Raw genomic sequence first — 70,280 nt, 5'->3', positions numbered from 1 at the left:
CTCTTACTGTTCAAATAAACCTACCATTAAAATTATAGACTGATCATTTCTTTGTCAGTGGGCAAACGTACAAAATCAGCAGGGGATCAAATACTTTTTTCCCTCACTGTAAGTCCAAAAATTTATGTAGCAGCTAAGGATTTTAACTTTAAAGTGAAAGTGTATTAATTAAGTAATCAGATGAATCCCAGAAACCAAAGATGTAACTACATGTCCACAAGGTAGAGTCAGAGCAGAGATAGTTAAATGTTTTCTGTTGGCCAGTGTCTAGTTCCCCTAATGTGACCTTTGATGTTCCTGTTGCCCAGTGTCTTGTTCCCCCAATGTAACCTTTGATCTTCCTGTTGCCCAGTGTCGAGATCCCCCAATGTGACCTTTGATCTTTAAAGTCAGCAGGAAGTACATGATAGACTGCATTCCAAATGGTACCACATTCTCTATGCAGTGCACTACTTTAGACCAGAGACCACGGGGTTCTGGACAGAATAGAGTGCCATTTAGGACACATACAGAGTGTGTAAACTAGCATATCACCCTACTCTACCTAGCAACATGATGACAACTACTGATCTGTCAATCAGATGAGCAAAGAGAGGGAGGTTTCTACAACCCCTGAACAGCCAATCAGATGAGGGAGGTTTTGACATATTTGGCAGATCTTAAAATCACAGCTAACAAATGTATGATGCTTAATATAGGTTTATTGAAGATTACGGTTAAACAGGTGAGCCATACAACGTTTCCACCATGAATTCACATCGTCATCGTTTATCAATCACATAATTAATACTGATGTACATTCAGAAGATATGGATGTTACATTCAGAAGATATGGATGGTACATTCAGAAGATATGGATGGTACAATGGATGGATATATTGTGGATTGCAGATCTGCATCCGTTGGTAATAATGAAAGGTGATGTCAGGTGACGTGTGAGTTCCATAGTGGTCCATTCAATATGGAGACAGGAGAGGATCCTCAATACCTTATGGCAACACACACACACATATATATATATATTACTGTGACTTTTTATAGCACTATAATACTTATTTGTACAAACACTTGTTTCTAATTGGTTGTTGTATCAGTAGAGGCAGGATTAAAGAACCCAGGTGGTGGATGCAGTTCAGATGTCCAGGATGTGATGTCATAAAGTCAGGAGGGAAGGTAAATACATGACTTTACTTTCAGATGTCCAGGATGTGATCTATTTACCCTCCCTCTTGACTTTATGACATGACTTTACTTTCAGATATCCAGGTCACACAGACATCTCACCTCTCAAAGAAAGAGTAGGACTTACAGGTGCTTATTCACTATGGTGATGGCGCCACCGTTTAAGATTCCAGATACGTCTGAGACGTCGGAGACACCGCTGGTTGAGACGTCTGAGATTCCAGTAAATCCTGTGAAATCTGTAACGCCATCCCCTAAACAGATTTTGCAACTTCTCTGATTTGGGTGTCCCCTGCATCTCCTGCAGTAATCCTACTGCAGCTGCCTCTGTACATATGAGATATTAATATTAATATCAGCTGTCATACTGTACATAGTATAAGAGACAACATTATCTGGGAGTGTGTCAGGACACGTACGCACTAATTCCAGCTAGGTGTTGACTGCTCAACAAGCTACATTATAAACATTACTGCTAGTAGTAAAGTTAGTATCAATGTACTATGTTGTAGAGAGATTAATTTACCGTCATTTTGAGCCTCTAGTTCTTCTTGAGGCAAAGAGTCTTTTCAGAGAAAGATTAAACAAAAGTTATTAAAAATGAAACACAAGTGTCTATTATCATTATTATTTATAGTGATATATTATTGATTCATTATTTTACTGATGGACGGATGGACGGACGGACGGACGGACGGACGGATAGATAGATGGAAATCCAAGAGAAACATACACTCTTACCCTGCTTGTCAGCAATAGGATTAATCTCGGCAGAATCCAGTTCTCTGGTCCCACTGACAACCACATCTGTCAGAGAGGACATACAGTACAATTTATTGAACTGTATTAAAAGGATGCATGTGTTCCCATTCAAAATCTTATTTTTCTTAAGCCTAAAACTAACCCTAACCTTACCCTGACTTTAACTCTAACCTTAATCTTTACCCCAACTCTAACCTTAACCTCAAACCCGAAACTTAACCCTTAAACCTAAAATAGCATTTAAACAAATACAGGACATGAAAAAAATCCTGACGTTTCAAAGATTTTCATGTTCTCCTACCTTGTCAGGACATTCTAGTGGCTTGTCAGGACATTCTAGTGACTTGTCAGGACATTCTAGTGGCTTGTCAGGACATTCTAGTGACTTGTCAGGATATTCTAGTGACTTGTCAGGACATTCTAGTGACTTGTCAGGACATTCTAATGGCTTGTCAGGACATTCTAGTGGCTTGTCAGGATATTCTAATGGCTTGTCAGGACATTCTAGTGGCTTGTCAGGACATTCTAGTGGCTTGTCAGGACATTCTAGTGACTTGTCAGGACATTCTAGTGACTTGTCAGGACATTCTAGTGACTTGTCAGGAGAATCTAGAGACTTGCCAGGAGATTCTAGTGACTTGTCAGGACATTCTAGTGACTTGTCAGGACATTCTAGTGACTTGCCAGGACATTCTAGTGACTTGTCAGGAGATTCTAGAGACTTGTCAGGACATTCTAGTGACTTGTCAGAAGATTCTAGAGACTTGTCAGGAGATTCTAGAGACTTGTCAGGAGATTCTAGAGACTTGTCAGGAGATTCTAGAGGCTTGTCAGCACATTCTAGTGACTTGTCAGGACATTCTAGTGACTTGTCAGGAGATTCTAGTGACTTGTCAGGACATTCTAGAGACTTGTCAGGACATTCTAGTGACTTGTCAGGAGATTCTAGTGACTTGTCAGGAGATTCTAGAGACTTGTCAGGACATTCTAGAGACTTGTCAGGACATTCTAGTGACTTGTCAGGACATTCTAGTGACTTGTCAGGACATTCTAGAGACTTGTCAGGACATTCTAGAGACTTGTCAGGAGATTCTAGAGACTTGTCAGGAGATTCTAGAGACTTGTCAGGACATTCTAGTGACTTGTCAGGACATTCTAGAGACTTGTCAGGACATTCTAGTGACTTGTCAGGAGATTCTAGAGACTTGTCAGGAGATTCTAGTGACTTGTCAGGAGATTCTAGTGACTTGTCAGGAGATTCTAGTGACTTGTCAGGAGATTCTAGTAACTTGTCAGGAGATTCTAGTGACTTGTCAGGAGATTCTAGAGACTTGTCAGGACATTCTAGTGACTTGTCAGGAGATTCTAGAGACTTGTCAGGACATTCTAGTGACTTGTCAGGAGATTCTAGAGACTTGTCAGGAGATTCTAGAGACTTGTCAGGAGATTCTAGAGACTTGTCAGGACATTCTAGTGACTTGTCAGGAGATTCTAGAGACTTCAGGAGATTCTAGAGACTTGTCGGGACATTCTAGTGACTTGTCAAGAGATTCTAGTGACTTGTCAGGAGATTCTAGAGACTTGTCAGGAGATTCTAGTCTTGTCAGGAGATTGTGGTCCTGATAAGGTAGGAAAAAATGTACACACACACACACAAACACACACACGCGCTAGACATACCTTCCTTAGCGTTAACCTGGTTGAGCTGGTTTGCCAACAGGAAACCCAGCAGAGTGACCAGCACTAACACACCCTGGTGCCTCATCCCTTTCCTACACAAAAAACACCCCCATCCAGGTTGGACAATAAGTCAATCAATTAACCAACCAATCAGCCAATCAATTAATCAATCAAATTAAATTCTAAATCCTTTTTTTACATGAGCAGTTGTCACAAAGTCATTTTACAGTAACCCGGCCGTTCCAGACTCCAAAGAACAAGCAAAGCAGAAGCAGACACACATTGTCCTGAAAACCCTTCCTCCTAGGACAACAATAATAATAAAGTTCAACTAACCTGGAGATTCTGGAGTTGGTAGAAGCAGTCTGCGATGATGTCCAGAGACTGAGTTGCCTCTCTGCTGTTACGTCTTTTATCCTACCTGTCCAGGTAATTTCCACACCCCAACCCCCTAAGCATTTCCCTAAGAACACATGATTTTGGATAATCTTGGTACAAAAACATGATGTAAATTGATTCTTCAGAAATCCTTCCATCTACGCTCCAGGTCATCAAATAAGTCAACACTCAATGCACACAATGTCACTCACTATACTCTTAGAAAAAAAATATCTGGATACAACTAAAAAGGGTTTTATTGCATTCTTAATATATGAGACCCCTAAAAGATCTATATAGAACCATTTTAGCTAAACAACAACTGTAACAATGTCTTTTAAAGACAATAAGTGCTTATTGGGCAAATGTATTAATGTTTTCAATAAACATTTTCAGATGAAATATAGCTTAATTGTTTAATTGCCTGTTACGTGAACAGTGTTTCAGAGAGTTGGGTTCTGTCTGTGGCAGTAAATATACACAATTCCACTGACAATGGATGAATAAAGATCTGTTTGAGGGGACGTTTCATGAGACAGACACAACACCCTTTGACCTTGATGGTGAAGAACAAAAGATGGCAATAGCTGGGACATATAGTATCACCAAAACACAGCCTGCAATTAACCTATACACTGGACACCGGATGGGAAGAGATATCCAGGCCGTCCAAAAGAGATGTGGAGAAGAACGACCTGGTGTAACTGTTATATCAGACCTGCAGTGTGTTCTGGTCCAGACAACCTGGTGTAACTGTTATATCAGACCTGCAGTGTGTTCTGGTCCAGACAACCTGGTGTAACTGTTATATCAGACCTGCAGTGTGTTCTGGTCCAGACAACCTGGTGTAACTGTTATCAGACCTGCAGTGTGTTCTGGTCCAGACAACCTGGTGTAACTGTTGTATCAGGGCCTGCAGTGTGTTCTGGTCCAGACAACCTGGTGTAACTGTTATATCAGGACCTGCAGTGTGTTCTGGTCCAGACAACCTGGTGTAACTGTTGTATCAGACCTGCAGTGTGATCTGGTCCAAACAACCTGGTGTAACTGTTATATCAGACCTGCTGTGTGTTCTGGTCCAGACAACCTGGTGTAACTGTTGTATCGGACCTGCAGTGTGTTCTGGTCCAAACAACCTGGTGTAACTGTTATATCAGACCTGCAGTGTGTTCTGGTCCAGACAATCTGGTGTAACTGTTAAATCAGACCTGCAGTGTGTTCTGGTCCAGACAACCTGGTGTAACTGTTATATCAGACCTGCAGTGTGTTCTGGTCCAAACAACCTGGTGTAACTGTTATATCAGACCTGCAGTGTGTTCTGGTCCATACAACCTGGTGTAACTGTTATATCAGACCTGCAGTGTGTTCTGGTCCATACAACCTGGTGTAACTGTTATATCAGACCTGCAGTGTGTTCTGGTCCAGACAACCTGGTGTAACTGTTATATCAGACCTGCAGTGTGTTCTGGTCCAGACAACCTGGTGTAACTGTTATATCAGACCTGCAGTGTGTTCTGGTCCAAACAACCTGGTGTAACTGCTATATCAGGGCCTGCAGTGTGTTCTGGTCCAGACAACCTGGTGTAATTGTTATATCAGGGCCTGCAGTGTGTTCTGGTCCAGACAACCTGGTGTAACTGTTATATCGGACCTGCAGTGTGTTCTGGTCCAAACAACCTGGTGTAACTGTTATATCAGACCTGCAGTGTGTTCTGGTCCAAACAACCTGGTGTAACTGTTATATCAGACCTGCAGTGTGTTCTGGTCCAGACAACCTGGTGTAACTGTTATATCAGACCTGCAGTGTGTTCTGGTCCAGACAACCTGGTGTAACTGTTATATCAGGGCCTGCAGCGTGTTCTCTGACAAGTGTCGTGTCTTTGGCATCATTAAAACTGAAGACATATTTATCAAATATCTCTAATTATTATTACGCGATTAACCTGATTAATCATGTAACTGTAATTAACTAGGAGGTCGGGGCACCAAGGAAAATATTCAGATTACAAAGTTATAATTTTCCTAATATAACTTTCAGATATTTTAATATCTGATCAATTAGTCTTCGAATTAATGAATTATTATTTACCTCACGCCAGTCTCATTCCAAACGTCGTAAATTGTTGGTTATCTGCATGAACCCAGTCTTCACTATGAGTCATCCATACATCAATTGTCTTAAAATCATTTATTTACTAAGTAATTCACAGAAATGCATAACAAACAGTAGATATGTTTACAAAGAAATGATAGAGGAATGTGCCCTAGTGGGGTAAACCGGCATGGCGGCTTGTTAGACAAAAGGGGAGTGGGGGTCAGCTGAGAAGACACTACAGAGTTGATAATTATAACAATTGAAATGCTAATCCTTTGCACATGAACGCTCACTCATTCGGGAATCAATATATATATTTACGCTCAGTGTGTCGTCGGGATCTCTGCTGAAAAGTTTGTTTCTGTTGGAGAGTCTGTCCGCCCTCTCTCTCTCTCTGTCGTGGTTAGAATGGGTAGTTCAGAGTGACATTCATTAATGTCGTTATAGGACAGATGTTTCGGCAGTTGTCGGTCTTCGCGTTCAATGGTACCGAATTCCTAGCTGCAGACTAGTAATTAATATCAAAGACTTGTTCTTATTCTGTCGGTATCGATAGTCTAAGAGTTTAATCATGTGGTATGGTTAAAAGTTCTGCAAGAGGAATGAATGGTCAAACCTTGGCCCTCTCGTTATCGAGGTAAGCTGGTCTCCAACCTTTAGCCATCTCGTAATTGAGGTAAGTTCGGTCTGGTGATAGAAAACCTCGGTGGGGGTTTTATTCGGAAGAGCAGAAAAGGGCCTGTCCCATGACGCCAGACCATAACTGTGCTCATGAGCGGTCCTCTGATTTAGTTAAGACTCCAAAGGGAATTGGAGTTTCCTTCATTAAACAGTCCAAAATCACATTACACAATTTCACAAACAGTTCCATCCTTATTCATTAATTTTATACAACCATTTAGATGTAAGTCTCATAGCTGAGGCTATTGTATAAACATGATTATGGGAATGTGGCGGTATTGTCTCATGAGTTTCACAAAATTGTACCAAACGGACCAATTCGTAGCTGGATTCTTCACCGATTTTTTATGCCTTCTCCAGAACATAAATGTCGTTCGGATTCTCCAGTTCTGTGAGGTGGAAGAACTCCTTTGTTCTCTCTCTACTGTGGCCATGAGGAGAAGGTCTCCTCGTAGGAATTTACGACCGCTTTTACAGAACCTGGTGTCAGAAATATAGAGGTCGGGGGATGGTGCTCGCAGTGTCCAAAGAGGGCAACGTCATGACACAAGATAAACCAATATAAGACTATATCATGAATTACTTCCCAGTAAACCACCAACCTGGTAAGATGAACAAAGTGATGAATAAATAAATGAGTTAACGTCACAACTGTCTTTAATTGACCATGTTCCCAGCATACTGAAGACCACACAGCTCTATGACCACAGCCTCTGTCATCACATTAAAGAACACAACACTATAAGACTGTTATGATCCAGATGAATCCACATCCATATGCAAAACAACGTGTCAAACAGGCTTGTTCTGGCCTGTAGCACCAGGTCAGGTGTAACTGTCGTTTCAGGACTAACATGTTTGGCTTACAAGGAAACTCATTATTGGCTGATCTTGGAAGAGAACACGCTCTGGGCCTGTTAGAAAGTTGCATCATACTTCAGATCTGTCTCTTACTGGGCATAGAAATATATATAATATATATATACACTGCTCAAAAAAATAAAGGGAACACTTAAACAACACAATGTAACTCCAAGTCAATCACACTTCTGTGAAATCAAACTGTCCACTTAGGAAGCAACATTGATTGACAATAAATTTCACATGCTGTTGTGCAAATGGAATAGACAACAGGTGGAAATTATAGGCAATTAGCAAGACACCCCCAATAAAGGAGTGGTTCTGCAGGTGGGGACCACAGACCACTTCTCAGTTCCTATGCTTCCTGGCTGATGTTTTGGTCACTTTGAATGCTGGCGGTGCTTTCACTCTAGTGGTAGCGTGAGACGGAGTCTACAACCCACACAAGTGGCTCAGGTAGTGCAGCTCATCCAGGATGGCACATCAATGTGAGCTGTGGCAAGAAGGTTTGCTGTGTCTGTCAGCGTAGTGTCCAGAGGATGGAGGCGCTACCAGGAGACAGGCCAGTACATCAGGAGACGTGGAGGAGGCCGTAGGAGGGCAACAACCCAGCAGCAGGACCGCTACCTCCGCCTTTGTGCAAGGAGGAGCAGGAGAAGCACTGCCAGAGCCCTGCAAAATGACCTCCAGCAGGCCACAAATGTGCATGTGTCTGCTCAAACGGTCAGAAACAGACTCCATGAGGGTGGTATGAGGGCCCAACGTCCACAGGTGGGGGTTGTGCTTACAGCCCAACACCGTGCAGGACGTTTGGCATTTGCCAGAGAACACCAAGATTGGCAATTTCGCCACTGGCGCCCTGTGCTCTTCACAGATGAAAGCAGGTTCACACTGAGCACGTGACAGACTTTACAGAGTCTGGAGACGCTGTGGAGAACGTTCTGCTGCCTGCAACATCCTCCAGCATGACCGGTTTGGCGGTGAGTCAGTCATGGTGTGGGATGGCGTTTCTTTGGGGGGCCGCACAGCCCTCCATGTGCTCGCCAGAGGTAGCCTGACTGCCATTAGGTACCGAGATGAGATCCTCAGACCCCTTGTGAGACCATATGCTGGTGCGGTTGGCCCTGGGTTCCTCCTAATGCAAGACAATGCTAGACCTCATGTGGCTGGAGTGTGTCAGCAGTTCCTGCAAGAGGAAGGCATTGATGCTATGGACTGGCCCGCCCGTTCCCCAGATCTGAATCCAATTGAGCACATCTGGGACATCATGTCTCGCTCCATCCACCAACAACATGTTGCACCACAGACTGTCCAGGAGTTGGCCGATGCTTTAGTCCAGGTCTGGGAGGAGATCACTCAGGAGACCATCCGCCACCTCATCAGGAGCATGCCCAGGCGTTGTAGGGAGGTCATACAGGCACGTGGAGGCCACACACACTACTGAGCCTCATTTTGACTTGTTTTAAGGACATTATATCAAAGTTGGATCAGCCTGTAGTGTTGTTTTCCACTTTAATTTTGAGTGTGACTCCAAATCCAGACCTCCATGGGTTGATAAATTGGATTTCCATTGATTATTTTTGTGTGATTTTGTTGTCAGCACATTCAACTATGTAAAAAAAAGTATTTGATAAGATTATTTCTTTCATTCAGATCTAGGATGTGTTGTTTAAGTGTTCCCTTTATTTGTTTGAGCAGGATTCAGACACGGCTAGGACATCCAGGTTGGCAGAGTGTGCTAAAGCAGTGAATAAAACAAACTTAGGGAGAAGGCTTCTAATGTTAACATGCATGAAGCCAAGGCTATTACGGTTACAGAAGTCATCAAAAGAGAGCGCCTGGGGAATAGGAGTGGAGCTAGGCACTGCAAGGCCTGGATTAACCTCTACATCACCAGAGGAACAGAGGAGGAGCAGGATAAGGGTACGGCTAAAAGCTATGAGAATTGGTCGTCTAATACGTCTAGAATAGAGTAAAAGGAGTAGGTTTCTGGTGGCGATAAAATAGCTTCAAGGTATAATGTACAGACAAAGATATGGTAGGATGTGAATACAGTGGAGGTAAACCTAGGCATTGAGTGACGATGAGAGAGATATTGTCTCTAGAAACATAATTGAAACCAGAAGATGTCATAGCATGTGTAGGTGGTGGAACTGAAAGGGAGGATAAGGTATAATGAGCAGGGCTAGAGGCTCTACAGTGAAATAAGCCAATAAACACTAACCAGAACAGCAATGGACAAGGCATATTGACATTAAGGAGAGGCATGCTTAGCTGAGTGATCATATGGGTCCCGTGAGATTCAGACAGCTAGCCGGATCATAGGTAGCAAGCTGGCAGAAGATGGAGGGAGGTTAGTTTTTAGCCACCTCGTGCGTTTCCGTCTGTAGATTAGTGAGGTTCCGTGTGGTAGGGGGGGACCAGTTCAATTGGCAAAATAGTTATAGTTATAGTGGCCCAAGAAAATTGACCGATAGACCTATTCAGATAGCAGCCAATAAGACAGCTAACGATTAGCAGGCCGCAGATGGGCGTTCAGGTTACGTCGCGACGGAGGGGCCAGTTGGATAACTCCCTTGGGCAGATAACGTCGGTAGTCCAGTCGTGAAGGCCCGATGGGGCTCCGCATCGGCAGTAAAATGGGTCCGGATAGGTGATTGTAGCCCAGGAGTGGCTGATGGAACTCTTCAGCTGGCTAGCTCCGGAATAATTGATGTTAGCTCCGGGACCGACGTTAGCCAATAGTCACTCGGGTAGCAGCTAGCTAGCTGCAAGATCCAGGTGTAGATGTCCAGAGCCTGTGGTAGAAATCCAGGGACATGGAGAGAAAATAGGTCCGGTATGCTCTGGTCTGAGTCGCGCTGTACAAAACTGCCGATAGCTTTTCAAGCTAAGGGATAGCTGATGACTGCTAACTGTGGCTAGCTGAACTCCAACGTTAGCCAGTGAACTGGCCAATCTCTGGCTAACCCCCGGCTAGCTTCTGTTGAGGATTTCAGATTTGAGGTAAATAATACTTCTTTTTTTTTTTAAATTGGTGAGGCGGGTTGCAGGAGTGTTTTGAGGTTGAGTTTTTAGAAAAATATATATATAAAAAGATATGCGAAGAAAATATGTAAATATATATATACACACATGGGACAAGACGAAGGGCAAAGACGTCTGACTGCTACGCCATTTTGGAACAGAAATATGTTGTATTATATAGTTATACAGTATATATATATATATTTGTCGTCAACAATTTGTAATAAGACCATTTACCCAGCAGCATCCTTGCTGCCCATATTAAAAGTAGACGTGGAAACATATCATTCTATACACACGGCCATTAAAACAGCAGGGTGTCTTTAGGTCCAGATCTGATCCTGGAGAGCTTCAAGGTGTGAAGGAGGTCCCACTCTAAACAAACGTCAACATTTAATGGCTTTAATATAGCATACAACATGTCTTCATGAACACTAGCTGTTTGACTAATTCTACAGGGATGTCATACTGTATCAAGGAACCTTTAAGTGTCCACTGCTTGTGGCCTGTGTAAGGACTAGAGCAAAGCAACTGGCGAGGTACTGCTCTGTTTCTCCCTTTATGGGCAGCCTAGCTGGGTGGAGATATAGGTGCTTTTTTTAATACAAGACATTTGAGATGTTTGAATCCTACTTGACGTAATGTGGTTTGTGGATTCAAATAAAGTATTTCAAGTGTGTATGTGAGTGAAAGAGACTGTGTGAGGGGGTGAGGGTATGGTGACTGGTCTCATGTTTGTCTTACAGTGAAGGAAACTCATTATTGGCTGATCTTGGAAGAGAACACGCTCTGGGCCAGGTATAAAAGTTGCATCATACTTCAGATCTCTCACGTACTTGACATAGAAAAAAACATACGTTAGAATCACATTTGGCAGCGATTACAGCTGTGTGTCTTTCTGAGTAAGTCTTAAGAGCCTTGGATTGTAGGATATTTTCCCATTATTCTTTTTCAAAATTCTTCAAGCTCTGTCAAGTTGGTTGTTGATAAATGCTAGGCAGAAGCTTTCCAGTCTTGTCATAGATTTTCAAGCCGATTTCAAGTCAGAACTGTAACTAGGCCCCTCGGGAACATTCAATGTCGTCTTGGTATACAACTCCAGTGTATATTTGTGTTTTAGGTTGTTGTCCTGCTGAAAGGTGAAGCCATCTCCCAGTGTCTGGTGGAAAGCAGACTGAACCAGGTTGTCCTCTATCACTTTGGCTGTGCTTAGCTCCATTCTGTTAATTTTTTAACCTTAACTAACTTGCCTAGACTGTGGAGTTTTTCAAGAACAAATTCTTATTTACAATGACGGCCTAGGAAAGGGGGTTAAACTGCCTTGTTCAGGAGCAGAACGACAGATTTATACTCGTCAGCTCAGGGATTCAATCCAGCAACCTCTCGGATACTGGCCCAACGCTCTAACCACTAGGCTACCTGGCTCTAACCACTAGGCTACCTGGATCTAACCACTAGGCTACCTGCTCTAACCACTAGGCTACCTGCTCTAACCACTAGGCTACCTACCTCTAACCACTAGGCTACCTGCCTCTAACCACTAGGCTACCTGCTCTAACCACTAGGCTACCTGGCTCTAACCACTAGGCTACCTGGCTCTAACCACTAGGCTACCTCCTCTAACCACTAGGCTACCTGGATCTAACCACTAGGCTACCTGGCTCTAACCACTAGGTTACCTGGATCTAACCACTAGGTTACCTGGATCTAACCACTAGGCTACCTGCTCTAACCACTAGGCTACCTGTCTCTAACCACTAGGCCACCTGGCTCTAACCACTAGGCTACCTGCTCTAACCACTAGGTTACCTGACTCTAACCACTAGGCCACCTGGCTCTAACCACTAGGCTACCTGGCTCTAACCACTAGGTTACCTGGATCTAACCACTAGGTTACCTGGATCTAACCACTAGGCTACCTGCTCTAACCACTAGGCTACCTGTCTCTAACCACTAGGCTACCTGCCTCTAACCACTAGGCTACCTGCCTCTAACCACTAGGCTACCTGCCTCTAACCACTAGGCTACCTGGCTCTAACCACTAGGCTACCTGGCTCTAACCACTAGGCTACCTGGTACCTGGCTCTAACCACTAGGCTACCTGCCACCCCCCAAAATCAAGGAAGACCAACAGGAAATAAATATGTATGATGTTCTATGTGCTTTCAATGATGATGTCCCCCCCGTCATTTCGTGCTAATTTGATGCCTGATTCCAGATAGCACACAAACCTCTGCCCAACGTAGGCACGATGTATCCCATATACATTACGCATTGGGAAAATACAGTTACGACAATAGTTTGTTAATTGGCAAGACGTCTTGCAGACGTATTTAAGAAAAGACTACATTTTAAATGATGCATTTCTACATCGTCCAGGCATCAACATTCTATTCTCAGAAGCATAATATGCTTCTCTACCTCCTCGGGCATTAGGCCTTAGCTAACCTACAAGAACACTTCAAAATACACAACATCGCTCATATACAGTATTTGGTTACCTCAGGACTGTCTCTGTATGTTTGTGCATTTGCCTTCAGATATTTACTGGCATAATATTACTGTGAGGAGGTATAACACTGGGTCCTCCAGCGAGTCAGAAAGCTGTCAGCATGTGAGGGTTCCTGAAGTAGGACCAACAGTATAAAAGTTCAAGTTGATTTCATTCAGACTGTTTGAGCCTGTCTGGAGTGCCAGATGGGTAAGTGGGGTTTGCACTTTTGGGACTATACCATTGATTCCATTGCACCAGGCAAGCTAAATCAAGCACAGCATTTAAAAGACAACAGAAACAGGACTGGCGCCATCCCTTACTGCCATTGTGGCCTTGAGCGAGGCATTTAACCCCTAAACTGTTACAAGGTTAAGGCTGTAAAACGGGCCCTGTGTTGCTCCCAGCCTGTTGCATTAACAGTCAGGAGGTTGAGTACTGTGACAGTAAAAATACCCACTTCTCAATTCGCAGTGAAGCATTGTGGGATAATTAGAAGTACAGTGGCACCTTCTATGCCTGAATTGAGGTACGTTTTCAAACCATTTCAGTTGAAGTTCAATGACGTACATGTACAGGCATATGTTTGTTACAGGAAGAGAGCATTCCTTCTAGTTGTAGTGTTATGTCTACACAAAGTCCTGTTCCATCCAACTGCCCCCCAGAGATAATGTAGTAAGATAACTAGCAAGACAAAGATAAAGCTCATAGGTTATAGATAGTACTTTATATTCTCAGATAGACATGATTGTATGGTCCTCATTACACATAGAATACAACTAGTTTCAATACTGCAACTCCTCAGTGAAACAATATGATGTGGGGTGATCAGCCAATCACATTAAAATGTACTTTACACTGCATGTTCTTCTCATGTTCCTTCCAAGATGTAAAACTGGGATTGTAATATGTGACTATTGAAAAACAAACAGAATTGTGTCCTTCATAGGCTACCATATGAGAAAGCTTATTGAACTAATGTCCTTTTACAACTAGTCCTACATGTTTTCAGATGTTCAAATGGAAAACCAGATTTACTGAAGTAAACAGGCAAAAGTAGGATTTCAAGATCACGGTATCCAGATTCTTATAACATTTTAAAATGACATTTTAACGAAATGGTGGGCTGGGCCTGAACTGATCAGCTCAAATACCATTAAAAAGGATATTGTAAGAGCATAGTTTCAGTCAATGTAAGGTCAATGCAAACACACAATATAAAACGTTTATTTGCCTAATATAAAACGTTTACCTACCTAATATATAAAAGTTTACCTAGCTAATCTGCGTGAAACATATAGAGGTGTATGTATCATACATTTAGCAGAGTAACATGTCAATAAACACACAAAAACTCAACAATATGCTCTTACAGTTACGTCTTCTCCTTTGGTTGGAATGGTCCTTTTTAAAAGCTAAAAGATCACAAGAACATCTAAAGTGTTGTTAGTATGTGATGAGATACAAATAAATACTGCAGGAGTCTTTTGGACTCGTGACAGCGTTACTGAAAAGTGCATGGCTTCCTTCAGTCTTTTCCTTAAGTGCATAATTATAATCTGCAACATCACTGTAATAAATAAGAGACAAGTTCCACAATATATTTCCCATATACATCCGTTTTTGTTTGTCCTTGAATTGCTTAATTGACGTCCCAGTACACAGGGTGTGTTTCAACTGAAACAGGTCATTCTCCTATTGGAGGAAAACCTGCGAAAAAACAATACCGCTGGTTACATAGACTGCAGAACATCAAAGTACATTAAAGTAGAGTCCAATAATCTGTCCTTTGTCCCTAAGTATGCACTGCATTTACTGGTAATTACTGGTATAATAAATATTGTGGAAACTGTCTAGCCCATACCTACACCTATCCAATACTTTATATATGGGGAGTAGTGAACAAGTGCACACTTCAGGAGATTTGTAGTTACATAACATTTATACTGCATGAATACATAGGCACACACCTAAACAGGTATTTAGAGCAAAAAGCTTAAAATAATTAGCTGACTCTGAGAAGCGTTAGCTAGCGAGCTAGCCTACCTGTTTTCAGTTGGTTGGATGAGTAATACAGATGTCATTTAGCCTAGCTAGCCTACCTGTTTTCAGTTGGTTGGTTGGATGAGTAATACAGTTGTTCCTTAGCCTAGCTAGCCTACCTGTTTCCAGTTGGTTGGATGGAGGAGTAATACAGATGTTCCTTAGCCTAGCTAGCCTACCTGTTTTCAGTTGGTTGGATGAGTAATACAGATGTACTTTAGCCTAGCTAGCCTACCTGTTTCCAGTTGGTTGGATGAGTAATACAGATGTTCCTTAGCCTAGCTAGCCTACCTGTTTCCAGTTGGTTGGATGAGTAATACAGTTGTTCCTTAGCCTAGCTAGCCTACCTGTTTTCAGTTGGTTGGATGAGTAATACAGATGTACTTTAGCCTAGCTAGCCTACCTGTTTCCAGTTGGTTGGATGAGTAATACAGATGTACTTTAGCCTAGCTAGCCTACCTTTTTTCAGTTGGTTGGATGAGTAATACAGATGTCATTTAGATCTGGAGGTTGATGAAGGGAGCGAACCCCACCACATCCTGCAGTATCACCAGGGAAATAGACAGACAACAACAATACATTATAGATGATACTTCATATCCTTTCAGATGGACATTTTGTTTTGTATGGTCCTTACAGTACAATTGTTTTCATCAATGCCTCAGTGAAACAATACAAGACACTGTGTGTTCAGCCATTCACATTAAATGTATAGGGTACCGGATGTTCTTCCAAGTGTTAAAACTGGGGGGGTGATATGTGATTATTCAAATACACTAATTGTTATGTTATAAATTACAGTAATAATTGTACATGAGTGAGTCCTTCGCCCTCATACCTGCAGCAGCACAAGGGCCCTCTGTAATGGTGGCTCCACGTCAATCTCAACGTTCCTCTTCCGCAGAGGGTCCAGACTGGACTCTGTCACGTTGTGACAGTGGTTCACCTTCAGAGACTGCAGCTTGGGGCAGTACTCTGCAACAGTCCTGCACGCACGCACATACACACACAGCAGGACCAAAAGGTGTAAGGACAGGTTTACCAGTGAATATCAAATTAGGAGTGCCAGTCTCCCCTTCATCCAAAGCAAGCTGGAGCAGGACATACTCTGCAACCGTCCTGGACACAGCACGAAGAGGGTTCTTACAGGTGTGCCATTGCAGATCTAAAAAATGTGTCATGACATTACCCTGTTGGGTGAGGTTTATGACCTCCCCCTACCCCATAAATACCTTTTCCCCTTTTCTCTCTCTACAGAATGGACTCTTGGAAAGCCCTTTGTTAACATAGAGATAGTATGGTAACATCAAAAGGCTGGGGAATGGAACAATATGTCTGTAATCCAACCAGTTGAAAGTGTCCGTTGGTACTTAAAGAATATGATGTCAGATCAGTTGTCGTCTGAGAAATTATTACTGATGATAGGACGACATAAATTGTATCTTGGAAAGTCTACACATTCTAGTCATCAGATTCACATGGAATTGCTATGCAATTTAAATGTTTAAATATGAAACTATTTGGGAAAATATTAAATGTAATTTTATCTTTCTAAATGAGAGAATTGTTTTCATAAGTCATTTTATGCTCACTCAGTGGCCACGCCCAACTGAACAGACATTGGTTGGAGAGGGATGAAACATGCCCTTCTCTTCCCCAGTATAATGCCCCCGTATAATGCCCCCGTGACCCAATTCACATCAGACTAAGCAAACCCCAGCGTGAGCAGTGGTTGAATATCCACTCTACATAACGAAATGTACATGAGACCAGATCACGTGGAGGTGACGATCACTACGCTGGAAGGATGAATTTCTACTAGACCAGCCAGAATTCAGCACGAGCTAATTATGGCAAAATGGTATGTACTTTGAACTCTTGTTCACTAATGAAAAAGTGATACATCCTAGAAGTCGAGTTATCAGCTGCAAACGTACGTGGCCTAGGAAAGGACAGACAATCTCCTAATAACAACGACAGGCTATAACGTATCCGCTCGACAACACTACGACCAGAAAGATTCTTCAAAGGACAATGGCGATCTCTGCTGGGCAAACTAGTCTTCCATCTTCCACCCATCTATCGAAGCGCAGCTCAGTGTAAATATATATCTTGCATTTTCCTTTTCCGAATGGGCTGTTATTAGAATGCATAAGATTCTGTATTTACGGTAGCATAGCTTCTCAAGGTCTGATAGCAACCCAATCCCCTTTGTCCCTCGGTATTCCCGCTCTTTCATTCAAACCCAAGCCCCTTTCTTTGTGTAACCAGCCGTCATATCGGTTTCGTCCACTAGGGCCTTTTTCTTTTATGACATGATTAGTAATCGATGTGTGGTCCATCCTATGTAATTCTGTGTGATTATTTAGGTATTTAGTAAATAAATAATTAAGCGAATTACTGTATTGCTGATTCAACTTGTTAGCCAGGGTTCGTGAAGATAACCAAGAATTTTATGAAGTTCAGATGAGACTGAATAAGGTGACGATAAATAATTGACTGCTATTGATGTAAAACATCTTCAGAACTTTAAAAGTTTATTAGGAAGACACCAGGTCTATAAACACTCTTCCGTGGTGCCCTAGGTTATTAATGAGTTAATTGTTGCATGGTTTAATCATATAATCAATCAAACGTTAGGTAATCAATATGACAAAATAGCCTGTCATCTCATTTAATTATACTAGAGACACGACAAATGTCACCGTAAAATGTCAGCCCAGAGCGAGACATACAGGTGGAACATGACAGTAGAAAGACAGTGACACACCTTTTAGTCAAAATCAATCTGACTAGTACATAAACATGCCTAGAATAGTACATCAACCTGACTAGTACATCAACCTGACTAGTACAACCTGACTAGAGCCTGACTAGTATATGAACCTGACTAGAACATGAACCTGACTAGTATATTAACAAGACATGAACCTGACTAGTACATGAACCTGGCTAGAACATGAACCTGGCTAGAACATGAACCTGGCTAGAACATGAACCTGACTAGAACATGAACCTGACTAGAACATGAACCTGACTAGAACATGAACCTGGCTAGAACATGAACCTGACTAGAACATGAACCTGACTAGAACATGAACCTGACTAGAACATGAACCTGACTAGTATATTAACAAGACATGAACCTGACTAGTAAAATCAACCTGACTAGTAAAATCAACCTGACTAGAACCTAAATAGTATATAAACCTGACTAATATATGAACCTGACTAGTATATGAACCTGACTAGAACCTAAATAGTATATAAACCTGACTAGAACCTAAATAGTATATAAAACATGACTAGTATATAGATAACCTACATTAGCAAAATACAAACAAACAAACACACACAGAGAGAGATGATACCAATGATTTGAGCAGTCAGTGTATCCAAACAACAGTACCTGATGGAGTCGTTCCTAACCCTCAGGCAGCCTGTCAGGTCCAGCTGTTCCAGCTCCCTGCAGTTCTTGGCCACTTCCTCCACAGACACGTCTGTAATGTTGGCGTTGACCGCCACAGACAGCGACCTCATCTTCAGACACTTCTTGGATAAATAACAGATGGCCTCGTCTTTGAGCTGGCGGCAGGCGGTCAGGTCGATGGACCTCAGGCCCCCACAGTGGTCAGCCAGGCTGCGTATGGACAGGCTGTCCACCCATTCACAGTGGGCCAGGCCCAGGTACTGCAGGTGTGTGCAGCTCAACGACACGGCTACTAAGGAGTGACGGGTCAGCCGGTCACACCCCCTCATGTCTACTCTCAGCAGGTGCTGGTTCTGGCCAATCACAGGCAGCAGCTCCGTGTCTGTCACCCAATCGGAGCAGTTCTGGACGGACAAGTTCTGTAGGACTTTGTTGTCCCTTAGTATGTTGCAGAATGCCTCCTTGGGAAGGCTAGGCCCTATCTGTGAACATTACAGGAGTGTGATCTTAAACTGGGTATTAGACTAAATAGTGCATGAGCATTTAAGTACAAGAAACTGTAAGGAAATCCTGGAATAAATAGAATGGATTTTGTGTGGCCTACCTGTGTGAGGTCAAAGGTGCGACAGTTAGCCAGGTACACCTGCATGAGGGCATAGAACTGCTTGCTCACTCTCTGTAGCCGCACCAGCTGGCGTAATGGCAGGTAGCAGAAGATGTGCGTTACCAACACATCCTCCCAGGGCAAATCCAAGAGGTGACATCTGTCAACAGACATTTCAAACTTGATCAACAAGTTAATGGACAAATTTAGCACAGTCACACATCAACGTCTGCCTCACGTTCTAACTAGCGCTACAAAGATTGATGGCTAGATATGTAGCTAGTTAGCTCAACTGTAAGGCATGATGTGATGATTCTGCAAGACAGGGCAGGACATGCATTCTCCAACTGCCGTAGCAAAACACAGTAGTTAGAATAGGTAACTAACGGTTAGCTAGCTAGTTCTGCTGACACGTTTTTATTGTAACGTTAAAACAAAAATACATGTGCGCTTACAAAATACATACTTGCAACACTCTGTTTCCGCATCCATTTTGAATCCGCAGAAATATGCGAGATAGCTACATGTACAACGACAGATTGTTAGCTATCTTGTGAGCCTTGTTTGAAGCTTTCTGGCTCAGCGACAGCTTTTTGGGCTGTATTCCCAAACTTCCGGGTTCGACACTGGGTACGTTCCAGAATGTAGAGTCAACCTCTCTGCGCAGGAATAGGGAATCTATATCTCACTAAATGTGTTTGTTTTGGGAGAAATAAAGCTGAGAAAAATAATACATTGGAGTAATTATTGATGGTCTTTGACAAGTATGTGCGATGTTTTGGTAAAAATATACGACCGAGCGTTAGGATCCAAGTGACATTTCGACGCCTGTGGATTTTACCGATACGCACCCCCGGTCAATGTCTGTAACACGAGAGGAATAATATATTTCCTGTAACCGCTCCAAATAAGGAAAAGCATTGCTTTTCTTTTGTCATATTGGCAATTGTAGGAATGATTTTATAAGTTCTTTATCAGAAGGAATTATTTTATTATCCAATGGTTGCTCACAATGTGAAGAGCTTTGATTAATGTCAGTAAATGAAAAGTGTTCTACAAATGCAATGTATTATGTATGGCAAACAAAAGGTATAGGCCAAGCCTTGACACAGCAATAACCAACAGGCTCAATTAATGAAATATTAAATTCCATCTAAGCTTTGGTTATGTTGATCATACTTAATTCTCTACCATGTACAAAATAATCAATAATCTGAGGATATAGTACTTTATTTTTATTGTAAAATAGTTCGTATGTCCTATAGTGACCCCAGGAACAGCACCTATATTCGTTTACTATTGTTCTACAGTATTTCCAATATATGCATAGATTTATTTACATACCTGTAATGTGAATAATGAGAGATAACCAATGACTAACTGTCACTAACATGATCTGCATACCCATGCAAACTGCTGAACAAATAACCATCCTGTCAATTCATCTCTTAGCATGCAGGGACACAATGGAGTCACCCATGCTGAACAATTGCTGAGCCTATAGTTATGGTTCTCTGAATGAGGAGGACCAACAGGGTGGCTTAGTGAATACCCACCGCTGACTAACTGCTCTGCTCTGGATATAAGCTAAAGAAGAAGTAGATCCTCTAATGGCGTGCGTTAAATCAATCTATGATTTCAGCGCTGAGACCTTGGACGGTCAGAGCGTTCCTCTCAGTAACTACAGGGGCAAGGTGCTCCTCATTGTCAACCTGGCCACCTTCTGAGGGTCAACAATAGAGGAGGTAGGCTAACGATGATTCATGGTGCTAGCCTATACAGGCTAAAAGCCTAATGCTGGTCAGCTGGCATAGGCCAAACGTTTGATTGTGTTGTAGTATTAGAGATATTCTACAGTCAGTCCAAGGGGAATGTTGAGGTGGTGTTCTAATTTGATGTGTCATCTAACAGTACCACAGAATGAATGCACTCATGGAAATGTTTGGTGACCTCAACTTCACTGTCCTGGGATTCTCCTGCAATCAGTTTGGTCTTCAGGCACCTGGTAAGAGAGTCTTTTTGAAATAACAATAAAGGTTTTTGATCTGTTGTAACTTCTAGGCCTACTTTGTCTCTAGGAGTAATGCTAAGTATCAAAACGCTCATGTGTGGGCTCCCAAGTGGCGCAGCAGTCTAAAGCACTGCATCTCACTACAGACCCTGGTTCAATTCCAGGCTGTATCACAACCAGCTGTGATTGGGAGTCCCATAGAGCGGCGAACAATTGGCCCATTGTTGTCCGGGTTAGGGGTAGGCCGTCATTGTAAATAAGAATATGTTCTTAATTGACTTGCCAAGTTAAATAGTATGCTTGTTTGTCATGTGTGATGACGAGACCATTTTGTTTTATAAAGCCTCTGTTTCAGAACTAATAAGCTCACTGGTCTGTTGCATTTGTTGTTGTTTCTTCCTTCAGAGGTTAATCATGAAACCCTCAACCTTCTCAAGTATGTAAGGCCAGGTGGAGGGTTTGTCCCCAAGTTCCCTGTGTTTGGCAAGATCGAAGTCAATGGGTTGAATGAAGAACCTCTTTTCGCCTATCTCAAGGTTGTATATTTGACATGTCCTTATGCACTATTGTGTACTGCACTCTGGAGGCAAGTTGAATACCTTATGGACATTAGACCTCACTAACAGCATTTGTTAATGTCTTGTACAACAGGAGTCTTTGCCCTATGTGAACCCTGTTATAGGAGATATAAAGAAGTTCTACTGGTCACCCATCAAAGTCAATGACATTCGCTGGAACTTTGAGAAGTTTCTAATCGATTCTGATGGGGCGCCTTTCAGGCGGTAAGTTAAACACATTCATGAAAAATGACTTGACAGATATGTGTGTGTATCAATCATTCATGAATTCATTCATAGAATTCATTAATTAATTAATTTACAAATAAGATTTTAAAATACTTAATGTCTTATTCTATAATGGCCTCTCCTTTTCCCCAGTTATGAACTTCATGGCCCTACTGAGAACGTGGAGAAAGACATCGCAGGCCTACTATAAATGGAGTCATCTGTTCCCTTTATGGCTGTCAAGAAAGTGGGTCCTTCACCAGCAGAGGCAGAGTGACGATCCCTCGGTAAATGCAGACTAAATGCAGCTGAGCTGGATCTGATGGAGAAGGGAGAAGGACTCTGAGTTTCAGTGCATTCACTCAGAATATCAGATCCCTCCAGCCCTTGTTGGTGATCAGTAGGCCTATCACTATGGTCTCAATATAACTATCTACTCCCTTTTGTTATTGTTGCAAAACAGAGATAGTGAATAAATCTTTTGGCTGAAATCTTAAAATGTGTTGTCCATTTAATTGTTTAACATTGTTAAAACAACATTTGTAGGCTACAGTAGGAGAAAACCAAGTCTCCAGCAGGATAGAAACTCAAACGTACATGTATGGAATGATATACAATACATACAGAATATACACAATTTAACTGAGCACTTTGTGGATGTTTAAGGATAAAATACAATTCATTATTTGGATTATTTTATGTTTGACATTTCTATACTTTGACATTTTTCTGATCAAAGAGACTGCTATTCTGGAAAAATACCCTTTTTTTAAGGTGGTAAGATGGCAGACAAGGAAGAAAAGTGGAATATGTTTTGAGTGAATATGGAATGGAGGATATCACAGAACCTTTGTAAAAGCTACAGAAGGAAATTGAATGTGGCGAGAAGGAGGTTGAATTAACAGCGGTGGCAGGTGGTGTGGTGAGGGAGCTTGGCATCATGTGTAAAAACAGGGATACGTCCTCCAGCAGCTCAGAGATGGAACCTGAGAGTGAGGATGCAGTATGGTGAGGACCGCCGAGTTTGGATAGAGAAGAATCTGGTCCAGTAGGAGTGACATTTTTGGAGAAAATGGACGCTTGCCTTTTGGTGGATCCATTTGTGGTTTCAGGATGGGTGAGAAAGGATGAAGGAAACCAGTAGTGGACTTGTGATATTTGTTTGTGTCTCTTCTGATCAGAGGGAGCAGCCGCTCCGTGTCACGCAACTTGGGTCAAGATCTGTTTCTTGCTTTGCTCTTAGGAACAGGACACCATTGAAAAGAGTGATTTCTGGGGTAGTGTAGGTGGGCTGTGACTGGCTTCACACTCCAATACAGTAGATGGCGGTGTATGCACCTACAAGTTGGATGCAAATCCCAAAGAAGAAGAAGCGACGCGGGGGAGAAAAAAAAAGAAGAAAAAAAACATTGCATTTCCGGTAGTTATCACTTGACGCATGCGTATTTCACCGTTCAATGTCACCGCAACAATTGAACATGGCTGCCGTGGGATTCAGAAATTGGGCTCAAGCTCTTTCCAAAGGGAAACAGCCAGGCTTCTCGGCGCTTTTCTCCCAAGTCAGAGCAGGTTGGTTCATAGATCTGTAGGATTTTTGCGATATCGTTGTACAAATGCAAAATACCTGCATCAAGTTGGAATGGAAGTTAGAACATGTCAGGCAAAGCGTCGCTAACCTTGAGCTAGCCTAGCTAGCTACAACAGAGCTGCATCTCGTTCAGTGGTTTACTAACGTTAGTTAACGCGTCATTCAGTAGTATGTAGCTGGCTGTCAACGATCAAATATTAGGCTAGATCCCATACACGGTTACCTGGCCAGCCAACGTTACTGTCTTGGGATAACTTGTGCAAGTACATACGCTAGGTATATATATATGTTTTTTAAAGCAATTCCTAACCTTACTCTCAAACGGCTAGTTAGCTAACAATCACACTCTCTGGTTGATCATGGTGATAAATGGTACTGTATTGACTTGTTTTCAAATGTTTTCTAGCCTCTGGACCTTCCAAGGGCATGCTGCCAGGGCCATACCCCAAGACGCCCGAGGAGAGAGCAGCTGCAGCAAAGAAGTACAACATGAGGGTGGAGGATTATGAACCAATCCCGGATAATGGCGAGGGGTAAGGAAGTGGGGTACCATGGATATATATAATGAGAGCAAATATTGGACAGCAATGGGAGTTTAAGGTTTCAGGATTTGTGCATTACCTAAGGTTATTCACCCCTGTTGTGTTTCTATAGGTATGGAGACTACCCACTATTGCCAGACAGGTCCCAGCATGAGAGAGACCCCTGGTATTCCTGGGACCATCCGGACCTGAGGAGGAACTGGGGAGAGCCGGTAAGATAGACGTGGGGTATATTCTACACACTGACTGACTAATAGTGTTGTCAAGATACAGTATCAGATCTCACAATACTTCCACTGAACAAAAATATAAATGCAACATGTAAAAGGTTGGTTTCCTGAGCTGAAATAAAACATCACAGAAATGGTTCATATGCACAAAAGGTGGATTTCTTTCCCATTTTGATACATTTGTTTACATCCCTGTCAGTGAGCATTTCTTCTTTGCCAAGATAATCCATCCACCTGACAGGTGTGGCATAACAAGAAGCTGATTAAAACCGCATGATCATTACAAAAGTGCACCTTGTGCTGGGGACAATAAAAGGCCACTAAAATGTAAAGTTTTTTTCACACAACACAATGCCACAGATGTCTCAAATTTTGAGGGAGTGTGCAGTTGGTATGCTGACTGCAGGAATGTCCACCAGAGTTATGTTAATTTCTCTACCATAAGCCGCTTCAATGTCATTTTAGAGAACTTTGCACTACTTCCAACCGGGCTCACAACCGCAGACCACGTGTAACCACGCAAGCCCAGGACCTCCACATTCAGCTTCTTCACCTGCGGGATCGTCTGAGACCAGCCACCCGGCAAGCTGATGAAACTGTGGGTTTGCACAACCAAAGATTTTCTGCACAAACTATCTCAGAGAAGCTCATCTTCGTTCTTGTCGTCCTCACCAGGGTCTTGACCTGACTGCAGTTTGGTGTCGTAACTGACTTCAGTGGGCAAATGCTCACCTTCGATGGCCACTGGGAAAGAGGGGGAGGTGTGCTCTTCACGGGTGAATATCGCTTTCAACTGTACCGGGCAGATGGCAGACAGCGTGTATGGTGTTGTGTGGGCAAGTGGTTTTCTGTTGTGAACAGAGTGCCCCGTGGTGTGGTTATGGTATAGGCAGGCAGGCAGGCATAAGCTACGGACAATGACCACAATTGCATTTAATCAATGGCCATTTTGAATGCACAGAGATACCGTGACGCGATCCTGAGGTCCATTGTCATGCCATTCATCTGCCGCCATCACCTCATGTTTCAGCATGATAATGCATGGCCCCATGTCGCAAGGATCTGTACACAATTCCTGGAAGATGAAAATGTCCCAGTTCTTCCATGGCCTGCATACTCACCAGACATGTCACCCATTGAGCATGTTTGGGATGCTCTGGATCGACATGTACGACAGCGTGTTCCAGTTCCCGTCAATATCCAGCAACTTCGAACAGCCATTGAAGAGGAATGGAACAACATTCCACAGGCCACAGTCAACATCCTGATCAACTCTATGTGAAGGAGATGTGTCGCGCTGCATGAGGCAAATGGTGGTAACACCAGATACTGACTGGTTGTCTGATCCACACCCCTACATTTTTTTTAAAGGTATCTGTGACCAAAAGATGCCTATCTGTATTCCCAGTCATGTGAAATCCATAGATCAGGGCCTAATGAATTTATTTCAATGACAGATTTCCTTATGAACTGTAACTCAGTAAAATCTTTGCATGTTTGGTTGATTTATTTTTCAGTGTATATTAAAAATAAAAGACATCTGCCTACAAGTATCGTGACCACACAGCTGACTAATAACACTATATATTAGGTCTGGGACAATACCAGTATCCTGATAAAACAACGCAAAGCAGATTAACTCATTTAGGAAAACAGCCCTAATGTTGGAAACAAACATGTTGCCCAGAGTCACATTTTATATTTATTTTCCAAGCTATAGCACACAACATTTTACATAAAGCAGGTTTTTATAAAGAACCAAAGAGTTTGAGCTGCTTCGTGTAAATGTTTTGCCATGGGAAAATATTACAATACTGGTATCGTTACAGCCCTACTATATATTATTCACAGTACGCCACTTGTTTACTGTAAAGTATTGTGTACATTTTATGTACATAGACATTTGAAATGGCAGGATGTGAATGTGTGTAAGCTATGAATCATTATTTGCTCATGTATTTCCCCTGACTCATTTACAGTGGGTTCTCGCCTGTTGCATGTTTTCGTTGTAGATCCACTGGGATTTTGACATGTTCATCAGGAATCGAGTGGACACGTCGCCCAGCCCTGTGGACTGGCACACCATGTGCAAACATCTGTTTGGTTTCGTTGGATTCATGCTGCTGATGTTCTACCTTGGGGAGAAGTTTCCATCTTACCAGCCTGTGGTAAGTATTGCATTGAGCAAAGCATCAGTCTTTGTCTCAGTTGTAATCGCTGTTGTAACTAAGATGTCACAGACCAGAAGATAATATAATGATATGCTTTCCTGTTGTATTGAAGCCCTTTCCCATGTTGGTGTCTCAAGATCTTTTACTGTGACATCTGGAATTGAAAAGGACCTATACAATTACAGCCTTTGGGTCTACCCCTCATATGTGTCCCGTGGACACTAATATTGGATTTTACAGTTGGAGCGACAGATCTGATCCCTGAATACACTTTAATGACGGGTGTACACGGAGTCGGAGATGACGCTACTGCTGTTAGTGTTTTCATTTGTTTCCTTGCCCTGCTACCAATTCAATAGAGCGAAGACATGCATTGGTAACTGAAGCACAATTATCATATTCCACTATATTTTGCTATTTAATTTCCTTATGATAGCTCTCTGGTATTTATTGAAGACCATTGAACACCTCACACACACTCACCAAACACCTGTTTTTAAAAGTAAAAAGGTCTTCAAATGTCCTCTTCTGTAGGAAAGGTGAATAGGTACATCCTGTCTGATGCCCCCTGTTAGGTCATCCCTGTTCTCTATTTCAGGCTCCGAAACAATATCCTTACAGCAACCTGCACCTAGAGAGAGGAGGGGATCCTGAGAAACCACCTGAAGAAGTCAAACATTTTAACATTTAAATATCTACTTCTCTAAATGTGTATATTTCTGTCTAATAAAGAGTTATTAGTGTGACTTCAGTCACATTTCTGATCTTTGACCTATATCTTATTCTTTGGAAAGCTACTCCTTCTAAACCCCTTTTTAAGATTGAAAAGCCATTCAATCTTAACTTTAAAACATGCAGACAACTCTGGAATACGTTGCTTGAGTACAACTTTTTGATATCACTTATCCGTGGCGTCGCCTGCTTCCCCTGGCGTCGCCTGCTTCCCCTGGCGTCGCCTGCTTCCCCTGGCGTCGCCTGCTTCCCGTGGCGTCGCCTGCTTCCCGTGGCGTCGCCTGCTTCCCGTGGCGTCGCCTGTTTCCCGTGGCGACGCCTGCTTCCCGTGGCTCTCCTTTCCGAGAGGGAGCTTAGTGGGACTGGAGATCAGTGGATAGTCCTATAGCCAGTTGACATGGTAAATACATGGTAGGCTAATTAATTAGGCTACATGGTAAATAGGCAATTACTTGTTTGTGTATTTAAATGTAGTCCTTTATATCATAGTGCATTATGGGGCTACGTTATATTTAATTTAGGGTGACTCATTAAAAGATACTATCCCACTACTGTAAAACGCTGTGCAAGTGGAGTCGTCATACGTCTGGGTCTTATCCCATAATATTTTTGATTGGGTTTGACAATTAAAAATACAATGTGAAAACGAGGCCGTTTAGGATATCAAATTATATTTTTGTGTGAATGAATTTACTTCTGCCAAATGTTTTTTCCCTATTGAGGACCATTCAAAAAGCCTACAAAAATGACAAGGTTACATCCTTTCATAGTGCATACAGTCACTACTACACTCAATTTCGACTTCTAAACTCCTTTGACTAACCATAAAAATAGTACCTTCAGAAAGTATTCACACCCCTTGACTTTTCCCACGTTGTTAGACTGAATTTAGATCGTCACGAGCCTACAAGCAATACCCCATAATGTCAAAGTGGAATTATGCATAAGGAGTCATAAGTTGCATGAGCTCACTCTGTGTGCAATAATAGGGGTTAACATGATTTTAGAATGACTACTTCATCTCTGTACCCCACACATACAATTATCTGTAAGGTCCCTCAGTCAAGCTTTGAATTTCAAGCACAGATTCAAACAGATACCCATCTACCAATAGGTGCAAAGGGCACCTATTGGTAGATGGGTAAAATAAAAAAACGCAGACATTGGAATATTCCTTTTAAGCATGGTGAAGTAATTTATTACACTTTGGAAGGTGTATCAATACACCCAGTCACTGCAAAGATACAGGCCTCCTTCCTTACTCCGTTGCCGGAGAGGAAGGAAACCACTCTGGGATTTCACCATGAGGCCAATGGTGACTTTGAAACAGAGTTTAATGTCTGTGATAGAGAACTGAGGATAGATCTACAACATTGTAGTTACTCCACAATACTAACCTAAATGACAGACTGAAAAGAAGGAAGCCTGTACAGAATAAAAATATTCAAAAACATGCATCCTGTTTGCAAAAAGGCACTAAAATAAAACAGCAAAGAAATGAACCTGATATCCTGAATACAAAGTGTTATGTTTTGCACAAATCCATCACTGAGTACCACTCTTCATATTTTGCTGCATCATGTTATGGGCAATGTTCCCTCAAAGTAATTTCAGCACTGAAAAAATGTCAGGTCTGCTGAGAGAACTTGAATGTTGGGAACATTCTGTGTAACTTCCAGCACGCGTTTACTGTGAACACTGAGGCTTTACCCGCTTTAAGTTACAGTTTCAGACAGTGGCCAAGTAGGCTACTGTGGCAATTTGATCATAATGTAGCTCTACCAGAGTGGCCTACCATCAAAAACAATGGAGAAAATCCCATAATATTTAACATGGAAATAGCTGTTCTATAATTGTCTACAGTACCAGCCAATGTGTGGTGTTCAATGTAGGCCTACATTCCATCAGACTTTTGAAAAAATATACAGGGCTTGACATTAACCTGTTTATCTACTTGTCCTTCAGATGAGGTGACTGAAAATGTTGTGTTTGATGCAAGAAATGACTTTACAAAATAAAATGCATTATTATTCTCATTCCATTATTACAAAGAATCAAACAAATTATACTACTCTCTGCCTATTGGCTACTTATCTTATTTAAGCCTGCCTCAAAATACAACACTGCCCCTTTAAGACATAACAAAGCTCTTTACCTGACTGGCTTTTCAAAGATGTCTAGAAATGCACAGGTTTTGTGCTCTTGTAGGAAGCAATCACTCCACTATTGTTGACTACTAATGATCTATAACTGGGTTAATAACTCACTAACTAGTAATCACTCCCCTATTGTTGACTACTAATGATCTATAACTGGGTTAATAACTAACTAGTAATCACTCCCCTATTGTTGACTACTAATGATCTATAACTGGGTTAATAACTAACTAACTAGTAATCACTCCCCTATTGTTGACTACTAATGATCTATAACTGGGTTAATAACTAACTAGTAATCACTCCCCTATTGTTGACTACTAATGATCTATAACTGGGTTAATAACTAACTAACTAGTAATCACTCCCCTATTGTTGACTACTAATGATCTATAACTGGGTTAATAACTCACTAACTAACTAGTAATCACTCCCCTATTGTTGACTACTAATGATCTATAACTGGACTAATAAATCACTAACTAGCAAAGGATATAAACAAATTTACACACGTGGCTACATGCAGCTCTTGCTTTGATCTCAAAACAAACACATCCACTCAAGACCACTCATGCTGTAAACGCAGTCCAGTTCAAAGTGAACGGCACAGATCCATATATGGCAATGGTCTATTTGCATATAGGCCTACTGCAGCTCTGATTGGTTAGGCCTCACCGGTCTGTGTGTAGAGCATGGGCTGAGTGGTGCTTGTCAATGAAATAGAATCCTACACTGATGTGTTCTGCCTACAACACAATGTCTTGACTAGTTCGTTTTGTTTCGGTATGTTGCATTGAAAGTGGCCGATATTGCGTTGATTCTATCACAATTCCCACAGTAAAGGGAAACGTTGATAGTGTTAACTAAGGGAGAAAACTTGACGAAAGTTGAGTGAAGTTCAATCTCATGCTTCTCTGCGCAGGCTGTATGGCAGTCATGGGGAGTGGGGCGCCCGCCCACGCGCGCAGTTTAGAGGGAACATTGGTTATGGGTACGCTTGTCGTCGGCAAGTACTAGGGACTTTATTTAGGATAAAAATAAATGGAATAGAGTTCAGCGCAGGCAGAATCTTAGAGAAAAACAAGGTGATCTGCTTTCTAACAGACACTGTGAGACAAATTCACCTTTCAGCAGGAAAACAAAAGCTCCCGAGTGGCACAGCGGTCTAAGGCACTGCATCTCAGTGCTAGACCCTGGTTCGATCCCGAGCTGTATCACAACCGGCCATGATCGGGAGTCCCATAGGGCGGCGCACAATTGGCCCAGTGTCGTCCGGGTTAGGGGATGGTTTGACCGGGGTAGGCCGTCATTGTAAAATAAGAATTTGTTCTTTAACTGACTTGCCTAGGTAAATAAAAGGCCAAAAATAAACTAAAACACAAGGCCAAAAATAAACTAAAACACAAGGCCAAATCTATACTGGAGTTGCTTACCGAAGGTGGGAGAGTAACAATGGAAGCGGAGGTGATGCTTAGTTCTGTTGGCGTGAGTGAAGATAGAGGAAATTACTGGAATACTGTAACATCTAAGAATGGAGCTAAAAGACCTGAAGTGGTAAATCAAGATAAGCCTCGGTATGATAATGCCTCATTCTTTGTTCGAGTGCGATTCATGAGCAAGGACGTTTTTTTGGGGGGGGGACCCGTTTATGGTCACAAAGTAGGTGAAGGATGCATTGGGAAAAGTTGAGTCAGTCAGAGTGACCATGAGTGGTGTGTTGTTGATTTAATTTGTGTCAAAAGCAGAAAGCACTGTGAATGCTATGATTATTGGAGTAGGGCACTGATAAGCAAGATGGCGCCGATAGAGATGGCAGCTTAGCTTCAAGTCCATATAAGCATTTCACTACACTCGCAATAACATCTGCTAACCATGTGTATATGACCAATAAAATTTGATTTGATAAAAGGTGTCATATCTGGTGTCTCGATGGAGATTGAGGCTTTATGGTTTAAGATGAACATGCCAGGAATAGTTGATTCAAGTCACTTAACCCACACTGTGAATGGAAAGAAGGAGAAATGGCTTCGTATTATTGATGTTTGATGAACAAGTTCTCCCGACCCATGTAAAGCTGGGATATATGAGATATGCGGTGGGATCTGATGTACAAAAGCCACTTTAATGTCATAAATGAAAAGAAGGCCACTTGTCAAGTGTTTGCAAACGGAATAGAGTCTGAGGATGCGTGATGTTGCCATTGTGATGGAAATCACGTTCCCTGAGTGCCCTGTTAGGGTGAAGGAGGTCAAAGTAGGAAGGGTCAGGGCTGTCGAGAAGGTGTCCTATGCAGAGGCAGTGAAAATTGTCGAAGCAGCGGGTAGAGATGATGAAGCTATGGCAGAGGATGATCTGCAACAGTCTGTGGATGTCAGTCAATTGAGAGATCCTGAAATACTAATCGTATAGATTCTATACTATAGAAGGTGGATTTTGTTGCGTTTATTGCGCAGGTGATTAATTGTACATGACAAACTAACAAAAAATCTAAGAAATTGTGAAAACGCCTAATCGGTTCTCAGATCTCCAGGATTTCACAGCTGATATTTTTCAGAAGGGAGTAGGACTATCCAGTGTTGATGAGTGGGAAGGATGTGGCAGTAAAAGATGAGAAGAAGGCAGAGATGATGGCCAAAGCATTTGTCCAAGTGCAAAGCTCTGTAAATTTGTCGGAGGACGGGGCAAGAGAGAACAAGAGAGGAGCATCCTGGAGTGCTGGATAGGAGGGAGGATGTAAATGATGTGTTGAATGCACCATTTACCATGGCAGAGGTGAAAAGGGCAATAAGTAAGGCTGGGTTAACTTCACCTGGGAAAGATGAGAAATGTGCTATGTTATGTTGGCCCATCTTAGTGATGAAGCACTGGATAAGGTATTGGTGCTGTACAACAGAGTGGGAATAGGGGAAACTACCAGACAGCTGGAAGGGGCACTAGTGGAACCAATCCGGAAGCCAGGGAAGGACAGGACCTACTGGGTCAGCATTTGTAGTGCAGGAATGTGGGGTGGCAGGAAACTTATTTACAGATATTCTGGCTGTATATACGGCAGAGCTGATAGACATACTGTTGGCCTTTCAGTGGGTGGAGGAAGTCAAGCCAGACAGAGTAGTTATTTGCTCTGATTCATGTGCAGGGTTAATGAGTCTCCAGTCCTTTAGGTCAAGTAGAAGACAAGACCTGCTGTATGAGGTGCTACAAACCCATGGCAGGATTAGACAGATGGGTTACAGATAAGATTCCCCTCCACCCATGTGGGGGTGGAGGGGAACAAGACAGTTGATGCACTGGCTAAACAAGCACTTAGTAGTAGGGATGTTGATGTTGTAGTTTCAATGAGCAAAGCAGAGGCAAAAAGCCTGATATGGACAGTGATGGTGCAGGAGCAGGTTAAAACCCTGATATGGACAGTGATGGTGCAGAGATGGCAGGTTAAAAGCCTGATATGGACAGTGAGGGTGCAGAGATGGCAGGCTAAAAGCCTGATATGGACAGCGATGGTGCAGAGATGGCAGGTTAAAAGCCTGATATGTACAGTGATGGTGCAGAGATGGCAGGCTAAAAGCCTGATATGGACAGTGATGGTGCAGAGATGGCAGGCTAAAAGCCTGATATGGACAGTGATGGTGCAGAGATGGCAGGTTAAAAGCCTGATATGGACAGTGATGGTGCAGAGATGACAGGAGCAGGTTAAAAGCCTGATATGGACAGTGATGGTGCAGAGATGACAGGAGCAGGCTAAAAGCCTGATATGGACAGTGATGGTGTAGAGATGGTAGGCTAAAAGCCTGATATGGACAGTGATGGTGCAGAGATGGCAGGTTAAAAGCCTGATATGTACATTGATGGTGCAGAGATGGCAGGCTAAAAGCCTGATATGGACAGTGATGGTGCAGAGATGACAGGAGCAGGTTAAAAGCCTGATATGGACAGTGATGGTGCAGAGATGACAGGCTAAAAGCCTGATATGGACAGTGATGGTGCAGGAGCAGGTTAAAAGCCTGATATGGACAGTGATGGTGCAGAGATGGCAGGCTAAAAGCCTGATATGGACAGTGATGGTGCAGAGATGGCAGGTTAAAAGCCTGATATGGACAGTGATGGTGCAGAGATGACAGGAGCAGTGGAATAGAGATACTAAGGGCAGGAATTTATTTCAAGTACAGAGGAAAGTCGGAGAGGGGAGGACGGCAGGAAGGGACAAAAAATAGGAGGCTATTTTTACAAGATTAAAGATGGGGCACAGCCGGTTGAATAAGACCTTAAACGTGATAGGAAAGCATCCAACAGGAAAGTGTGATTATTGCCAGGAAACAGAGACCGTGGAGCATGTATTGCTAGTGTGGACAGTATCAGAGGGAAAGAGAGGGGCTGAGATCTAGTATGAGGGAGAAGGGGATACAGGAACGGAGTTAAAAGAGTGTATTGTGTGGAACATCATTAGATACTCTTAAAAAATGGAAAATATTTGAGACTAACGGGCTGGCAGGTAGGATTTAGTTTCTCCGTCTTTGGCCCACACTCCAGTACAGTAGGTGGCGGTAATGCACCATCATGTTGGATGCCAACTGTCGATAAACTCCCACAGAAGCAGCAGAAGAAGCAGAAGAAGCAGAGCTGTGACTGGTCTCACACTCCAGGACAGTAGGTGGCGGTGTATGCACTTTAAAAATTGGATGCGATCCGCCAACCCAATCTCAAAAAAAGAAGAAGAAAGTTTACCAAGACGACAGTGAATCAAAGATTTTATAAATAAACCAAGATAGACCACACCCTCTCGTTTCCAATGGGAACAAATGAGCCAAGCAGGAGCTAGCGAGATTCTATTGTCGTGTTCTTGCACATATCTGCGTTATGTCCGTTAGGAACCCCTACTCTGTGAAGTGCACAATAACTCAATTCCCCCTTTTGCAAAGGGAAAAGTCTGCAAAACGTAGGCCACTCTTTTCACAACATATTTTAGTTTTGGGAACAGAAAACTGTATTAAGATCAAACGTTTCATCGATAAGAAAATGTGTAGAATATCGGCTAAAATCCATCTGGTTCCATCGTATCCCGCTGCCCGCCATCGGGCTTCCTCTCACTACCATATATTGTACAATCCAGGTGTCAAAACTCTTACAGATTTACCCAGAAAGACTCACAGCTGTAATCACTTCCAAAGGTGATTCTAACTTCTATTGACTCAGGGATGTGAAGACTTATGTAAAGGAGATATCTGTATATTTATTTTCAATACATTTGCAAAAATGTCTAAAACATGTTTTCATTATGGGTATTGTGTGTAAAATATATATATATATTGTTTTAATCAATTTTCAATTCAGGCTGTAACACAAAATGTGGACTAAATCAAGCGGTATGAATACTTTCTGAAGGCACTGTACGTTTGTTTGGCTGTCTGAAGCTAGTTGCAACATTGTTCATCAGGAAATTACAATGTCTAGTTATAGATGTAATACTGTTTTGAAAAAATGAAAACTATGTATTCAGTACTTTCATCAACCAAGCCCAGTACAGATACTACTGACATTATGGAGAGGCGAGACAATCTTTGCTGAACTGAAAACATTGCAAAACACAGCTACAGGTCAAACCAAGTTACTGACTGCTGTGATATTTGATACCATGTCGGCCACCGTAGAGGAGGATAAACATATCAATGATTACGTTGGGAGTGCCCGGTAGTTTTCTACATCATTTGTTCCTAGAAAGATTGATAATCATCAATTCCGAAGTAAGTATTTTATATTTTTTATATACATATATGGAGGTACTAACAATATAGTGTTAGAATACATTTATTCTAGCTCGCTAGATTTGTAAGCTGAACGACACGTCTGCATGATTTAGCTGTCAAGCTAGCCGTAGTAGCTCTAGCAGAAGCCAATGACACGTATCGGTAACTAGCCTAGCTAGCTACCGTTAGCTAACTAAACTGGTTGAACCAGGGATGGTTTATAGGTCATGTTGGTTGAACTATTAGTTATCATTATATATATAATATATTACGGTGAAGAAAAGCCGTTAGCAGTCTGTATTACTAACCAAATGATGGATGTTAGCTAGCTCATCGTTTTCTCATTACACAGCAGCTATCCATCTACGCTATCTAACGGTACGCTCGCTTCTCCTGTTGTTGATTCACGAGACGTGATTGAAATTGATTCTTCTAACGTTTGTGAATTATGTTTCAGCTTATTAACCATCCCTACACGTTACGTAGCTAACGTTAGCTAGCTACTGTAACGCCCTACAATATTTAGTTTTGATTATTCAGAAACGTTTAACGTTTGATAGTTAGCTGTAGGTGGGTTCTTAGTGTTTAGAAATTGGCTAGCCCCATATGACACCCATTACTGCCCAATGCGATGCGCGTACCTTGGGTTTATTCCTTACGTCTTGCAACGGAAACTTTGCACCGTTTAAGAACCAAACGGAGAGAGACCTACCTGAATTTTTCCGATAGAAACTCTCGTTTTCGTTGCAAAACTTTTTCGGTTTGGAGGAAACGTTTTGCAACAGAATTTGCGTTATGAATACACTCCAGGGGTCATAACGTCAGGGGTGTGTTCAATATGACAAAACTTTGTTTAACATAGCCAAAAACATTTCAAAATGTTTTTGGCTATTTTCAACGTTTTAGTCAATGGAAACGGTGCTGAAGAGAAGAACGGTGTGATTATGGTGGCTCAGAGGGCTATTATGTATGGTGGACTGCACAATATTGTGCGATTAGCTACAAATGGTCACACTGGTGATTTATGTATCTCAGTGTGTCACACCCATATTGATCAGGGTACACCCACCAAACAGGAGCAAACACCTCAAAAGCTGTTGAAGAATGGTGCACACCGTTTGGTGCATACCGTTGCTACACAATGTAGCAAACGTTGAACCGAACTGAATGCACCCCAGTATTGAAACGTCATTAAAAGTGCTTGTTTTCCATTATTTAGGACTTTGATAGAGGCATCCTAGCCCAATAGAGGAAGATGAGGCTGAAAGAGATCCAGAGGACAGCTCATCCAGCATGGAGTCCTGCCCCCCATCATCCTATCTGCCTGGCTTTAGGTAGGGCACAAATGTTACCTGTATCAGGCCTGTCCATACCTGTCCTGCACTAACCCTAACCCTTTTACCTAACCTAAGGTAGGGTAGAACTGTTTTGTGTATCAGGACTGTCATACGCTTATACAGTAGATAGTTCCAGATGTTTAGGCATTCTTGCCAGATGCCTCCCAGATCTGTTTATGCTATCTAGCCAACTTGGCACGTGTGCATAAACAGATTTGGGAGCAGGCTTCTAAAATCAGGAGTGATGTAACCAATGATAACAGGCTTCACTTGTTATTCTGAATAACATACTCTTGAGTTCTTGTGATTTATTAGATTTCTTTCTTGGTCTGTTTTTGTTGACGAACAGGCACGTCAGCTCAGCAGCTGGATGCGTCATTCAACACCACTGCCGCCTTGGAAATATTCCAGGTGGATTTTGCCGATCCTTCCCTGGACATGAAACTCAAGGGGTCCCTACCTACTTCTAACAGGTAAGCAACAAAATGAGCTGCTAACCCAATACATTACCAGTTATCAAGTTAATATATTATTGTATCAATGCATATGATTCAACCTATAAAATCTGATTTGATATCTGTGCCCTAGGCTGCATAGTCTGGTGTGGGTAAACTTTGGAGCAGGAGAAGACGGTTTGGGAGGGAGACTGATTGGAGGCAGTGATAATGGCATGGTAACAGTGTATAGCCCAGAAGCCATTGTAACATCAGGGGCAGAGGCAATAATAGGACAGTCTGACAAACACACTGGGCCTGTCAGAGCACTAGACTTCAATCCCTTTCAGGTAAATAATGGTAGCAGCCTGTCAAGTCTTTGGCCCATTTCTCACTTGTAGTTTGGCATGCAATTTAAAATAGCTACTAAATGACATTAAATGAAGCTTTTAATAGGAACACTTAAAGGATATGTTCATTCCAATGTTCTGTACAGTATTATATTCCCCACATGTATTTTTTCTCATTTCTCATTTGAATGTACTCTCTGTCAGAGTAATCTGTTGGCGTCCGGGGCAAACGATTCAGAGATCTATATCTGGGATCTGAACAATTTCAGCAATCCAATGACACCCGGGACAAAGTCACAGGTAAATGTCTCTGGGGAAGTTTGTCCCGTTCTCTTCTATTTCCATTCAACGTCTTCTCTAAATCAAAATGGTGGCTATTCCAGGTGAATGAAATTCATTTAATTTTGAACAGTTTTCTCCATGTTTCCCCTCTTTGTAGCTTTGTGAGGTAAGAGTGAAAGCCAGTGTGTGTGTGGTTGTGTGGTGGCTTTAACATGTGTGGGCTGGTGGGAATGTTAAATAACCCAACACTTCCTCCTATCCAGATATTACTGAAGTCTCAAAGAAATAGCCTGTGACGATAGTCTTCCACAGTGTGGCAGTGTTGGGAATTTTGGCTTTGCTTTTTGATGTGTAATAACACTTTTTTTTTTGTTAATCTCTAAAATGTGTGCCGTGACATTCTCCAATCCATAATTCCTCGAGGAATATCTATATTTGTAACAGTGCTGTTCCTTCTCTCCCCATCCACCTAGCCTCCTGAAGATATCAGTGTAGTGTCGTGGAACAGGCAGGTCCAACACATCCTGGCCTCTGCAAACCCCAGTGGGAAAGCTGTGGTCTGGGACCTGAGGAAGAATGAGCCCATCATCAAGATTAGTGACCACAGCAACCGGGTGAGTACAGTAGACTGGTGAGTACAGTAGACTGGTGAGTACAGTAGACTGGTGAGTACAGTAGATTGGTGAGTACAGTTGATTAGTGACCACAGCAACCGGGTGAGTACAGTAGACTGGTGAGTACAGTAGACTAGTGAGTACAGTAGACTGGTGAATACAGTAGATTGGTGACCACAGCAACCGGCCGGGTACAGTAGATTGGTGACCACAGCAACCGGGCGGGTACAGTAGATTGGTGACCACAGCAACCGGGCGGGTACAGTAGATTGGTGACCACAGCAACCGGGCGGGTACAGTAGATTGGTGACCACAGCAACCGGGCGGGTACAGTAGATTGGTGACCACAGCAACCGGGCGGGTACACTAGTCTGTCCTGAGGAACCACTGGGAGTCTGGACTGTATCATGTTAGCTCCCCTCTCATACTGACTCTAGTCTGGACTGTATCATGTTAGCTCTCCTCTCATACTGACTCTAGTCTGGACTGTATCATGTTAGCTCTCCTCTCATACTGACTCTAGTCTGGACTGTATCATGTTAGCTCTCCTCTCATACTGACTCTAGTCTGGACTGTATCATGTTAGCTCCCCTCTCATACTGACTCTAGTCTGGACTGTATCACCACTTATGCTGTACAGAAGTTAACACAATACACGGCATGTAGAAATGTTGAAAGGCTGTTGTGTTGTAGATGCTCTGTTCAGGGATGCTCTGGTCTGATGTTGTGAAGTGTTGTGTTGTAGATGCACTGTTCAGGGATGCTCTGGTCTGGTGTTGTGTTGTAGACGCTCTGGTGTGGTGTTGTGTTGTAGATGCTCTGTTCAGGGATGCTCTGGTCTGATGTTGTTGTAGATGCTCTGTTCAGGGATGCTCTGGTCTGATGTTGTGTTGTAGACGCTCTGCTCTGGTGTTGTGTTGTAGATGCACTGTTCAGGGATGCTCTGGTGTGGTGTTGTAGATGCTCTGTTCGGCGATGGTCTGGTGTTGTAGATGCTCTGTTCAGGGATGCTCTGGTGTTGTAGATGCTCTGTTCAGGGATGCTCTGATGTTGTAGATGCTCTGTTCAGGGATGCTCTGATGTTGTAGATGCTCTGTTCAGGGATGCTCTGGTGTGGTGTTGTAGATGCTCTGTTCAGGGATGCTCTGGTCTGATGTTGTGTTGTAGACGCTCTGGTCTGGTGTTGTGTTGTAGACGCTCTGGTCTGGTGTTGTGTTGTAGACGCTCTGGTCTGGTGTTGTGTTGTAGACGCTCTGGTCTGGTGTTGTGTTGTAGACGCTCTGGTCTGGTGTTGTGTTGTAGACGCTCTGGTCTGGTGTTGTGTTGTAGATGCACTGTTCAGGGATGCTCTGGTGTTGTGTTGTAGATGCTCTGTTCAGGGATGCTCTGGTCTGATGTTGTTGTAGACGCTCTGGTCTGGTGTTGTAGACGCTCTGGTCTGGTGTTGTGGATGCTCTGGTGTTGTGTTGTAGATGCACTGTTCAGGGATGCTCTGGTGTTGTAGATGCTCTGGTCTGATGTTGTAGATGCTCTGTTCAGGTATGCTCTGGTCTGATGTTGTGTTGTAGATGCACTGTTCAGGGATGCTCTGGTCTGATGTAGTGTTGTAAATGCACTGTTCAGGGATGCTCTGGTCTGATGTAGTGTTGTGTTGTAGATGCACTGTTCAGGGATGCTCTGGCACCCTGAGGTGGCCACACAGTTGGTCCTGGCCTCAGAAGATGACCGCATGCCAGTCATTCAGATGTGGGACCTGCGCTTTGCCACATCCCCTCTCAAAGTCCTGGAGAACCACACAAGGTGAGCCTTCGGGACATTGTGCCACACATTGCTTTAAATTGAATTGTTATGTATGATGGTGATGATATGGTCTCTGTTATGGCAGGTGCAGCTAAATACTTCATGTTTCTACCTCCAACAGTGCAGTAATATCTAACAATAGTAATCCACATAATAATACATTTCTTTATACGTTGATGTGCTACTTTAATTGTCTGTATGTTGTTTGTTGTGTTTTTATTGGTGTTGTATGTATTAAGTGGTTCAATCACATTTCCTTTTTAGGGATTAATAAAGTAGAATTAGTTATTCTAGCTCGGTGGCTGTTGTGTTTCATAGTTGAAGTTAAAAGAGAAAGCCTTGACTGTCGGTGATGATGGCTTGATGTTTTTCCTCCTCAGGGGACTTCTGTCCATAGCGTGGAGCCAAGCAGACCCAGAGCTGTTGCTGAGTAGTGCTAAAGACAACAGGATTCTCTGCTGGAACCCAAACACTGGAGAGGTACCTGCTTTTCTGCTCTGTTCTAAAGGTCTCATCGCATCATGTGGTGTATATGGGCTCCATCACAAGGCCCCCGCCATCTTTCCCTGCCCAGGGCTTCTTCAGATGCCTCTGTTGTCTAGGTGATCTGTCTCTACAATGTCGTGGTGATCCAATCTCTCTCCCCATCTCTCTAGGTGATCTATGAATTACCAACCACCAACCAGTGGTGCTTTGACATCCAGTGGTGTCCCAGGAACCCAGCGCTGCTGTCGGCGGCCTCGTTTGACGGGTGGATCAGTGTTTACAGCGTGATGGGAGGAAGCCTGGAGGCCCAGCAGCAGAGCAGGGCTGATCAGGTAGAGAGCCTCTATCTGTGGCCATGTCTATTTACTGTCTAAAGGAAACCACACACAATCCAGTGTTGCCCCTGGAAGTCACTCTGGATAAGAGTGTCTGCTAAATGCTAAAACATCAAAGGCTCCCTATTTCCTATTTCTGGAATAGATGTGATTTGATTGTTGTAACATTTTGGCGTAGTCAGGTGTCTAGCCTAGCGTTGAATGTGGTTGCTACTGCTACTATAATGGTAGGGTATGGTTGTAGACCTAGCGTTGAATGTGGTTGCTACTGCTACTATAATGGTAGGGTATGGTTGTAGACCTAGCGTTGAATGTGGTTGCTACTGCTACTATAATGGTAGGGTATGGTTGTAGACCTAGCGTTGAATGTGGTTGCTACTGCTACTATAATGGTATGGTTGTAGACCTAGCGTTGAATGTGGTTGCTACTGCTACTATAATGGTAGGGTATGGTTGTAGACCTAGCGTTGAATGTGGTTGCTACTGCTACTATAATGGTAGGGTATGGTTGTAGACCTAGCGTTGAATGTGGTTGCTACTGCTACTATAATGGTAGGGTAGGGTTGTAGACCTAGCGTTGAATGTGGTTGCTACTGCTACTATAATGGTAGGGTATGGTTGTAGACCTAGCGTTGAATGTGGTTGCTACTGCTACTATAATGGTAGGGTATGGTTGTAGACCTAGCGTTGAATGTGGTTGCTACTGCTACTATAATGGTAGGGTATGGTTGTAGACCTAGCGTTGAATGTGGTTGCTACTGCTACTATAATGGTAGGGTATGGTTGTAGACCTAGCGTTGAATGTGGTTGCTACTGCTACTATAATGGTAGGGTTGTAGACCTAGCGTTGAATGTGGTTGCTACTGCTACTATAATGGTATGGTTGTAGACCTAGCGTTGAATGTGGTTGCTACTGCTACTATAATGGTAGGGTATGGTTGTAGACCTAGCGTTGAATGTGGTTGCTACTGCTACTATAATGGTAGGGTTGTAGACCTAGCGTTGAATGTGGTTGCTACTGCTACTATAATGGTATGGTTGTAGACCTAGCGTTGAATGTGGTTGCTACTGCTACTATAATGGTAGGGTATGGTTGTAGACCTAGCGTTGAATGTGGTTGCTACTGCTACTATAATGGTAGGGTTGTAGACCTTCTCATTAAAGACCTCTGCTCATTTCTCTTATCTTATATTTAGATTGGAATGCCGTCTTTGTGTGGTACTTTCCCACAGATCTCCTCGTCCTTTGACACCATGGATCCGTTTGGGACAGGCCAGGTGCTGCCCCCTCTGCAAGTTCCCCAACCCACCCCTCAGACCACCCTCGTCGCTCCGCTGAAGAAGCCCCCCAAGTGGGTTCGTAGGCCCGTAGGAGCCTCGTTCGCTGTAAGTGCAATGTACTTGACCCTTTTTTTTTTTTTTTTATATCCATTTTTGTATTGCAGAAGGTAAATAACATAAGTAAATGCCTATTGTGAGGAACCCCAATATGTTTAAGCAGTAAGGCATGACAACCTGTGGATTATGGTGGAAACACGGTTAAAGTCTATTCTTAGGCATGACAACCTGTAGATAATGGTGTAAACACACGGTTAAAGTCTATTCTTAGGCATGACAACCTGTGGATTATGGTGGAAACACACGGTTAAAGTCTATTCTTAGGCATGACAACCTGTGGATTATGGTGGAAACACGGTTAAAGTCTATTCTTAGGCATGACAACCTGTAGATAATGGTGTAAACACACGGTTAAAGTCTATTCTTAGGCATGACAACCTGTGGATTATGGTGGAAACACACGGTTAAAGTCTATTCTTAGGCATGACAACCTGTGGATTATGGTGGAAACACACGGTTAAAGTCTATTCTTAGGCATGACAACCTGTGGATTATGGTGGAAACACACGGTTAAAGTCTATTCTTAGGCATGACAACCTGTGGATTATGGTGGAAACACACGGTTAAAGTCTATTCTTAGGCATGACAACCTGTGGATTATGGTGGAAACACATGGTTAAAGTCTATTCTTAGGCATGACAACCTGTGGATTATGGTGGAAACACACGGTTAAAGTCTATTCTTAGGCATGACAACCTGTGGATTATGGTGGAAATACACGGTTAAAGTCTATTCTTAGGCATGACAACCTGTGGATTATGGTGGAAATACACGGTTAAAGTGTGTTCTTAGGCATGACAACCTGTGGATTATGGTGGAAACACTCGGTTAAAGTGTGTTCTTAGGCATGACAACCTGTGGGTTATGGTGGAAACACACGGTTAAAGTGTGTTCTTAGGCATGACAACCTGTGGATTATGGTGGAAACACACGGTTAAAGTGTGTTCTTAGGCATGACGTAAAGTGTTACTCTTCAGTCACGATCTACTTATAAAGGGACGAAACGCGCTTATGACAAGTCTTACAATGTATTATAACTGCATCATAGTAATAGTACATTTTCCTCCCATCTTCTTCTCCTTGTAGTTTGGTGGGAAGCTGATCACCTTTGAGAGTCCTAAGGCTCCAGTCCAGAGCCCACAGGCCGTCCCTGTCCCCAGGCAGGTGTTTGTGAGCCAAGTCACCACGGAAACAGAGCTCCTCCAACGTTCCAGAGAGCTGCAGGCTGCTCTGCAATCTGGATCCTTGTCAGACTACTGCCAGGCCAAGATCCACAAGGCCCCCACAGACTCTGAACAGGACATATGGAGGTTTCTCCTGGTAGGTGTTATGACACTGCACAGTGTTATGAAAGGTTCATTTTAAAGGAATAATGGAACATTTTGGCATTTAAGCAACTTTTCTACATACCACAGGGTCAAACAAGGTAACATTATAGAGACAGTGTGACATTCTGGCATTTAATCCCTTTTTCTACTCACCCAGATCTCACGGATACCATTTTTGCCTCTGCATGCCGTTTTGAAGTTAGTTTCGGGAGCCATTGCTAACTAGCGTTAGCACAATGGCTGGAAGTCTCCTGGAACTGTTAGCATGCTAAAATGGTATCCATGATTTCATCTGACCCTCGTTAAGTAGAAAAGTTGCTTAATTGCCAAAATGTAAAGAAGTCCAGTTATCTGTGAGATCTGAGGTCCTGTCGGTCCTTCAGACTGAACCGTAGCAGGACACAGAACACCTCACGGAGATGACACATTTCCATGAACATTAGGCTTCTCTGTACAATGTATTTGGATAGAAAGGCACTCAGGAGCCAAGACCGACATATGATGAACACCAGTTCTGCAAGGGTTGTTTAGGTTTCCAATGTTGACCACCTCCTGATGTTTGCAGGTCAACTTTGAAGATGAAGCCCGGGTCAAATTCCTGAGACTTTTGGGTTTCAGCAAAGAGGATTTAGAGAGAAAGATATCCACCTGCTTGGGGAAGAACCTGCAGCCTAACGGACATGGAGTGGATGCCAACGATCTGGCTGAGAAGATACAGCTTCTCTCTACTCAGGTCAGTCCAGGAACATAGCTCTACATAGCCCATTCTCTTTTATGGTAGTCCTAATGGTAGTCTGCATATCTTCCACTGTCCTATAGAGGGCAGTGACGAGTATCAGAAGTGATATGTGGTCTCTTTTTCATAGCAACATGAATCCTGTCACCTTTTTATATCATCACCAGTTGTCCTGGTTTTTGTTTCCAGAGGTCAGAAGAATCCGGGGATGGGGTGGACTCCACCAAGACTCCGGGTTCATCCTCCCCCTCTGACTTTTTCAGTCAGATCCCAGCACAACCACAGGACAAGGAGAAGATCAGCTTCCAAATCCCTGTCTCAGCAGGTACTGCTTGTCTTCTGTTCAGTATCACAGCAGTTGGACGTGACTTCAGCTCTCTCTTCCTGTGAAATCTAAACAGTACGGACTGGTTTCCCGGACACATAACAAAAAGCATGTTCAATGTAGAACCTTTTTTAGTCCAGCATTAGGCTTAATATGAATCTGTTGTCCTGGTAACTGGCCCTTTGTATGACTGTAACTCTCCATATCTCATTCAGTTGCTTTATACCTCTGTTGTCGCAGATGCAGATGGTCTGATCAGCCAGGCTCTGCTGGTGGGAAACTTTGAGGGAGCGGTGGATCTGTGTCTGAATGACGGGCGTTACGCTGAGGCCATCCTGCTGGCTATCAGTGGAGGACAGGAGCTACTGCAGAAGACCCAGCAGACATACCTGGACAAGCAGAGGAACAGCATCTCTATGGTAAGACGGAGAACATACCTGGACAAGCAGAGGAACAGCATCTCTATGGTAAGACGGGGGACATACCTGGACAAGCAGAGGAACAGCATCTCTATGGTAAGATGGAGAACATACCTGGACGAGCAGAGGAACAGCATCTCTATGGTAAGACGGAGAACATACCTGGACAAGCAGAGGAACAGCATCTCTATGGTAAGACGGAGGACATACCTGGACAAGCAGAGGAACAGCATCTCTATGGTAAGACGGAGGACATACCTGGACAAGCAGAGGAACAGCATCTCTATGGTAAGACGGGGGACATACCTGGACAAGCAGAGGAACAGCATCTCTATGGTAAGACGGAGAACATACCTGGACGAGCAGAGGAACAGCATCTCTATGGTAAGACGGGAAACTTTTGAACCGGAGCCAATTTGGGACTTACCCTCACGACTATTTGATTTATATTATATTTGTATGACTTGATTACTAGCTAGCAAAGTTAATTTAGTTCAGAATATAGTTATTTTATATCAACAGTGCAAAATAATCAGATTTACTGAGTCAACATGAATAAATACAACATGGTTAAGTCTACTATCTACCGTCCTCAGCTGATCTCATCCGTGGTGACCCAGAACTGGGGAGACATCGTGCAGAGCTGTGACTTGGATAACTGGAAGGAGGCTCTCGCTGCTCTCCTAACCTACGCTCACCCCAAAGAGTTTGCTCATCTGTGTGGTAAGAACACCAAGATGGTGAGGATTGTAACAAAGGAATCAGGAAACCCCGACTTGCCTTGAGTTCAGCACTTATTTCACAAGAGAGACCTGACTGTACCTGATGGTCTCTTCTACTTCCTGTTCCTAACCCCTCCCTCCCTTTCTCCTGGTAGGACTATAACTGATCTCTATGCTGTGTAGACTATCTGGAGGGTGAGAGGACAGAGCAACGCTGTCTGCAGGCATCTCTGTTACATCTAACCTCTTCTACTCTCTCTCCCTCTCTTCCTTGCTCTCCCTCCCTCTCCTGGTACTGTAGAGACCCTGGGGTCGCGTCTGGAGGGTGAGAGGACAGAGAAACGCTGTCTGCAGGCATGTCTCTGTTACATTTGCTCTGGGAACATTGAGAAACTAGTGGAATGCTGGGCCCTGCAGAGGGACTGCTCATCTCCCCTGGTTTTAGAGGTAACAAATAGTTTTTTATCTATATATTTATCCTTCATATAACCATGGAAGTCACTTTTCCAAGGGAACCCTAGTGTTATGATGATATGATAACTGACCACAGATACTATCTGTGATGACATCGTAGGAACCAGGTAGTAACAATATGTCATCTGTGTGATTGACCGCCAGGACCTGGTAGAGAAGATGATGGTTCTGCGTAAGTCTGTGGAGCGTCTGAGGAACAGCGAGGTGGCTGTACAGAGTCCCATCCTGGCTGACAAGCTGACTCACTATGCTGGTCTCCTAGCTTCACAAGGCAGCCTGGCTACAGCCCTGTCCTACCTGCCAGACACCTCAGACCAGGTAAACACAACCTCCACTACTCTTCAGATACCTTATCAACTAGGAAATGTTTAAAGAAACCCATCATGCTTCAAAGACACCTTGTTTTCTCTCTCCTGGATTGTGTTCAGACCTGCATTTAATATGGAAGTTGTGCTTCATTGATCTTGACTGGTGTCAGGGAACTAGTGATGTAGTCCAGAAAGGGTATTTCCCACCATCTGGTACTCCAGAGGGGTGTACTGCAATCAGCATCACTGAGTTAGCCTGCTCACTTTGATTAACAACCAGAAATTACTCCAGATTTTCTGGGTCGTTAACAAAGCTAAACGTCCCTGTGTTCTTGGCTGTTGAGTTAATAAAACCATGCCCGTTTCAAGGTTATCAAAAAATATAATAATAATAATATTTCATAATATTTAGGCAAGTTAGCCGGCTAACTCCCTGGTTTATAGTTTAGCCCTCAGGCAGGCTGAAGCATCAAACTGTTTGAAATAGTTCAAGTACGATTCTAACTGCTGTGGTTTTGTTCTGTGGTGTTTGTTTTCCTGCAGGCTTGCATCATGATGATGAGAGACCGGCTGTTCCACGCCCAGGGAGAGGGAGGAGCAGCATGGGGTCAACAGCCCCCACCGTTCCCTTACAACATAGTCAGGGTGACGGGGGGCGACCCTGACCCCGCTCGGGCCCCTGCTGTCCCCGCCCAAGCACAACCACCAGCACAGACAACACAGACACCGGTATTTAGGAATGAATGCATTTTATTTGACACTTTTGCCTCAGCCATGAGAATGCAACAATACACACATAAAAATGATTGAGGATTCTAAAACACAAAGTAAACAGATGTATTTCCATTGATTTCTACATTGATGAATGTAACTTGAGGTGTCCATGACATCATAGCAGTTGCTAGAGTACATGTTATGAAACATCAGCTTTGGTATATTGTTATGTTCTCATGTATGTTTCTGTGGCTGCATTCCATTCTACTTTTGAAGTAGTCCACTATAAAGGGAATAGGGTGCCGTTTCGGACGCAGGCTGTGTATAAATGATGTTTCTCTCCAGGGGCCCTACCAGCCTCCTCTTCCTGTGATGCCAGTGGTTGGCCAGCCTCCTCTTCCTGTGATGCCAGTGGTTGGCCAGCCTCCTATGACCACAGTCTTCACTCCTCAAGCTGTTACTCACTCCAGAGGACCTCCTCCTCCTTCGTATGGTGGTCTGCCACCCTCCTCCCATGCTCCTCCACCTAGTGGGCTGCCACGTACAGGGCTACGGCCAGCCTACCCTCAACATCCTGCCACTGCCCCAGGTAGGCACTCACCCTCAGTCCAGGGCCGTGTTCAGCAGCTGTTGTCTGGAACTGATCCTGTGCGTAGTATGCTTACTGACTTTATCTTGCTATTTTTCTATCCTGTGTTTTTGTTCTACCTTGTAATTTGTAGTGCTGTATTGATTGCTGCATTGTTGGGTTTGGAGCTTGTAAGAAAGGCGTTTTCACTGTACTTGTGTATGTGACATTAAAACTTAAACATGTTTGTTCTACATAATATATTTCTATGTGAACGTAATATACAAGCTGTGCCCTGCTGAACCAGGTACTACTCTGTCACCTCCCAGACACTACTCCAGATTGCTCTTGATGTAACATGTCTGTCTGCTCAGGGTTCTCTCCAATCCAGCCATTCCAGCCACAACAGCAGCCCATGTCTGCAGGACTAGGTGGCCCCGGCCTCTCTGCCTTCCCTCCAGGACCTACTATGCCAGGCTCCAGCCTGTCTGGACCCCCCCTGCCTCCCTTCTCTGCCCCTGGCAGCCTCGCCACCATGCCCAGCCCAGGGCTACCTCCGTCAGGCTTCACCCCCACCTCGCTCCCTTCAGGCCCCATGCCACCCAGCTACCAGCAGCCTGGGGCCCCCGTCGGCATGTACCCACCAGGGGGGTCTCACCTTCACAGCCAGGGCCCACCTGCAGGTCCCCCCTCTGGTCCGTATTCACCCCTGGGACCCGGGTACCCACAAGGAGGTCCTGGAGCCCCGGCCGTCAAGTCCTTCTCTGCTCCGTCGGTGGCTCCTCCTCCTACAGGTACTGACCATGATGCAATTGATGTGCTGCGTCCCAAATGCCATCCTATGCCTGATATAGTGCACTTCTGTTGACCGGGGCTCGTACGGTCAGCAGGACCCTACTGTTGACCGGGGCTCAGCAGGACCCTACTGTTGACCGGGGCTCAGCAGGACCCTACTGTTGACCGGGGCTCGTACAGTCAGCAGGACCCTACTGTTGACCGGGGCTCGTACAGTCAGCAGGACCCTACTGTTGACCGGGGCTCGTACGCTCAGCAGGACCCTACTGTTGTTGACCGGGGCTCGTACAGTCAGCAGGACCCTACTGTTGACCGGGGCTCGTACAGTCAGCAGGACCCTACTGCTGACCGGGGCTCGTACGGTCAGCAGGACCCTACTGTTGACCGGGGCTCGTACGCTCAGCAGGACCCTACTGTTGACCGGGGCTCGTACGGTCAGCAGGACCCTACTGTTGTTGACCGGGGCTCGTACGGTCAGCAGGACCCTACTGTTGTTGACCGGGGCTCGTACGGTCAGCAGGACCCTACTGTTGTTGACCGGGGCTCGTACGTTCAGCAGGACCCTACTGTTGTTGACCGGGGCTCGTACGGTCAGCAGGACCCTACTGTTGTTGACCGGGGCTCGTACGTTCAGCAGGACCCTACTGTTGTTGACCGGGGCTCGTACGGTCAGCAGGACCCTACTGTTGACCGGGGCTCGTACGGTCAGTAGGACCCTACTGTTGTTGACCGGGGCTCGTACGCTCAGCAGGACCCTACTGTTGTTGACCGGGGCTCGTACGCTCAGCAGGACCCTACTGTTGTTGACCGGGGCTCGTACGCTCAGCAGGACCCTACTGTTGACCGGGGCTCGTACGCTCAGCAGGACCCTACTGTTGTTGACCGGGGCTCGTATGCTCAGCAGGACCCTACTGTTGTTGACCGGGGCTCGTACGCTCAGCAGGACCCTACTGTTGTTGACCGGGGCTCGTACGCTCAGCAGGACCCTACTGTTGTTGACCGGGGCTCGTACGCTCAGCAGGACCCTACTGTTGTTGACCGGGGCTCGTACGCTCAGCAGGACCCTACTGTTGTTGACCGGGGCTCGTACGGTCAGCAGGACCCTACTGTTGTTGACCGGGGCTCGTACGGTCAGCAGGACCCTACTGTTGTTGACCGGGGCTCGTACGGTCAGCAGGACCCTACTGTTGTTGACCGGGGCTCGTACGGTCAGCAGGACCCTACTGTTGTTGACCGGGGCTCGTACGCTCAGCAGGACCCTACTGTTGTTGACCGGGGCTCGTACGCTCAGCAGGACCCTACTGTTGTTGACCGGGGCTCGTACGGTCAGCAGGACCCTACTGTTGTTGACCGGGGCTCGTACGGTCAGCAGGACCCTACTGTTGTTGACCGGGGCTCGTACGCTCAGCAGGACCCTACTGTTGTTGACCGGGGCTCGTACGCTCAGCAGGACCCTACTGTTGTTGACCGGGGCTCGTACGGTCAGCAGGACCCTACTGTTGTTGACCGGGGCTCGTACGGTCAGCAGGACCCTACTGTTGTTGACCGGGGCTCGTACGGTCAGCAGGACCCTACTGTTGTTGACCGGGGCTGACCCTACTGTTGACCGGGGCTCGTACGCTCAGCAGGACCCTACTGTTGTTGACCGGGGCTCGTACGGTCAGCAGGACCCTACTGTTGACCGGGGCTCGTACGGTCAGCAGGACCCTACTGTTGACCGGGGCTCGTACGGTCAGCAGGACCCTACTGTTGACCGGGGCTCGTACGGTCAGCAGGACACTATAAAGAGAATGGGTTGTCATTTGGGACACAGGCATGGCCTGTAACACCACTGTTTATCTGTTGTGATAGTCATCTTTAATCATATCTTTATTCATAACTCATTTATGCTTAAATAAGGAATGGTAGGTTCTTGTTTGACACTTTTTATAAATAAATCATATGTAGTGAGGTTTGAGAAGTGAATAACAATGTTAATTTATAAATGCTTTTGATTGAGCTGTCCCCCTTGTTTAACTTTCAGGGTACTTCCCTTGGCTGAGTACTCCCCTTGTTGACGATGATGAAGGTGACAGTGAGAGTGACAGACAGAGATAGGTTTGGATATGGTGGGATAAGACTGTGTTAATGCAGACAGGGATAGGTTTGGATATGGTGGGATAAGACTGTGTTAATGCAGACAGGGATAGGTTTGGATATGGTGGGATAAGACTGTGTTAATACAGACAGGGTTAGGTTTGGATATGGTGGGATAAGACTGTTAATGCAGACAGGGATAGGTTTGGATATGGTGGGATAAGACTGTGTTAATGCAGACAGGGCTGGGTTTAGATATGGTGGGATAAGACTATGTTAATGCAGACAGGGATAGGTTTGGATATGGTGGGATAAGACTGTGTTAATGCAGACAGGGATAGGTTTGGATATGGTGGGATAAGACTGTGTTAATGCAGACAGGGCTGGGTTTAGATATGGTGGGTTAAGACTGAATGCAGACAGGGAGGGTTAGATATGGTGGGATAAGACTGTGTTAATGCAGACAGGGATAGGTTTGGATATGGTGGGATAAGACTGTGTTAATGCAGACAGGGATAGGTTTGGATATGGTGGGATAAGACTGTGTTAATGCAGACAGGGATAGGTTTGGATATGGTGGGATAAGACTGTGTTAATGCAGACAGGGATAGGTTTAGATATGGTGGGATAAGACTGTGTTAATGCAGACAGGGATAGGTTTGGATATGGTGGGATAAGACTGTGTTAATGCAGACAGGGATAGGTTTGGATATGGTGGGATAAGACTGTGTTAATGCAGACAGGGCTGGGTTTAGATATGGTGGGATAAGACTGTGTTAATGCAGACAGGGATAGGTTTGGATATGGTGGGATAAGACTGTGTTAATGCAGACAGGGATAGGTTTGGATATGGTGGGATAAGACTGTGTTAATGCAGACAGGGATAGGTTTGGATATGGTGGGATAAGACTGTGTTAATGCAGACAGGGTTAGGTTTGGAAATGGTGGTATAAGACTGTGTTAATGCAGACAGGGATAGGTTTGGATATGGTGGGATAAGACTGTGTTAATGCAGACAGGGATAGGTTTGGATATGGTGGGATAAGACTGTGTTAATGCAGACAGGGATAGGTTTGGATATGGTGGGATAAGACTGTGTTAATGCAGACAGGGATAGGTTTGGATATGGTGGGATAAGACTGTGTTAATGCAGACAGGGATAGGTTTAGATGTGCTGGGATAAGACTGTGTTAATGCAGACAGGGATAGGTTTAGATGTGCTGGGATAAGACTGTGAATGCAGACAGGGATAGGTTTGGATGTGCTGGGATATGACTTTGTTAATGCAGACAGGGATAGGTTTAGATGTGGTGGGATAAGACTGTGTGAATGCAGACAGGGATAGGTTTAGATATGGTGGGATAAGACTGTGAATGCAGACAGGGATAGGTTTAGATATGGTGGGTTAAGACTGTTAATGCAGACATGTAGAAAGGTTTTTGCTTGTGCCGTCACATGATTTTACAGGAACGTGTTGGGCTGGTCTTTGATTTATAACAATCATTGTAACAATGTAGTGAAATAATCCATGCTAAATCACTGTTGTTGGTGATTTACATTTACTAATTTAATACCAAAGTATCTGTTTTTGAAATGTATGATATTTGAGTACTAAAAATGTCTATTTACCAAAGTATTAGGCTATGCCAAGTAGTGAAGATAATGCAACAACAATAATGTGTTATTATTGTCAGTCAGTGTGTCCAATCTAACTGCACTGTGATGCTGCCTGGCCGTGGCCTGCTGCCTGGCCGTGGCCTGCTGCCTGGCCGTGGCCTGCTGCCTGGCCGTGGCCTGCTGCCTGGCCGTGTGGCCGTGGCCTGCTGTCTGTTGAAGTGACCTGCTGCCTGGCCGTGACGTGCTGCCTGGCCGTGGCCTGCTGTCTGTTGAAGTGACCTGCTGCCTGGCTGCGGCCTGCTGTCTGTTGAAGTGACCTGCTGCCTGGCCGTGGCCTGCTGTCTGTTGAAGTGACCTGTTTGTTGCTACTCCAATGGAAATACCCTTTTGTTTATCAGAGTTGAAAGTCACGTTTAAGACTAATTTAACCTCCTAAGAATTTGAGAAATAACCCTGCTCAACTTAATGTAACTCCAGGTCTCTAGGCTCTTGGCTTTGGCTGCTGTCTGGATTCTTAAAAAGCCACTAGTGTCCTGTGGCTGACTATTCATCTTTCACTATCTACAGGACAAGATGGCTGGAATGACCCACCAGCAGTACGAGGGGGTCCCAGGAAGAAAAAGGTATCTCCTCTGGATAAATGACCTTCATACCGGATTCCCCATCCTCTCTGATAACATGGACTAGCTCAGACTGGAGAAATGTGGACCACTTCCAATTTGTCCAACCCAGTCCAGGGCCAGTAGACCATCTTGATAATGTTAATAGCTACAATCTTAGTTCTATGTAAACCAGTATTCAGTGAATATACAGTGGAAGTCGGAAGTTTACATACACTTTAGCCAAATACCTTTAAACTCAGTTTTGAACAATTCCTGACATTTAATCAGAGTAAAAATGTCCTGTCTTAGGTCAGTTAGGATCACCACTTTATTTCAAGAATGTGAAATGTCAGAATAATAGTAGAGACAATGATTTTTTTCAGCTTTTATTTCTTTCATCACATTCCCAGTGGGTCAGAAGTTTACATACACTCAATTAGTATTTGGTAGCATTGCCTTTAAATTGTTTAACTTGGGTCAAACATTTTGGGTAGCCTTCCACAAGCTTCCCACAATAAGTTGGGTGAATTTTGTCCCATTCCTCCTGACAGAGCTGGTGTAACTGAGTCAGGTTTGTAGGCCTCCTTGCTCGCACATGCTTTTTCAGTTCTGCCCACAAATGTTCTATAGGATTGAGGTCAGGGCTTTGTGATGGCCACTCCAATACCTTGACTTTGTTGTCCTTAAGCCATTTTGCCACAACTTTGGAAGTATGCTTGGGGTCATTGTCCATTTGGAAGACCCATTTGCAACCAAGCTTTAACTTCCTGACTGATGTCTTGAGATGTTGCTTCAATATATCCACATAATTTTCCTCCCTCATGATGCCATCTATTTTGTGAAGTGCACCAGTCCCTCCTGCAGCAAAGCACCCCCACAACATGATGCTGCCACCCCTGTGCTTTACGGTTGGGATGGTGTTCTTCGGCTTGCAAGCCTCTCCCTTTTTCCTCCAAACACAATGAAGGTCATTATGGTCAAACAGTTCTATTTTTGATTTATCAGACCAGAGGACATTTCTCCAAAAAGTACGATCTTTGTCCCCATGTGCAGTTGCAAACCGTAGTCTGGCTTTTTTATGGCGGTTTTGGAGCAGTGGCTTCTTCCTTGCTGAGTGGCCTTTCAGGTTATGTCGATATAGGACTCGTTTTAATGTGGATATAGATACTTTTGTACCTGTTTCCTCCAGCATCTTCACAAGGTCCTTTGCTGTTGTTCTGGGATTGATTTGCACTTTTCGCACCAAAGTACGTTCATCTCTAGGAGACAGAATGCGTCTCCTTCCTGAGCGGTATGACGGCTGCGTGGTCCCATGGTGTTTATACTTGCGTACTATTGTTTGTACAGTCGAATGTGGTACCTTCAGGCGTTTGGAAATTGTTCCCAAGGATGAACCAGACTTGTGGAAGTCTACAATTCTTTTTCTGAGGTCTTGGCTGATTTCTTTTGATTTTCCCATGGTGTCAAGCAAAGAGGCACTGAGTTTGAAGGTAGGCCTTGAAATACATCCACAGGTACACCTCCAATTGACTCAGGCTAATTGACATCATTTATCAGAAACTTCTAAAGCCATGACATCATTTTTTGGAATTTTCCAAGCTGTTTAAAGGCACAGTCAACTTAGTGTATGTTAACTTCTGACCCACTGGAATTGTGAGATTATTTCACTTATAATTCACTGTCTATAAACAATTGTTGTTAAAATTAATTGTGTCATGCTCAAAGTAGATGTCCTAACCGACTTGCCAAAACTAGTTTGTTCACAAGAAATTTGTGGAGTGGTTGAAAAATGAGTTTTGATGACTCTGACCTAAGTGTATGTAAACTTCCCACTTCAACTGTATGTTCTCCAGATGTTGTAGACTGTCTTTGGTATTTCAGTACTTTCACGTGTTTAAACATGCATTAAGATCTTAGCTGTATGTTAACCAGTATAAGGTGAGGGTTTTATGTCTGTAATAAACCTGCTAGTGTGTGAATCTGTGTTCTGTCTGTGTCTCAGGTTGTCCCAGACAACTACACCCCTCCTGCTCCCATCACCGCCCCTGTTATGGGGGGTTACCCCATGGAGGACCATCATCAGCCCCAAGGACAGCAGGGCCACGACCCCAGTCGCACCCAGCAGGGCCACGACCCCAGCCGTACGCAGCAGTTCCCCCCAGGGGCCCCTCAGGAGCCCAGTGTACAGGTCAGTGGCAACCTTGTCTCAAGCCCTTCTGTGTTTCTCCATGCCCAGTTCTGGAGCCAGAATACAGTGGGATTTCTGGTAGCATGAGACTAGTGCGAACTTAACCCAGTACCATTTACTTTCTTATTAAAGGCCTGGCAGGCTGACCTCTAACCCCTAAAGTCAGGCTGCCATTTACTTTCTTATTAAAGGCCTGGCAGGCTGACCTCTAACCCCTAAGGTCAGGCTACCATTTACTTTCTTATTAAAGGCCTGGCAGGCTGACCTCTAACCCCTAAAGTCAGGCTACTAGTTACTTATAGGTAGGCAGATCTCTAAGTCCTGTGTGTCCCTTCAGCTCCTCCAGGCGCTGCCGGCTGAGAGGGTGGAGCAGAGAGAGATCCCTGCAGAGCACATGGTCCTCAAGCAGACCTTCGACAGCCTGGTTCAACGCTGCCAGCTAGCCGCACAAGACCCAGTAAGTGTTTACACAGGACAGTAGTATCTTGTGATTCAAAAGACAGAATTTCTACCCATATATCTGCATAAGACACACAGAGCCATTCTGAAGGTGCTGCTGTTCGAGTCTGACATCCTAATATTCTATATATATATTTTTCTCAGCAAACAAAAAGAAAACTTGACGATGCATCGAAACGCCTTGGGTACCTGTATGACAAGCTGAGAGAGCAAACGGTGAGAACATGTAGCAGATACTCTACCACAGGGTCCAGCCTCACAGTTCAGAAATCTGCTGTTTCAAAACACACACCTTCAAAAAAAATCTGCTTTTTAAACCATTTCACCTGCGTTTTATATTGAAAGTCGGCTGTTTTTTTTTTTTTGCTTCAATAGAGTGATCAGAGACATGTAACTATAGTTTCCCTTCACAGAAAATACATCAGTGCAACACATTCAGGCAGAAAATAACTTCATTTTCATCAGATGACAACAGAAGTGGAACGCCATTTGGCAGGCAGCCACACCAGTAAATGAGGTTACAATTAAAAAGCACCATCTTTTTTTGCAAAAACGATGCATGGCCATCATATTTCTGTTCAGCGTAGAAAGAATGTAGCCAGCTACATTTCCCAATGTTTTGCTTGAAGTTAATCTTGTATTTTACCAGAGAAAAGCTGGCTACACGGGGAACAGGGAAAAGCAGCTCCACATCAGTCAGAGCGCTATCTGCTGATAGAATGCCGTTCCTGAAGTCTCATCCGAGCGGAGAAGTGCAACTGAAGCACAAAATTAGTCTGATGCCGAGCAGAAATTACAATAAGAAGCATTTTAGATTTGCTGTACAAAACGCAGCAAGATATTTCTTATTTGTTTTATATTTTTTTGTGTGAAAATCATAGAATTCTCCATTAACGAGACCCCTGTACCATGATGTCAGTTAGTTCTCATTCTAACCCTGTCAAGTTACTCCACTACATAACAGGCCCAGTCGTGGTGTTCCACCACATAACAGACCCAGTCAAGTTACTCCACTACATAAGACCCTGTCGAGTTACTCCACTACATAACAGACCCTGTCGAGTTACTCCACTACATAACAGACCCTGTCGAGTTACTCCACTACATAACAGACCCTGTCGAGTTACTCCACTACATAACAGACCCTGTCAAGTTACTCCACTACATAACAGACCCTGTCAAGTTACTCCACTACATAACAGACCCTGTCAAGTTACTCCACTACATAACAGACCCTGTCAAGTTACTCCACTACATAACAGACCCTGTCAAGTTACTCCACTACATAACAGACCCTGTCAAGTTACTCCACTACATAACAGGCCCTGTCAAGTTACTCCACTACATAACAGGCCCAGTCGTGGTGCTCCACTACATAACAGGCCCAGTCGTGGTGCTCCACTGCATAACAGGCCCAGTCGTGGTGCTCCACTGCATAACAGGCCCAGTCGTGGTGCTCCACTGCATAACAGGCCCAGTCGTGGTGCTCCACTGCATAACAGGCCCAGTCGTGGTGCTCCACTGCATAACAGGCCCAGTCGTGGTGCTCCACTGCATAACAGGCCCAGTCGTGGTGCTCCACTGCATAACAGGCCCAGTCGTGGTGCTCCACTGCATAACAGGCCCAGTCGTGGTGCTCCACTACATAACAGGCCCAGTCGTGGTGCTCCACTACATAACAGGCCCAGTCGTGGTGCTCCACTACATAACAGGCCCAGTCGTGGTGCTCCACTACATAACAGGCCCAGTCGTGGTGCTCCACTACATAACAGGCCCAGTCGTGGTGCTCCACTACATAACAGGCCCAGTCGTGGTGCTCCACTACATAACAGATTGTAAAGGGAATGTGTACATGCCTATAGTAACTTAAATTCTCCCCTCATCCTGTAGCTGTCTAACAACATCCTGGGTGGTTTACATGAGATCAGCCGCTGTGTGGCGGGCAAGAACTACCAGCGTGGCCTGGAGGTCCACACTGCTGTGGTCACCAGCAGCAACTTCAGCGAGATCCAAGCCTTCATGCCCATCCTCAAAGTGGTCATGACCATCGCCAACAAGCTGGGCGTCTGACCACTGATCCCACACCAAGGCTAGCTTCTAGAATAAACCGTGTTTCCTATAATGCTCTACTTCTGACCAGACCCTATGGGCTCTTTACGGGCCCTGTGGGATCTGAGGGCACCGAGCTCCCCATGATCTATGAGGGCCTTCGAGGGCTCTATGAGGGCCCCGAGGGCTCTTGTCAAAAGTAGTGCCCTATATAGGGCGTAGAGTACCATTTGGAACACTCAAAAACACACCAAGATAAAACAGCCTTCAGTGTTATCATATGGATGGATCACAATGTTATAGATGAGATATTTATTTCTTTTTCAGCTGTTGAAATGTGCTTTGATATAAAAGACATGATTGCAGATGTGTGGTTTTCGCTTGACTAAAGCCGACTCATTGAAAGGTTTCTGACTTGGCTGATGATGAGAGGTGTTCTCCTCTCTGAGAAGACGAGTTATTGCTACTGTGGTGGTTATCAACAGCAAAACACCCAGTATTATTAAAGAAGTTGTGTCCTTGAGCTTTTTGATGGGAAGATAGCTGATGTTAAATATGGAAGGGCTGGGGGTTACTGATGTGGGATGACGTTGAGAGCTGAGGATTTAAATGTCATATGTTTGAGAGTGGAGAAGCATACACAATGTCTCTGAACAATGTGGGCTTGGATTCTTTGGCTGTCAGTAGTTCTAAACACGGTAACACATCCAACTAAGGGAAGACTTTGGAGAGCGAGGTTGTTTTGTCCACCTTCCTACCTCATCTTTCCTTAACAAACCACACAACGTCCAGCTGATTTTAGAATAGTTAGGAAGAGTGATTGAGTTATATGCACTTTTGTAATACATACTGTACCACAGCGCATATATTGTTACTTTTTCACTGACACACCAGTGTGTTCTACACGCTAGTGTGTTCTACACGCCAGTGTGTTCTACACGCCAGTGTGTTCTACACGCCAGTGTGCCATCTCTTAGTTTGTTACGTTTTCAGGCCAAAGCACTGCAACAACTAGCTCTGATCCAGGGTGTTACGTGCAGCTTGTTGACTCAGAGCTGTGTCAGCACCTGCACATTACGCCCTGGTCCAGAGCTATGCAACAAAAGAATGTAATTTGATGATTCTTGTGGAGTTGCTGGATTTTTACAGTCAGTCCACATTAGTCACTATAGAGCGGCCCGCTGCCGTCAGCTAGCTTGTATGACTGAGATACTGTATGAGAACAGTGTGTGTCCTGGTTGTTGGCTTTGCCCCCTGTTTATAGTGTGCTGGCTTCTGTTGTGTATAAACTAATAACCACACCACTGTAAACAGCTTTGGTGTGGTTACACTTGACATTTCATTCTGATTGAAGAACGTGGCAGTTATCGACTGAAATATGATTTATGGCAAAGAAACCCATGAATAAATCTCTTGAAATATTTTTGTGAATTGCAAGTGGTGCGTAAGCTACACTCCCCCTATTTATTTGTTGTTGACGATTTCCCTGTTTAATAATGAATTAGTAATTCCCCATTTTTAATAATGAATTAGTAATTCCCCCTGTTTAATAAAGAATTAGCTATTTCTTATTTGACCTGTTGTATCCTATATTTAGTTTCTAAATGTGCATAGCCATAGAAATGACCTTCCCACAACCCCCTTGTCTTTTTTGGGAGGGGGTTTGTGCCCAAAACATTATCACACCAAAGCTGATCCATTCTAGTGTTTTGTTCTCATTGGGAGTGGCCTATGATTACTTATGTACTTTAATATTAGTCTAGGTCTAATGTGCTAATTCAAATCAAATGTTTGAGAGAGAGCTGGAGCAGTGGAAACGTGTTCTCTAGAGTGATGAATCACGCTTCACCATCTGGAAGTCCGACAAACGCATCTGGGTTTGGCAGATGCCAGGAGAACGCTACCTGTCCTACTGCATAGTGCCAACTGTAAAGTTTGGTGGAGGAGGTATAATGGTCTGGGGCTGTTTTTCATGGTTCGAGCTAGGTCCCTTAGTTCCAGTGAAGGGAAATCTTAATGCTACAGCATACATTCCAGACAATTCTGTGCTTCCAACTTTGTGGCAGCAGTTTGTGGAAGGCCATTTCCTGTTTCAGTATGATAACAATGCCCCTGTGCACAAAGCGAGGTCCATACAGAAATCGTTTGTTGAGATCGGTGTGGAGGAACTTGATTGGTCTGCACAGAGCCCTGACCTCAACTCCATCGAACACCTTTGGGATGAATTGGAACGCCGACCTCGAGCCAGGCCTAATTGCCCAACATCAGTTCCCGACCTCACTAATGCTTTTGTGCCTGAATGGAAGCAAGTCCCCACAGCAATGTTCCAACATCTAGTAGAAAGCCTTTCCAGAAGAGTGGAGGCTGTTATAGCAGCAAAGGGGGGAACAACTCCATATTAATACCCATGATTTTGGAATGAGATGTTCAACAAGCAGATGTCCACATACTTTTGGTCATGTAATTTACTCTCTGATGTGCTATGTTACACCCTGTTGTGTATTAGTTTCATTCTGTACTATAGGTTGGTTGAAGAGATGTCAGTCAGTCAAACAGGTTGTCCAGAGAGAGCAAACAGAGAACATCATGTGGCAACAGAAGGTATAGAAGTACCTCACCCAGTGATCATTATTTATACAATCCATTGATGCTTACATTGTCATCTATTGCTGTATATTTTTTTGTTGTTGAAATAAAACAATTGAATTCAGACTTCAGGCTGAACTGAGTGGTGAGTATGGAGCGGACAAACAGCATGGAACCAACCAGTATGGAACAGGTCAGTGTGGAACCGACCAGTATGGAACAGGTCAGTGTGGAACAGGTCAGTGTGGAACCAACCAGTATGGAACAGGTCAGTGTGGAACCGACCAGTATGGAACAAGTCAGTGTGGAACCGACCAGTATGGAACAAGTCAGTGTGGAACCGACCAGTATGGAACAGGTCAGTGTGGAACCGACCAGTATGGAACAGGTCAGTGTGGAACCGACCAGTATGGAACAGGTCAGTATGGAACAGGTCAGTGTGGAACCGACCAGTATGGAACAGGTCAGTGTGGAACAGGTCAGTGTGGAACCAACCAGTATGGAACAGGTCAGTGTGGAACCGACCAGTATGGAACAGGTCAGTGTGGAACCGACCAGTATGGAACAAGTCAGTGTGGAACCGACCAGTATGGAACAAGTCAGTGTGGAACCGACCAGTATGGAACAGGTCAGTGTGGAACCGACCAGTATGGAACAGGTCAGTGTGGAACAGGTCAGTGTGGAACCAACCAGTATGGAACAGGTCAGTGTGGAACCGACCAGTATGGAACAAGTCAGTGTGGAACCGACCAGTATGGAACAAGTCAGTGTGGAACCGACCAGTATGGAACAGGTCAGTGTGGAACCGACCAGTATGGAACAGGTCAGTGTGGAACCGACCAGTATGGAACAGGTCAGTATGGAACAGGTCAGTGTGGAACCGACCAGTATGGAACAGGTCAGTGTGGAACAGGTCAGTGTGGAACCAACCAGTATGGAACAGGTCAGTGTGGAACCGACCAGTATGGAACAGGTCAGTGTGGAACCGACCAGTATGGAACAAGTCAGTGTGGAACCGACCAGTATGGAACAAGTCAGTGTGGAACCGACCAGTATGGAACAGGTCAGTGTGGAACCGACCAGTATGGAACAGGTCAGTGTGGAACCGACCAGTATGGAACAGGTCAGTGTGGAACAGGTCAGTGTAGAACCGACCAGTATGGAACAGGTCAGTGTGGAACCGACCAGTATGGAACAGGTCAGTGTGGAACCGACCAGTATGGAACAGGTCAGTGTGGAACCGACCAGTATGGAACAAGTCAGTGTGGAACCGACCAGTATGGAACAAGTCAGTGTGGAACCGACCAGTATGGAACAAGTCAGTGTGGAACCGACCAGTATGGAACAAGTCAGTGTGGAACCGACCAGTATGGAACAGGTCAGTGTGGAACCGACCAGTATGGAACAGTTCAGTATGGAACAGGTCAGTATGGAACCAACCAGTATGGAACAGGTCAGTGTGGAACCGACCAGTATGGAACAGGTCAGTGTGGAACCGACCAGCATGGAACAGGTCAGTATGGAACAGGTCAGTATGGAACAGGTCAGTATGGAACCAACCAGTATGGAACAGGTCAGTGTGGAACCGACCAGCATGGAACAGGTCAGTATGGAACAGGTCAGTGTGGAACAGGTCAGTATGGAACAGGTCAGTGTGGAACCGACCAGTATGGAACAGGTCAGTGTGGAACCGACCAGTATGGAACAGGTCAGTGTGGAACCGACCAGTATGGAACAGGTCAGTGTGGAACCGACCAGTATGGAACAGGTCAGTGTGGAACCGACCAGTATGGAACAGGTCAGTGTGGAACCGACCAGTATGGAACAGGTCAGTGTGGAACCGACCAGTATGGAACAGGTCAGTGTGGAACCGACCAGTATGGAACAGGTCAGTGTGGAACCGACCAGTATGGAACAGGTCAGTGTGGAACCGACCAGTATGGAACAGGTCAGTGTGGAACCGACCAGTATGGAACAGGTCAGTGTGGAACCGACCAGTATGGAACAGGTCAGTGTGGAACAGGTCAGTGTGGAACCGACCAGTATGGAACAGGTCAGTATGGAACCAACCAGTATGGAACCAGGCAGTGTGGAACCGCTTGTAGTGTGAACTTAACATATAAGGAATACTTTTTTAAATGTTTTAATTATGTATAAAATCCCCAAAATTGACCTGAGGACAGAAGTGTCCGTAGTTGCAGAATCACCCAATTACGAGACAGTGATACTATGAATGTTCTGACTTGTCATGTTGTGTCTTGCCGGTAGGTGGAGCCAAAACTCAGCTGTAGCCATACAACAAAGCTGGAGGAACACGTCACCCCACTATCAAAGATTTCTATAACTAACCCAAGATATACCAGAGCCTGTTCTTTCCAATGGGAGCAAATGAATCATAGTGGGCAGAACAAGGAAGGAGGTGGGCAGAGCCAAGCTCGAGCTAGTGAGATCCTATTGGCGTGTTCTAGGGTTTATTTGCATATTTCTGTTAAGGGAACGCCTACTCTGAAGTGTATGTGTACAATAACAAAATTCGCCCTTGCACTCCTTCTAAACAACGCAATTTTAAAAATATAACATCTACAATGTTTGTTACAGATTGGAAACAGAAACCGTATGGAGATCAAATGTTTCATTGATGAGAGAATTTGCAGATTGTAGGCCAAAATCCACCTGGCTTCATCTTCTCCCACAGCCGGCTAATTGGTGTTCCTCTCATCCCCATATTTGGTAGTGAGTGGAAACGCCAACCGGTTTCTTCATATTTATACATCCAGTGAAATATCTGGCTCATTGTTCTATCTGTGCCACTATCATCCAAGGGAAATGTAAATTGTAGGTAAGGTTAGGGTTTAGGGTAGGGACGTCCCAATGAGCTCAAAAAGGAATGACCTTAAATTATAGGTTGGATTCTTTTTTTTCTTTTACTTCAGACGTGATGCCTTGCTAAGGTTTTCACTCACTTTGCAGGCATGTCGTAGGATTGGTCAGAGGGGAACACATGTTGAAGAAGAACTGCTGCTGATTGGTTGTGTTGAATCAGACGACGTAAGCTGTTGTGCTGGTGATTTTACCAGGTGAACCACCCTAGTGCCATTATGACCTAAAGTAACCTCTTCTTGACAAGGTGATGTAACCATAACCTCCATCAAACACAATGCATATGTAATTATCCTACATTCACCAATGGGAAATGAACACAGTCTTATTGTGTTGGTGGGGTGTGTCAGAGTCATATGGTTTTATCCCAAATGGCTCCATATTCCCTATATAGTGCACTACTTTTGAATAGAGGGCCCTGGTCAAGTTAAGCACTATATGGGCAATAGAGTGCCATTTGGGGAGCAGAATATATCTCCATTCATAGTCCTACCCAGACATGATTCCTAAAGCTCTAGCCAGCTTTCAATTTTAGGGAACCCTTCACTTGCAATTTACTGAGAGCTTTGGCCTCAAAGACAAAGACAAAGACAGCACAGCCATGGATCTGTTTAGTAATCAAATACAAATGTATTTGCGCCGAATACAACGGGTTACAACACCTTACCGTGAAATGCTTACTTACAAGCCCTTAGCAGCTAGCCTAGCGGTTAGAGCATTGGGCCAGTAACCAAAAGGTTTCTAGATCAAATCCCCGAGCTGACAAGGTAAAAATCTGTCGTTCTGCCCCTGAGCAAGGCAGTTAACCCACTGTTCCCCGTGCGTCGAAGACGTGGATGTTGATTATGGCAGCCCCCCCCCCCCCCCCCCCCCCCCCCGCACCACTCTGATTCAGAGGTTGGGTTAAATGTGGAACACACATTTCAGTTGAATGCATTCAGTTGTACGACTGACAAGGTATCTCCCAATCCAGTTCAATAATAAGCCTACTCCAGTGCTTGACTTGGGATGAAAGAAGTGCAGCAGCTGTCTTTTTCCAAGTTGGGCCATTGGGGGGGGGGGGTTCAACAAAATGAAATCTCCCAATCCCTGGTCATCCCTACTGCCTCTGATCTGGAGGACTTACTAAACAGAGAACATCCCTGGTCATCCCTGGATCGTTGACCAGGGATGTTCTCTGTTTAGTAAGTCCTCCAGATGAGAGGCTGTAGGGATGACCAGGGATGTTCTCTGTTTAGTGAGTCCTCCAGATCAGAGGCAGTAGGGATGACCAGGGATGTTCTCTTGATAAGTGTGCGAATTGGACCATTTTCTATCCTGCTAACAGAGAACATCCCTGGTCATCCCTACAGCCTCTGATCTGGCAGACTTACTAAACAGAGAACATCCCTGGTCAACCCTACTGCCTCTGATCTGGTGGACTCACTAAACAGAGAACATCCCTGGTCATCCCTACTGCCTCTGATCTGGTGGACTCACTAAACACAAATGCTTTGTTTTTAAATGATGTCTGAGTGTTGACGTGTGCCCCTGGCTGTATATAAGGAATTTATATAAGGAATTTTGTATTATTGGTACTTTTACTTTTGATACTTAAGTATATTTTAGAAATTACATTTACTTTTGATACTTAAGTATATTTAAAAATACTTTTAGACTTTTACTCAAGTAGTATTTCACTGGGTGACTTTTACTTGAGTCATTTTCTATTAAGGTATCTTTACTTTTACTCAAGTATGAGAATGTAGTACTTTTTTCACCACTGCTATCCTGGAGGATGGTTGCTATCCTAGAGGATGGTTGCTATCCTGGAGGATGGTTGCTATCCTAGAGGATGGTTGCTATCCTAGAGGATGGTTGCTATCCTAGAGGATGGTTGCTATCCTAGAGGATGGTTGCTATCCTAGAGGATGGTTGCTATCCTGGAGGATGGTTGCTATCCTGGAGGATGGTTGCTATCCTGGAGGATGGTTGCTGTCCTGGAGGATGGTTGCTGTCCTGGAGGATGAGGATGGTTGCCGTCCTGGAGGATGGTTGCCGTCCTGGAGGATGGTTGCCGTCCTGGAGGATGGTTGCCGTCCTGGAGGATGGTTGCCGTCCTGGAGGATTGAAATAAAATAGTGCAACATTACAACCAAATACTTTTGTTTGTTTCAATAAATCAGGGATCAGATGGATACGGTAGCATTCTTCAAAGCAAGGTATCTAAAACCTTGTTCCTGCAGGCCTTAATGCTCAAATCAGTTTTGTTTTTCAAATCCGTTTTGGATTACTGACTGTCCAAACAGCATGGCCAAATCGGATGTGTGTGTTCACACAGCAGTCATTTGCAGACAAGGCTACCCTAGTCGTCATAGTAACAACAGGTGTATGCCATAGTGGTGTAGGCTGATTAGTGGTGGTGCTTGTGCTTCCTATCACTCAGACGTTATGTAGCAAGCTAAGATTATGCAAATCAATAGGATTTGAGTCACTTCAAACTGCCAATGTGAACACGGCTTAACTGTTTATTTATAAGGCTCAAATATTCATATTTCAGGAGATATCTATGCACAGCACAGGAGGCTGCTGAGGGGAGAACGGCTCATAATAATGCCCGGAACGGAGCAAATGGAATGGCATCAAACACCTGGAAACCATGGAAACCATGTGTTTGATGTGTTTGATACCATTCCATTGATTCCACTCCAGTCATTACCATGAGCCTGTTCTCCCCAGTTAGGGTACCACCAACCTCCTGTGATGCACAGCAAGTTATTTGTCAATTAAACTATTCTTACAATTTTCGTTGTCGCAATTACATGGCTACGGTTTAATAGAGGGTAATCCCATCTTTAAAACAGTGCAGATATATTTATGCTAGTGCCGGTGGAAAGTCGACAACGACAGTAATGCTTAGTTATAATTAACTAGCGAGATAAGTGCTACATGTTGTTTTGAATTGGCTATCTACACTGAACAAAAATATAAACGCAACATGTAAAAGGTTGGTCCCATGTTTCATGAGCTGAAATAGAAGATCCCAGAAATGTTCCATACGCACAAAAAGCTTATTTCTCTCAAATGTTGTGCACAAATTTGTTTACATCTCTGTTAGTGAGCATTTATCCATTGCCAAGATAATCTATCCACATGACAGGTCTGGCATATCAAGAAGCTGATAAAACAGCATGATCATTGCACAGGTGCACCTTGTGCTGGGGGACAATAAAAGGCCACTCTAAAATGTGCAGTTTTGTCACATAACACAATGTTTTTGAGGGAGTGTACAATTGACATGCTGACTGCAGGAATGTTCACCAGAGCTGTTGCCAGATAATCTAATGTTCTCTACCATAAGCTGCCTCCAACGTCGTTTTAGAGAATTTGGCAGTACGTCCAACCGGCCTTACAACCGCAGACCACGTGTAACCACACCAGCCCAGGACCTCCACATCTGGCTTCTTCACCTGCGGGATCGTCTGAGACCAGCCACCTGGACAGCTGATGAAACTTTGGGTTAGCACAACTGAAAAATGTCTGCACAAACTGTCAGAAACCGTCTCAGGGAAGGTCATCTGTGTGCTTGTCGTCCTCACCAGGGTCTTGACCTGACTGCTGTTCGGTGTCATAACTGACTTCAGAGGGTAAAATGCTCACTTCGATGGCCACTGGCACGCTGGGGGAGTGTGCTTTTCATGGATGAATCCCGGTTTCAACTGTCCCGGGCCGATGGTAGACAGTGTGTATGGTGTCATGTGGGCGAGCAGTTTGTTGATGTCAACGTTGTGAACAGAGTGCCCCATGGTGGCGGTGGGTTATGGAATGGGCAGGTATAAACTATGGACAACAAACACAATTGCATTTTATTGAAGGCAATTTGAATGGACACAGATACCGTGACGCGATCCTGAGGTCCATTGTCATGCCATTAATCCACCGCCATCACCTCATGTTTCAGCATGATAATGCACGGCCCCATGTCGCAAGGATCTGTACACAATTCCTAGAAGCTGAACATGTCTTTGTTCTTCCATAGCCTGCATTCTCACCAGACTTGTCACCCATTGAGCATGTTTGGGATGCTCTGGATCTATGTGTACGACAGCGTGTTCCAGTTCCCGTCAATATCCAGCAACTTCGCACAGCCATTGAAGAGGAGTGGGACAACATTCCACAGTCCACAATCAACAGCCTGATCAACTCCATGAGAATGAGATGTCTTGCTGCATGAGGTAAATGGTGGTCACCCCAGATACAAGGGGCGCAACTTTGGTTTTAGAAGTGGGGGGGGACATACAGTTGAAGTTGGATGTTTACTTACACCTTAGCCAAATACATTTAAACTCAGTTTTTCACAATTCCTGACACTTAATCCTAGTAAAAATTCCCTGTCTTAGGTCAGTTAGGATCACCACTTTATTTTAAGAACATGAAATGTCAGAATAATAGTAGAGAGAATGATTGATTTATTTCAGCTTTTATTTCTTTCATCACATTCCCAGTGGGTCAGAAGTTTACATACACTCAATTAGTATTTGGTAGCATTGCCTTTAAATTGTTTAACTTGGGTAAAACGTTTCAGGTAGCCTTCCACAAGCTTCCCACAATAAGTTGGGTGAATTTTGGCCCATTCCTCCTTACAGAGCTGGTGTAACTGAGTCATGTTTGTAGGCCTCCTTGCTCGCACACACATTTTAAGTTCTGCCCACAAATGTTCTAGAGGATTGAGGTCAGGGCTTTGTGATGGCCACTCCAATACCTTGACTTTGTTGTCCTTAAGCCATTTTGCCACAACTTTGGAAGTATGCTTGGGGTCATTGTCCATTTGGAAAACCCATTTGCGACCAAGCTTTAACTTCCTGACTGATGTCTTGAGATGTTGCTTCAATATATCACCATCATTTTCCTCCCTCATGATGCCATCTATTTTGTGAAGTGCACCAGTCCCTCCTGCAGCAAAGCACCGCCACAACATGATGCTGCCACCCCCATGCTTCACGGTTGGGATGGTGTTCTTTGGCTTGCAAGCTCCCCCTTTTTCCCTCCAAACATAACGATGGTCATTATGGCCAAACAGTTCTATTTTTGTTTCATCAGACCAGAGGACATTTCTCCAAAAAGTATGATCTTTGTCCCCATGTGCAGTTGCAAACCGTAGTCTTGCTTTTTTATGCCGGTTTTGGAGCAGTGGCTTCTTCCTTGCTGAGCGGCCTTTCAGGTTATGTCGGTATAGGACTCGATTTACTGTGGATATAGATACTTTTGTACCTGTTTCCTCCAGAATCTTCACAAGGTCCTTTTCTGTTGTTCTTGGATTGATTTGCACTTTCGCACCAAAGTACGTTCATCTCTAGGAGACAGAATGCGTCTCCTTCCTAAGCGGTATGACGGCTGCGTGGTCCCATGGTGTTTATACTTGCGTACTATTGTTTGTACAGATGAACGTGGTACCTTCAAGTGTTTGGAAATTGCTTCCAAGGATGAACCAGACTTGTGGAGGTCTCCAATTTTTTATCTGAGGTCTTGGCTGATTTCTTTTGATTTCCCCACAATGTCAAGCAAAGAGGCAGTGAGTTTGAAGGTAGGCCTTGAAATACATCCACAGGTACACTTCCAATTGACTCAAATTATGTCAATTAGCCCATCAGAAACTTCTAAAGCCATGACATCATTTTCTGGAATTTTCCAAGCTGTTTAAAGGCAGTCAATGTATGTAAACTTAATGTATGTAAACTTCTGTCCAACTGGAATTGTGATACAGTGAATTGTAAGTGAAATAATCTGTCTGTAAACAATTGTTGGAAAAATTACTTGTGTCATGCTCAAAGTAGATGTCCTAACCGACTTGCCAAAACTATAGTTTGTTCACAAGAAATTTGTGGAGTGGTTGAAAAACGAGTTTTAATGACTCCAACCTAAGTCTATGTAAACTTCCGACATCAACTGTATATATATATATATATATAAACACTCCAAACAGCCTACCTAACTGCTCAGAGGCGTCTGCATGGTCCTAAAGCACACCTTTGCCTAGGTTTGTATCACATTCCAATGATAAAATTGAGGAATGTGGGGGGACTTGTTGCGCCCCTGCCAGATACTGACTGGTTTTCTGATCCACACGGTATCTGTGACCAACAGTTGCATATCTGTATTCCCAGTCATGTGAAATCCATAGATTAGGACCTAATGAATGTATTTCTATTGACTGATTTCCTTATATGAACAGTAACCCAGTAACATCTTTGAAATTGTTGCATGTTGCGTTTATATTTTAGTTCAGTGTAGTCTGTTGTCTCTCATTATTTTATACCTGCTGCTGAATTGCCGCGCTCTCTGGAAACGAACCACACACTGGCACACATGCAGCATGCACAGTCACGCAATGAAGGGTCATTCCGGTAATGGCTGATATGTCGATTTTTAAGTGATTGATCATATTTAAAAGTGTGCCTTCATTCATTATATTAACAAAAATTATGAAACTAATTTCAATTACCTTACATGACCTTAAAACCCCTAATTTGACACTTGGATCAGCGCATCATGCCATTCAGGCTGGCGCATTTTCAATCTGCACCATCTGGAACAGCCTACAGTCATGCACAGCTTCACAGACTAGCGGCAAATCAATTTAAACAAAGTGGAATCAGGAAATGAATGCCCATTTTCATTGCTATTCAATGCAGATCCCGCCTTCCATTCCGCTTTGATCACTGTGTTTTGCCTAGGTGTGTGAATCTGCGCCGGCGACAGGCTACTTTGTTTTATAGAGGAGCTGGTTTGCAATTACCAAAAAATGTGTACGGAGCTCTGGACAGGGCCGGCCCAAGTCAAGCAATCTCAGACATTATCTCTCACTGCATTCCCATCACTAAAGGGCAACCGTGTGGGTGTGGCTGAATCAATGGACAAAGTATTCTTCTTCTTTTTCTTCAGTGTCTGAATGAAAGTGGTGATATTAATAAAGATATGATGAATGAATCAAGCACATAAGAGACATGCCTATTATCACAAAGTTCATGAACCACCGAAGCTACTGAAATGTGGTGTGACATTCTGAGGCTTCCTGTGGAATTCATCATATAGGTGTGGGAAGCACAGCACTAGACGTGGTGACATCACTTGGCATAGCTGAAGCAGAGAGCGGAGGAACGACTGTAGCCTACCAACTATCTAATGGCTGAAGATAGTCCCATCATGCTGACAGTGTCGCCATCACTGATG

The 70,280-nt window shown here is 44.0% G+C and overlaps 5 protein-coding genes and 1 long non-coding RNA gene across 18 annotated transcripts; 4 read left to right on the top strand and 2 right to left on the bottom strand.

Annotated features, from left to right (window-relative positions):
- Positions 1-13,865: 13,865 nt before the first annotated feature.
- fbxl15 (F-box and leucine-rich repeat protein 15) lies at positions 13,866-20,046 on the bottom strand. Of its 5 annotated transcripts, none has more exons than XR_003867562.1 (7): positions 19,701-20,046; positions 19,235-19,394; positions 18,610-19,112; positions 16,039-16,186; positions 15,698-15,739; positions 15,380-15,585; positions 13,866-14,867 (listed from the first exon to the last, which is right to left on the bottom strand). XR_003867562.1 is itself a non-coding variant. In XM_029697528.1 (7 exons), exons 1-5 carry the CDS (start codon positions 19,724-19,726, stop codon positions 15,698-15,700), a joined length of 879 nt encoding a protein of 292 aa, XP_029553388.1. In that variant the 5' UTR covers positions 19,727-20,046; the 3' UTR covers positions 13,866-14,867; positions 15,604-15,641. The 5 variants fall into 5 exon arrangements, 4 of the variants coding, with proteins under 4 accessions (XP_029553388.1, XP_029553389.1, XP_029553390.1 ...); XM_029697528.1 differs by lacking the exon at positions 15,380-15,585 and adding an exon at positions 15,604-15,641; XM_029697529.1 differs by lacking the exon at positions 15,380-15,585 and adding an exon at positions 15,204-15,241.
- On the top strand, positions 16,914-22,529 carry gpx9 (glutathione peroxidase 9). Of its 2 annotated transcripts, none has more exons than XM_029697532.1 (6): positions 16,914-17,061; positions 20,877-20,979; positions 21,146-21,239; positions 21,651-21,781; positions 21,897-22,027; positions 22,184-22,529. In XM_029697532.1, exons 3-6 carry the CDS (start codon positions 21,155-21,157, stop codon positions 22,239-22,241), a joined length of 405 nt encoding a protein of 134 aa, XP_029553392.1. In that variant the 5' UTR covers positions 16,914-17,061; positions 20,877-20,979; positions 21,146-21,154; the 3' UTR covers positions 22,242-22,529. The 2 variants fall into 2 exon arrangements, with proteins under 2 accessions (XP_029553392.1, XP_029553393.1); XM_029697533.1 differs by lacking the exon at positions 16,914-17,061 and adding an exon at positions 17,091-17,299.
- Positions 17,717-18,569, bottom strand: LOC115152750 (uncharacterized). The gene is made up of 2 exons (XR_003867563.1): positions 18,028-18,569; positions 17,717-17,988 (listed from the first exon to the last, which is right to left on the bottom strand). It is a non-coding gene; the product is annotated as an uncharacterized LOC115152750 (long non-coding RNA).
- A 923-nt stretch (positions 22,530-23,452) lies between the features above and the next one.
- Positions 23,453-27,330, top strand: ndufb8 (NADH:ubiquinone oxidoreductase subunit B8). Its single transcript, XM_029697531.1, has 5 exons — positions 23,453-23,599; positions 24,025-24,151; positions 24,273-24,372; positions 26,403-26,558; positions 27,160-27,330. Exons 1-5 carry the CDS (start codon positions 23,488-23,490, stop codon positions 27,250-27,252), a joined length of 588 nt encoding a protein of 195 aa, XP_029553391.1. The 5' UTR covers positions 23,453-23,487; the 3' UTR covers positions 27,253-27,330.
- Positions 27,331-35,057: 7,727 nt separating this feature from the next.
- sec31b (SEC31 homolog B, COPII coat complex component) lies at positions 35,058-59,174 on the top strand. 8 transcript variants are annotated; one of them, XM_029697519.1, is made up of 27 exons: positions 35,058-35,187; positions 36,410-36,524; positions 36,877-37,000; positions 37,116-37,311; positions 37,516-37,611; positions 37,751-37,759; positions 38,067-38,207; positions 39,865-40,007; positions 40,388-40,487; positions 40,664-40,825; positions 42,061-42,213; positions 43,312-43,545; positions 44,119-44,286; positions 44,479-44,614; positions 44,855-45,033; positions 45,630-45,756; positions 46,057-46,202; positions 46,374-46,547; positions 47,081-47,266; positions 47,597-47,840; positions 48,194-48,613; positions 50,638-50,682; positions 52,875-52,930; positions 54,912-55,097; positions 55,435-55,554; positions 55,701-55,772; positions 57,447-59,174. In XM_029697519.1, the coding sequence occupies exons 2-27, from the start codon at positions 36,446-36,448 to the stop codon at positions 57,624-57,626; spliced, it is 3,876 nt and encodes a 1,291-aa protein (XP_029553379.1). In that variant the 5' UTR covers positions 35,058-35,187; positions 36,410-36,445; the 3' UTR covers positions 57,627-59,174. The 8 variants fall into 8 exon arrangements, with proteins under 8 accessions (XP_029553379.1, XP_029553377.1, XP_029553380.1 ...); XM_029697517.1 differs by having other exon boundaries at positions 42,025-42,213; XM_029697520.1 differs by lacking the exon at positions 37,751-37,759.
- Positions 59,175-60,375: 1,201 nt separating this feature from the next.
- Positions 60,376-62,301, top strand: LOC115153619 (pheromone-regulated protein PRM7-like). The gene is made up of 4 exons (XM_029699257.1): positions 60,376-60,849; positions 60,895-61,314; positions 61,360-61,764; positions 61,840-62,301. Exons 1-4 carry the CDS (start codon positions 60,376-60,378, stop codon positions 62,299-62,301), a joined length of 1,761 nt encoding a protein of 586 aa, XP_029555117.1.
- Positions 62,302-70,280: the final 7,979 nt, after the last annotated feature.

The sequence above is a fragment of the Salmo trutta genome, chromosome 18 (assembly GCF_901001165.1).
Source record: "Salmo trutta chromosome 18, fSalTru1.1, whole genome shotgun sequence".
NCBI lineage: Eukaryota > Metazoa > Chordata > Actinopteri > Salmoniformes > Salmonidae > Salmo > Salmo trutta.
This window is presented reverse-complemented; position numbering and strand designations above follow the sequence as displayed.

Bases quoted from the DNA above. Each gene is read 5' to 3' on its own strand.
- LOC115153619 (XM_029699257.1), top strand. From the start codon at position 60,376: ATGGAACAGGTCAGTGTGGAACCGACCAGTATGGAACAGGTCAGTGTG. The intron at 61,315-61,359 runs GTCAGTGTGGAA...AGTATGGAACAG, and splicing joins AACCGACCAGTATGGAACAG to GTCAGTGTGGAACCGACCAG. The intron at 61,765-61,839 runs GTCAGTGTGGAA...AGTATGGAACAG, and splicing joins AACCAACCAGTATGGAACAG to GTCAGTGTGGAACCGACCAG.
- sec31b (XM_029697517.1), top strand. From the start codon at position 36,446: ATGAGGCTGAAAGAGATCCAGAGGACAGCTCATCCAGCATGGAGTCCT. The intron at 47,841-48,193 runs GTAGGCACTCAC...CTGTCTGCTCAG, and splicing joins ACATCCTGCCACTGCCCCAG to GGTTCTCTCCAATCCAGCCA. The intron at 55,773-57,446 runs GTGAGAACATGT...CTCATCCTGTAG, and splicing joins ACAAGCTGAGAGAGCAAACG to CTGTCTAACAACATCCTGGG.
- fbxl15 (XM_029697528.1), bottom strand. From the start codon at position 19,726: ATGGATGCGGAAACAGAGTGTTGCAA. The intron at 19,113-19,234 runs GTAGGCCACACA...TAATGTTCACAG, and splicing joins GCACCTTTGACCTCACACAG to ATAGGGCCTAGCCTTCCCAA. The intron at 16,187-18,609 runs GTACTGTTGTTT...GCGTGCGTGCAG, and splicing joins GTTAGGAACGACTCCATCAG to GACTGTTGCAGAGTACTGCC.
- gpx9 (XM_029697532.1), top strand. From the start codon at position 21,155: ATGAATGCACTCATGGAAATGTTTGGTGACCTCAACTTCACTGTCCTG. The intron at 21,240-21,650 runs GTAAGAGAGTCT...TTCTTCCTTCAG, and splicing joins GTTTGGTCTTCAGGCACCTG to AGGTTAATCATGAAACCCTC. The intron at 21,782-21,896 runs GTTGTATATTTG...CTTGTACAACAG, and splicing joins CTCTTTTCGCCTATCTCAAG to GAGTCTTTGCCCTATGTGAA.
- ndufb8 (XM_029697531.1), top strand. From the start codon at position 23,488: ATGTCACCGCAACAATTGAACATGGCTGCCGTGGGATTCAGAAATTGG. The intron at 23,600-24,024 runs GTTGGTTCATAG...AATGTTTTCTAG, and splicing joins TTTCTCCCAAGTCAGAGCAG to CCTCTGGACCTTCCAAGGGC. The intron at 24,373-26,402 runs GTAAGATAGACG...TTTTCGTTGTAG, and splicing joins GGAGGAACTGGGGAGAGCCG to ATCCACTGGGATTTTGACAT.